At 37.6% G+C, this 72,089-nt stretch overlaps 1 pseudogene; it reads left to right on the top strand.

The window, feature by feature from the left end:
- The first annotated feature begins 46,648 nt into the window (after window positions 1–46,648).
- LOC125168111 (importin subunit alpha-1-like) lies at window positions 46,649–52,607 on the top strand (annotated as a pseudogene).
- Window positions 52,608–72,089: the final 19,482 nt, after the last annotated feature.

Genomic DNA, 72,089 nt, shown 5'->3' with positions numbered 1-72,089 from the left:
TAGAATAACTGAATTCTCACACCCCTACAATGTAGTAATAATGCAGAACTTGAAAATACACACTAACAGTCAGATTTATGTTAATGCTTTAAGGAATGCTTTAGTTTAAGCAAAGCAACATTAGTGCCTGTTAACATGAATGGCATTAGTTTTACAGTTCTTCTGTATTTTACTTGTTAATTTATTTCACTTTTATTGCTGCCTAGACCCTATAAACAAAGGAGTGCAAAACAAGTTTGATGTTAGCATACATTTTAGTTACATGTGAATAAAAATAATATTTCAACACTGAGAATGTCTGTGGAAATAGTGGTAAGTGTCCATACATGGCTTAAATTTGAAAATAAGAAATATATGTGTGAGACATAATATTGCACTGCTTTCTAAAGAAAAAGTTTTTGATTTGTTATCAGTTCACTAATGTATATGTGAAAAAATGTTATGTGAAAATAATAGAATGCAAAATATGATAGAGACCTCATCACTTCTTTAATAGGGCATGAGTGACAAAGAGTTATCATCAACATAGTAAGAGTTCTTATAAACTAATAAAGAAAAATGAATATTAAATAGAAAAAAATGGGCAAATGGCATGAACAGACAATATACAAAAGAAGAAATATAGATGATCAAAAACGTATCATAAATCTCAACCTCCTTACTAATCAAAGAAATAAAAATTCAAACAACAATAAGAAAATTATTTTCTCACCAAATATTCTATAAGTTACTATGAGTACTTTTTAATAGCAACTTCCTATATTGTCAAGATTTCATGGAAATGTACATTCCTTTACTTTAGGGGGAAAGAAATGGTGAGATATAAACTGCACAAGCTTTATGAAGGATAGTGTGTCAACACATGAAAAACCATGAAGGGCTTATCATTTGACCCAAAATGTCTATTTCTGGAGTCTGACCTAAGGATGTAGCACAAATACATGGAATGCTCATCATAGCACTTGAAACAATCTAATGTCTGACAATAAGTAATTAATCATATATATTACAAACAACTACACAATAGGTGTGTGTTTTCATTTCACCAATTGAAGTTATGTGTAAGTTTTTATTTAGTGAAATAGAAATATATTTGTGTTATATTGCTAAATTTAAAAAAGCAGTTTACAGAAATCTATAATCTCATTTTATGATTAATAAATTCTGTATGTGTGTGACTGCACACATATATACAGGAACACATATATATACAAACAAAGGACAGAATGAATAACAATTCTCTCTGATTATTGAAACTGTAAGTGATTTTTATTCTCTTTTTCTATGTAATTTCTAAAGTATATGTAATTAAAAATAAGGCTATTTTTACTTCTTATTTTTTTATTTAAAACTTTTTTTTAAGTTTTCTTTTTTCATTTTGAGAGAAAGAGAGCATGAGTAGGGGAAGAGCAGAGAGAGAGAGAATCTCAAGCAGGCTCCATGCTGTCAGTGTGGAGCCTGCTGCAGGACTCAAACTGTGAGATAGTGACCTGAGCAGAAATCAAGAGTCAGATCGTTAACCAACTGAGCCACCCAGGAGCCCAAAGCTATTTCTTATTTTTTAAATAAAAATTTATTTAACAGCATTTTCCCATTTTAACACATATTGCTTTAAATTGTCTACTAAAAATTACTGTCATATAGTTTTATTAGGGTTGTTTTCTACGTGTGTGTGTGTGTGTGTGTGTGTGTGTGTGTGTGTGTGTGTGTATTCTTAATCTCCTTCACCTATTTCAACCATCTCCCACCCACTTCCCCTCTGGAAACCATCAGTTTATTCTCTATAGTTAAAAATCTCTTTAGGGGTTGTCTCTTTTTTTTTTTCTTTGTTAGTTTGTGTTTCTTAAATTCCACATATCAGTGAGATCATATGGCATTTGTCTTTCTCAGACTGACTTCTTTCACTTAACATTATACTCTTCTAGATCAATTCATGTTGTTGCAAATGGCAAGATTTCATTCTCTTTTATGGCTAATATTCCATGTGGATGGATGGATGGATAGATAGATAGATAGATAGACCTCACATTTTCTTTATCCATTCATCTATTGATGGACACTTAAGTTTCTTCCATAATTTGGCTATTGTAAATAATGCTGCAATAAACATAGGAGGGTATACATCTTTTCAAATTAACATTTTCATATACTATGGGTAGATACTCAGTAGAATTACTGGATTATATGCTAATTCAATTTTTAATTTTTTGAGGAACCTCCATACTGTTTTCCACAGTGACTGCACCAATTTGCATTCCTACCAACAGTGCACCAAGTTTCCTTTTTCTGTACACCCTTGCCAGCACCTGTTGTTTCTTGTGTTTTTTATTTAGGCATTCTGACAGGTTTGAGGTAATATCTCATTGTGGTTTTGATTTGCATTTCCCTGCCATTAAGCATCTTTTCATGTGTCTGCTGGCCATCTGTATGTACTCTTTAGAGAAATGTCTGTTCATGTCTTCTGCCCATTTTTAAACTGGATTATTTGCTTTTTCAGTGTTCAGTTTTATAAGTACCTTATATATTTTGGATATAAACCCTTTATCAAATACTTCATTTGCAAATATCTTCTTCCACTCAGTAGGCTGTCTTTTAATTTTGTTGATTGTTTCCTTTGTTGTGCAGAAGCTTTTCTTATTCCTACTTATTGTCTTTCTTTTCCACTCAAAAAGTCCCCTTTAACATTTCTTGTAGGGCTGGTTTAGTGGTCATGAATTCCTTTAACTTTTGTTTATCTGGGAAACTCTTCATCTCTCCTTCTGTTCTGAATGATGACCTTACTTAGTAGAGTATTCTTGCCTGCAGGGTTATTTTTTTTTTCTTTCAGTATTTTGAATATATCATGTCACTCCCTTCTGGACTGCAAAGATTCTACTGAAAAATCAGCTGATAGCCTTATTGGGTTTCTCTAAGATGTAACTGCTTTCTTTTCTCTTGCTGATTTTAAAATTATCTCTTTATCACTACTTTTTGCCATTTTAATTAATATGTGTCTCAGTGTAGACCTCCTTGGGTTGATTTTATTGGGGATTTCTGTGCTTCCTGGATCTGGATTTCCATTTCCATCTCCAGATTTGGGAAGTTTTCTCTCTTCTTCCAGGATCCCTATAATGAAAATGTTATTACACTTGATGGTGTCACTAAATTCCCTAGAGTATTTTCATTTTGTATTATTTTTTCTCCTTCCTGTTCAGTTTGATTGCTTTCAGATTTTCTGCTTCCTGTTCAGTTTGATTGCTTCAATCAGTTTGATTGAATATTTCTTATTCCATTAGTCTGTCCTCCAGGTTGCTGATGCATCGTCTGCTTCCTCTAGTACACTATTTATTCCCTCTAGTGTATTCATAATTTCAGTTAGTGAGTTCTTCATCTCTGATCAGTTCTTTTTGTGTGTTTGTTTTCTAATTCTTTGTTAAGAGTTCTACTGAAGTCCTCCACTATTTACTTAAGTCCAGTAAATGTCTTTATAATCATTACTTCCGTGACCTCCTTGGGCTTGAGTTGAGTCAGACCAGGCAGAGATACAGTTGCACTGACCTGCGGGGCACATTCCCTGTTGTCCCTTGAAAAGCTTCCATTGGTGGGCAGGGCCTGCAGTCAGACACCTGACCCCAGCCAACTGTTGGGGCCACAGTTGACTGGTGTGTGTGGTTATCTTCTGCTCTCCCCATATCAGGAGTCACTGTGAATTTACACTGGCCCATCAGGGATGCCTGCACGCTGCCAGGCTTATGGCACCACTATGGTCAAGAGTGTACTGGAGGGGGTGTGTCCAGAGGAGAACATGATGGTGGGAGGGGGAGGCAGGGATGCACTTTAACAAGCTAGGTAGAGAGTGTACATGCTCTGCTGATTCTAGTAGGTACTCGAGTATCTCAAGTATCTCAAGTATCTCCAGTACCTCGGCTGGGTGGGGGGGAGGGGTGGGAGGCAGGAAGGAAAATGGTGCTCGCCAGTTCTTTTGTTCTTAGAGAAATCCCCCAAAGATCTCTGTACCCCCAGCACATGCTCTGAGATTAGTAAATAAATCTTCCAGCATACCCCAGATGTTTTTTCAAACTGTTGCTTCTATGCTGTATCTTTGTGGGGCTGTTTGTTATGCTGTTTCTTTAAGGGTGGGGCCTCTGCCCTCCTGGCTCTCCCTGAGCCCAGCCCACTAATTTTTAAAAGTTGCAGGTGTTAAGCCCCACTGATTGTTAGGCCCTTCTAGGTTTCAAAGCCAAATTTTATGGGGATTCATCTTCCCATAAACATAACTTCCTTCTAGTTGTGGGATGAGGTGAGCTTAAGATACTCCTACTCTGCCATCTTTCCCGAAAGTCTTCTACTTTTTAATTTAATAAAAATATATTTACACTTTAATACTGACCCAAAATAAAATCTAAGAGCTCAAAACGGTTTTCAGTTTTTAACCAGTTTCATTTTTAAAGTAAGTTATGCTCAGAATATAATCATACTTAAAGACTTCCTTTCAAGATATTTCAGGACCCACATAAGCATGCTTTGTTGAAATATGCATTTACAATATTTATGTTGATATGTACATGTGCCAATTATTCCATAGCATAATCAAAATCTAAAATTTCTCCAAAACCAAAGAGTATCTCCAATGTTTTCCTCCTCAGCATTTTGAACATAGAAAGCACTCAATGAATAAACACCACATATATTATATTGATAAATTCAGTCCCAAGCCATCAACTTTCCTCCAGTTCATTTAAAGAATGAACATACGGGCACCTGGGTGGCTCAGTTGGTTAAGCATCCAAATTTAGCTCAGGTCATGATCCTGTACTTTGTGAGTTCAAACCCCATACTGAGGTCCACACTGACAGTGCAGAGCCTACTTAAGATTCTCTCTCTCCCCCTTTCTCTACCCCTCCCTAACTTGTGCATGTACTCTCTCATGTGTGCTTTCTCACACACATGCTTGCTCTCTCTCTAAATAAATGAACTTAAAAAATAAAAAAAAAGAATGAGCATACAGTGTTCCATGAGCCCTTTAAGCAACCTCTGTTAGTGAAATTCATAGAAATAGCATCTGATTGCGTATTCTGAGAAAAACTGGCACATTAGCTAAGAATGGTGCTGCATAAATATTTTCCTATGGTGTTTTTGGTAGCACATGAGCTTATTCATCTGCCTTTAGTGCCTTTCTGAAAAACAAAACTTAAAAGTCACCAACTTAAAGTGTGCATTGTCTTATAGTTTGATCATTAAATTGTTAAGAATGAAGAAATCACAGAAGTTTTCTGTGCTCTTTACTATGTAAATTGAAGCTAGCAACAATCGTTTATAGGCAGCTGTTGCCTTTAATATTTCAACCTATTCATGCTGAGAGCTTTAAAACTCATCCACTTTTGAGAACTGCTTTCTCATTAAATGTCAACCTTACTGACTATTAAGTAATGATAACTCTTCTTCCTTAACTGGGAATTGTGGAGAAGAATCCTCAACAGATTTCAAACAACAAACTATTAAAATAGCTTCTTGTTGTAAAGGACAAGCCCCTCCCCCCCCTTTTTTTAGAAAGCACACGAAAAAGAATAAATGCATTTTCTGTTACTACTGCTTGGTACACATGTTATCTGGATGTTGTTTCTCATCTTGCTCCACAACCCACACAACATCCACTGTCTAGTCAGTGAAAGCTCTGTGGATAGATCATCTTCACAGGAGACAGAAAAAGTCATGATCCTTTGATGGATTAAAGATAAAATATTTAAAATTCAAAAAAAAATAGCATAAAAGAAAGGGAAGATGGTAGTAATAAGATAGTTTGTTGTACCACCTTCCTCCATTTGAATTAAAGGATAATGATGTTTGTGACCTTGAATATTAAATAATCCATATATATTCTTTTTATTTCTTCTTGCCTTGTTGAGGCAACAGTAAATATTTCAACCCTATGTGACTTCATGCTAGCTTTCCTCGGATTTTCACTATATAAACAAAAAGAGGTATGGCAGCCAAACTTCTTTGTCCCCAACATAACATCTTTCATCAATCAGATTCCTCCATCAATCAGTGAACAAAACTAACTGACATCTACATGTAATAAGTCTTCTTTATTTATAAACTTATCATCTGTTCTGTCTGGCATGGTAATTGCTTAGTAGAAGTTTATGGAATGACATATACTATACAATATTGGTAGCTTCCCCTAATACACCTTGAGTGTGTAAGATATATATAACCTTATTCCTGCTTTCCATGGCTTGGAGGGAGGGGGGAAGAGGCAGCTGAAATGAAGAAGGATGAATGAGACAAAATGGCAGCCTAAATGAGTATAATCAACTCTCTCAAAGCTTTCACAGAGGAGGTGATGCTTTGGGCTATGAATTGAAAGATAAGAGTTCACTAAGCTGAAGGGGTCAGAAGAATCTCTCAGTTAGAGAAAACTGTATGTTCAGAAAGCATGGAGCATGAAGATACAGCCATTTTGGAATAGTATTTGGCAGTTTCTTGTATAGTTAAGCATATACTCTGTTTACAATCCAGCAATTGCCCCCCTTAGGTATTTACCCAAGAGAAACAAAAAGATAGGCCCACAAATAAAAAAAGAAAAGAAAAGAAAAAAGTCTTAAATAAGAGGATTTATGGCAGCTCTACTCATTCAGAATAGACAAAAACTGAAAACAACCCAATGTCATCAGAGAAGAATAAAACAAACTTAATAAGCAGTATTCATACAATGGAAACTACTCCACATAAAGAATAAGCTGCTGATTTCAAAAATACTATGTTGAGCTAAAGAAGCCAGAAAAGGAAGAGTACATACTATATGATTCCACTTATATGAAGTTCAAGTACAGGCAAAACTATTCAATAGTGATAGAAATCAGAATAGTAGTTGGCTATGAGAGGAGAGGGAAATTGAAAGAGACACAAAGAGAACTTTCTTCTATGTTAGCAATGTGTTAAATTTTGATTGGGGTGGTGTTACACAGCTACTTATATTTATCAAAACTTACCAAATTACAGACTTAAGATCAGTACATTTCACTATATGGAAATTTCTCCTTGATGGAAATAATGAGCAAAAAAGAATTAATGAGACAGTATTAGAACAAAAAAACAAAGACATAAAGGCTGAAACCACATAGTATAAAAAACTGCAAGTAGTTTAGCAGTGATGGAGCACAGTGTTTGAGCAGAGAAGGAACAGGGAATGAGCCTGGAAAGGTGAGAACTGTGAAACTGGAATGCCAATGTTCCCATGTTTCAGACCAAAGAAAACTGGAACCTGGGTTAAAGGATTAATCTTGGAAGTTAAAGAGTGATTGACTACCCAGAGACCTCCAGAAATTTTAGAGTTCTCTCTCTCTTTCCTTATCTAAGGAGAATGAAATCCTGAGCCAGTCCTTTACATTCCAAAGAACTATAAAAACTAGAGAGTAGGAACACCTGCATGGCTCAGTTGGTTAAGCATCTGACTTCAGCTCAGGTCATGATCTCATGGTTCGTGAGTTCAGAGCCCTACATCGGGCTCTGTGCTGACAGCTTAGAGCCTAGAGCCTACTTCAGATTCTGCATCTCCCTCTCTCTCTGCCCCTCCCCTACTCACATGTTCTCTCTCTTTCTAATGTAAATAAACATTAAAAAAAAATTTAACTAAAGAGTAAAAAAAAAAGAAAAAAAACTAAGGAGTAAAGGTTTCTCTTCTTCCCTCAAGAGATGATGGGGCAGCATGTAGCCTATATAAACTCCCAGATTCATAATTTCAAGATTCTTCTCCCATAGTGTAGTATCTCCCTTTCCCCAACATACAGGATAACATCTGGCTCTCATTGTATCACATGTGAATTACTAGGTGTGAGGAATGAGTGCAGTCATTGCTGTAATGATAACTCTATCTCTGCCTCCAAAACCTCATGTTTGCATTCAAGATGAATATACATATAAATTTTTAAAATTTATCAAAGAGGAATTAGATCATAAGAGCTTCCTATAACATGCAAGAAGTGTCTAGATTTATCTTGTTGCCACTGGGAAGACAGATTTAGAAGGGTTTTAAACACAGGGAAAAGATCATATTTGAGTACAGGAAGATCATTTAGCACTATGCCAGGGTGCACTATGGACAATAAATCCAACATGATCAAGACTGAAGGCAGCAAGATGATTTAGAGGAAGCTGCCAATGGCCCTGGTCGGAACTAATGGGATAAACATCAGTAATGGGGAATTAGCAAAGGGAACAGACGTAAGCAATGTCGGGAAGGTAGGAATGAAAGTTTTAGACTCCTATAGGATGATTCCCACACAGTGCCTAGTAGATCTGTTTGTATAACCAGTGGGATTTGGAACATGGAGATTTAAAAGTCAACTGACTCAGCACTGGGCTGGCTGGGAGGGTAAGTGATAGCTGGGTCACCACCCTTAACAAAACAGCAGCCCACAGAAAGACAACACAGAAATGGAAGTTTGCACAATTCCTGGGGCAAACAGTAGGAAGATCTATTTATACTGATTTTAGGTGAGCATGTTGGAGGACTTCTCTGGGAACAAAGGAGCTGGCAGGTGTCATTTTCTTCCCCTGCCCTCCAGCATAAACACAGTGCCACTTGCAGGAGCCAGCACTGCACAGACACTTGCTACCTAACCTCCTGACAGTGCACCCAGCCCACCAGTTCTCCTAAGGACTCGCCCACTCCAAGCCTGCTGCCCATCACACTGGGCTTAGTGCAAATTTTGTTAATACCACTGCCCCACCCCTGAGTTCCTCTGAGGGCATGCCTCCTCATAGCTGGTCTGCCTAAGTCCCACTAACAACACAGTGAGAAAGCACAACCCACAACAGGCAGAGAGTCAGTGCAGATAACTGGACTAGAAGGAAAAGTGACTCAGATACAACATCAGGGTGCCAGGAACACTCATAGGAGACCCCCTGAAGTGCCAGTTTCTGGTGAACAGGGGACACTGCACTGCAGGGCACTATAGTATCTCTTCTTCATGAAGCCACTACTTTTAAAAGAAGATGTAGCTGACTTTCCTAACAAACAGAAACAGACACAGAGAGGCAGACAAAATGAGGAGGCAGAATATGTCCCAGATGAAAGAAAGGACAAAAATCAGAGCAGGAGATCTAAACAAAACATAAATAAGTATTATGCTTGATAGAGAATTATAATAATGATCATAAAGATGCTCACTGGACTTGAGAAAACATAAATACATGGAGATTAAATACCATACTACTAAAACAATTAGTGGATCAAGCATGAAATCAAAGAGGAAATCAAAAAATACATGGAGACAAATGAAAATGAAAACAAAGCAGTCCAAAATCTTTGGGACACAGGAAAAGCTGTTCTAAGAGAGAAGTTTAAGCAAAGCAGACCTACTTGAAGAACCGAGAAACATCCCAAAGAAACAACCTAACCACATCTAAAGAAACTAGAAAGAGAACAACAAACAAAACCCAAAACCTATAGAAGGAAAGAAATAATAAAGATTAGAACAAAAATAAATGAAATGGAAACTAAAAAACAATAGAACAAATCAGTGAAAACCAAGAGCTGATTCTTTGAAAAGATCAATTGCAGCCAATTTCATTAAAAAAAAAAAGACTCAAATAAATAAAATCTGAAATGAAGGGGGAGAAATAACCATCAACACCACAGAGATATAAAAGACTGTAAGGGAATATTATGAAAAATTATATGCAAACAAACTGGACAACCTTGAAGAAATGAATAAATTTCTAGAAATGTATAACCTCCCAAACCTGAATCAGGAAAAAAACAGAAAATGCAAATAGACCAATACCAGCAATGAAATTGAATCAGTAATCAAAAAACTCCCAACAAACAAAAGTCCAGGGCCAGACAGCTTCACAGGTGACTTCCACCAAAAATTTAAAGAAGAGTTAATAAGAGTTACTTATTCTCCTCAAACTATTCCAAAAAATAGAAAAACAAGAAAAATTTCCTAAAACATTCTCTGAAACCAGAATTACCCTGATAGCAAAACCAGATAGACTCCACTAAAAAAGAAAACTATAGGCCGATGTCTGTGGTCAACATAGATACAAAAATCTTCAACAAAATATTAGCAAATGGAAACAACACATTTAAAAAAATCATACACCATGATCAAATGTATTTATCCATGGGATGCAAGGATGGTTCAATAGTCACAAGTCAATCAATCTGACACAATACATCAACAAGAGAGAGACATCGTATGATACTTTCAATAGATGTAAAAAAAAAATCATTTGACAAAGTACAACATCCATTTATGATTAAAAAAAACCTCAACAAAGTAGGCTTAGAGGGAAAACACGTCAAGATAATAAATTCCATCTATGAAAAGCCACACCTAACATCATCCTTATTGGGGAAAAACTGAGAGCTTTTCCCCTAATATCAGGAATAAGACAAGGATGTCCACTCTCACCACTGTTATTTAACATAGTACTGAAAGTCCTAGCCACAGCAGTCAAACAAAAAGATATAAAAAGCATCCAGATCAGTAAGGAAGAAGTAAAACTGTCACTATTTGCAGACAACTTGATATTAATATAGAAAATTCAAAAGAATCTGCCAAAAAACTGCTAGAACTAAGAAATGAATTCAGTAAAGTCATAGGATACAAAATCAATGTATAGAATTATGTTGCATTTCTCTACACCAATAATGAAGCAGGAGAAAGAGAAATTAAGAAAACAATCCCATTTACCACTGCACCAAAAATTATAAGATGCTTAGGAACAAACCTAACCAAAGAGTTGAAAGATCTGTACTCCGAAGACTACAACACTGATGAAAGAAATTTAAAAACCCACAAAGAAATGGAAAGACATTCCATGCTCATGGATTGCAAGAACAAATATTGTTAAAATGTCTATACTACTCAAAGCAATTTACGCATATAATGCAATCCCTATCAAAATACCACCAACATTTTTCACAGATCTAGAACAAACAATCCTAAAATGTGTATGGAACCACAAAAGACCTCAAATAGCCAAGGCAATCTTGAAAAAGAAAAGCAAAGCTGGAGGCATCACAAATCTGGACTTCAAGTTATATTACAAAGCTGTAGTAATCAAAATAGTATGGAAGTGGCACAAAAAATAGATACATAGATCAATGGAATAGAACAGAAAACCCAGAAATAAACCCACAACTATATGGACAATTAATCTTTGACAAAGCAGGTAATAATATCAAATGTAAAAAAGACAATCTCTTCAACAAACGGTGTTAGGAAAACTGGACAGCAACATGCAGAAGAATGAAATTGGACCACTTTCTTACACCACACACAAAAATAAATTCAAAATGGATTAAAGAACTAAACGTGAGACCTGAAACTATAAAAATCCTAAAAGAGAATGTAGGCAGTAACTTCTTTGACATCAGTCAAAGCAACTGCTTCTAGGTAGGTTGCCTGAGGCAAGGAAAACAAAAGCAAAATTAAACTATTGGGACTACATCCAAATAAAAATCTTCTACACTGTGAAAGAAACAATTGACAAAACTAAAATACAATCTTCTAAATGAAAGAAGATATTTGCAAATGACATATCCAATAAAAGGTTAGTATCCAAGTTATAAAGAGAACTTATACAACTCAACACACACAAAAACCAAATAAACCAATTAAATGGACAGAAGACCTAAACAGACATTTCTCCAAAGAAGACTTCCAGATGGCCAACAGACACATGAAAAGATGCTCATTATCACTTACCATCAGGGAAATGCTAATGAAAACTACAGTGATATATCACCTCACACCTGTCAGAATGACTAAAATCAAAAACTCAAGAAACAAGTGTTGGCAAGAATGTGAACAAAAAGGAACACTTGTACACCGTTGGTCGAAGTGCAAACTGGTACAACTACCATGGAAAACAGTTTGGAGATTCCTCAGAAAGTTAAAAACGGAACTACCCTATAATTCAGTAATCATACAGTTGGATATTTACTCAAAGAACACAAAAACACTAGGAATGTATGCACCCCTATGTTTCTTGAAACATTATTTACAATAGCCAAATTATGAAAGAACCCAAATGTCCATCAGTTGATGAATGAATAAAGAAGATACATATGTATATACAACAGAATACTATTCAGCCATAAAAAAGAATTAAATCCTGCCATTTGCAACACAATGGATGGATCTAGAGTGTATAATGCTAAACAAAATAAGTCAGAGAAAGACAAATATCATATGATTTCACTCATATGTGGAACTTAACCAAACAAATGAGCAAAGGAAAAAAGAGAGACTGAGAGAGACAAATTGAGAAACAGACTCTTAACTATAGACAACAAACTGATGGCTACCAGAGATAAGGTGGGGGGAGGGGGGTCAGGGGATGGGTGAAATAGGTGATAGAGATTAAAAAGTACACTTATCATGATGAGCACCGAGTGATGTATAGAATTGTTGAATCACTATATTATACACCTGAAACTAACATAACACTGTATGTTAACTATACTGGAATTTGTTTTAAATTAAAAATTAAAAAGAGGGAGAGAAGAGTTATCAATAATGTAGCTGTGGGAAAACCCCATACTGTAAGATTGATTGTCAAGCGGGCCTCTTCCTCTGCAACCATTGATGACAGCCACTGAGATAGAAGAAACATAAGTGGTAGTGACCCAGTAGTCTGGATTCCTCCCTGGAACACCTTTAGGGAAAAGCATTAGACTTCTTAGTTTTAACCTCTCACAGAACCCATTGGATGTTAAGAAGAGTAATATCCACGTCAGGTGGACTTAGTTCCCAGGAAACAAAGGAATAGCTTGTAACATTAGTTACAAGGGTCTTCTAATTCCATATTAGATAAGAAGGACTTTTGCTCTTGAACTGATTTGGTATTCTTTGTGGAGGGAGGGCATCTCCATAGGAGCCAAGGTGGTTAGGACATGGAAGAAGAATGCATCTTCTTTATCAGATAATTCTTCCTCTGGGGACCCATTTTGTGAACTTGCACTCAATATGTTGACTCAAATTATAACGTCAAACTTGTGGTCTACATAACAAATTTTTGTTTTTAAGTTGAAAAAAAAGATTCCTAATAGAAATGTACAGTCACCTTGGTGCCACAAAACACATGTTTGATTTTTATAGTGCCTTTACTTTGGCATGGTGACATTAAATGAGATAGCATAGGTGAAAGTACAGTGATACCTACATACACAGTATACAAACAGTAAGTACAAATTTCACCTTTTGCTCTCCATCTACATTTCTTATACTTTAATACTCTGCCCTCATTTTTATTTACAGGTGAAACTATGAAAACTGATGAAATTTTCACAGCCTCATTTAAAACTGCAAATATGGTCTATTGCCTCAAATTAATGGGCACTGAAATTCATGATACAATTAAAATGTGCTTATACTGCATAGAAAATAAAACCATGGCAGTAGGAAGAAAAAATGTTTCCTCCTCTTCTCCGGAAAACAGAAATATATAAAATATACATTTAGTGCACATCTAGCCACTCTAATGATTTCAGTAAACAAGGGAAAAGATAAAAACTGTATGACAAGCATATACAAAATGAATGAACGGTTCATATTCTAAATAAGAGAATGAAATAGAAAATAGGTAGACTTTACCACTTATATCCAATTCCAAAAGTTAAGGATATTATATTTATTATACAGTGACATCTACCATTAGCACTTAATAAAGATAGAAATATTGCCCTTCATTCAGTACTGAAAGCAGAGCCTAAAATTGGAGTTATTCAGAGAGTGGCATTGCATTCCAAAGTTGTCAAGTGTAAATTAAAACAAGTTTCAAGTCTAGACCATAAATATGAGAGAAGCCATTGATCTACACTGCTGCTTTCTTCCACTCCATAATAAGAATTTTATCAAAGCTCATATCCAACAAATAATGAGGCCAGCAAACCAGGACTTGTAAGGTGAGCCTAGACTACATATTGGAACTCTAGTTTCACGTCATTCAGGATGAAGAATGTTTCAGGAAAGCTTGTCCCTAGAATAGAAAAATGCCTAAGAAAACAGACTGTGGCACTAGAGACAGGAGAACATGTACATGGGTTAATGTCAAAAGATTGTACAATCTAGAAATTATGTCTTATTGAGTTCATAACCTCCAACTCATAAAGAGACACTCAGCATTCAAGGTTCAACATTTACTGAGTACCTACTCTGTTCCAGGATCTTTACGAGAAAAGTCTGCTTCTCTTAGCTCATTTAAATTGCTTGTCAAACCAAAAATTCTTTATTATCTCTATGTTACAGAGACGGCAATTGAGAACCAGAGAATTACAGGGACCCAAAGTCACATGGTGAGGAAATATTATAGCTAAAATTTAACTCTGCTTTTATACCTCCATGAGCTATATTATATCCACAGTACGACAAGTGCCATCATTTCAAAATGTCAGAAAATTCAAAGAGCCTTCCCCAGGGGATGGAAGAGAGGAGGGCGGGGGTGGAGGGAGAAGAGCGGTGCCTGTATAGTGACTGGGAGGGAAACAGGGGCAGAGGTGTACACCTGGGATATTGATTGTATTCTCTGCCTAGACCTGTGTGCTGGTTACATGAGTATGTTTGCTTTGTACAAGTTCATCAAGCTATATTCGCGTTGTGCATACACTTTTCTGTATGCACATTATACTTAAAGAAAAAGTTGGTAAATGGAGAAGGAGGATGATTGACCTTACCAAGAGTCCCAGAGTTGCTCCTTAGCCCAGATCAACTCCCTGATTATGCCTTTCTTCTTTCTCACAGGTGCAGGAGATAAGTTGGCTTCCTTTCCTCCTAAAGTTATAAAAAACAAAACAAAAACAAAAAAACCTTTAGCGACTACATTAGCCAAATACAAACCATTATAAGAGTAAACTTTTTTCTTGAAAATAAGTTTCAGCATATTCATATGGAGGTGGCACAGAATGAATAAAACATGAAAGTCAGGGGATCTTATCTGTAGTCTTACTACCAACTGACTGGAGCCTCTGGGCCTCAGTTTATTTGTCCATAAAAGAAGGGTTTCAACTAGAAAACCGCTAGAGTCCATTTTCCCATATATCTGCTTCAGGATATGTTTACAAGAATATTCATAGTAACACTGCTCATACAAGAAAAAAAGAAGGGTAGAAAAGTCTGCTGACAAGAGAGTGGACAAATAAACTATGGTATAATTCATACAATGCAATATTCCATGGGAATAAAGTATATGAATTATGGTAATACATACACACTGGATGACTCTTAAAAGCATATTAAATAAGGAAAGCAGATTAGTGAAAAATTATATATACTGTCACACCATTGATGTAAAGTTAAAAAGAAGCAAATGAAAAAATATATTGTTTAGGGATTCATACATATCTGGTAGAACTGTAAAGAATACCAACTGAATGATAAATACAAAATTCAGGACACTGGTGATTTCTGGAGGAGGCAGGGTGATAAGGGAGGATATGGAATAGAACAGAATTTTCAATAGTATTACTGATTTTTATTTCCTAAGTTTGTGAATTCATGAGTATTTGCATGGTTGTTATACTTTATAACTCACATGCCATACATAATCTTTTTTTTCTTTTTTTTTATTTGAGAGAGAGAGAAAGAACATGAGCAGGGAGAGGGGCAGAAAGAGAGAGAGAGAGAGAGAGAGAATCTTAAGCAGGCTCCACACTCAGCTGGAGGGCTGAGCTTGGAGCTTGAATGCAGGGCTCAATCCCATGACCCTGGGATCATGACCTGAGCCAAAATCAAAAGTCATGATCAACCAACTGAGCCACATAGGCACCCTCATACATAATCTTTTATGTATCAAATAATTCATGCATTTATAGAGTATGCATATTTTTCTCAGAAAATATTGGAAATAAAGTCTAAGTACTAAATCTTAAAGTCACCAAAAAATTATTATTCTGATCTTTAACTACCCTAATACTAGGGTTTGTTCCCTATGGAGAGGAAGCAGGATCATGATTTTGTAGAGGAAGTTGCCCCCAAGAAGAGCAGGTGGGGTATTTTAGTCCTTTTGCTTGTTATCCTCACAGATCTCTACCATGTAATAGGAAGTTATAATGGAAGAATGCCAGGGTTACCACTAACTTGTGTGATAACTGCAGGATGGCACACTCTCCTTCCTCCACCCCAAGAACACAGTTGGGTGTGTGCATTTGGGCCCCTTTCATGGAAGAAAAAGCACATCTTCCTCCTGACACAGCCCAAACTGAGGCACCTGGCTTGGTGAGCAAAGGGCAGGTCAGAATTCATTCCTCAGTCTACACTTAGCCACAAACCTTGGTGCGATACACAGCTGAAGCCAAAAGTGAATCATGTAAACATAACAGAAAACTCTTTATTCAGACAAAGAAATGAAACAACTCTTCTCTGGAAGAAATCATTTATTGACTTATGCCATTAATATTTATTGAGTATCTGTCTTACACCAAGTGCTATTTAAGATGTTGGACATTTAGAAGTTAACACAACAAACTCCTATTTCAGGGAGCTTACATCCCAGCAAAAGAGACCAACTGTAAATCTATAAACAAGAAAAAATTGGATGATTTCTTTTTATTTTTTTATACTGTTTATTTATTTTTTAAAGAGCGTGAGCAGGGACGGGCAGAGAGAGAGGCAGGCACCGAATGTGAAGTAGGCTCCAGGCTCTGATGATCAGCACAGACCCTAACTCAGGGCTCAAACTCACGGACCACAGGATCATGACCTGAGCCAAAGTCAGAAGCTCAACTGACTGAGCCACCCAGGTGCCCCTAAATTAGATAATTTCTGTTAGTATGTAGAAAATACTTATTTTATGCTCAACTTTCACATTTGACTTCAAATGAAACCACAAATTTTTCCTTATGCTTCTTCTGCCATTTGGTTTAAAAAACACTGAGTCTCATATTTTACTATAATGAAAGTAGCCTAGTTTCTATGAACAAAAGAATCCAAAGAGGCCAGATGGATGGTGTGACGGTCTTCCTGGTTTGTCAGTCTGACTAAGCTATGGTCTCCAGTTATTCAACCAAACATTAACCTAGGTGTTTCTGTAAAAGTATTTTATAGATGTGATTAAAGTCCATAAGCAGTTGGCTTTCCTAAGAGAGATTATTGTAGATATTCTGAGTGGGCCTGACTGAATCAGTTTAAAGGCCTTCAAAGTTGAGCTGAGGCTTCTCTTAAGAAGAATAAATTTTACTTACGGACAGCAGCTTCAGCCTCTGCCCTTCCTGACAGCCTGCCCTATTAATTGCAGGCTTGGCTATGCCTGCTCACACACTGCACAAGCCAATTCCTTGTGATAAATGTCTTTGATGTATAACTCCTACTATTCTACTTCTCGATACAGATTGATTTAAGATGCATTATTTTGGACTCCCATCATAAAAGATCCTGGATCTAAACACATCCTTGGTTATATGTTCCCTCAATAAATAAAACATGGTTTGGGAGGTGGGGAGATGGAAGGTGATTTACATTTATTGAGAGCCTACTCAGAACCCAGTATTTCCATATGCAGTGTCTCTACTCATTTTGACCAAATCCCACGCAAGGTTATTATTAGTATCCCTGCTGTACTTATAAAGGGACTGAAACCAACAGAAATCATGTCATTTGCATAAGGTCACCCAATTCACAGGCAATCAAAGCAGGATTCCAAAATGGATCCATATAAAGCCAAAGGCAAAACTTCCCATGCTGCTTTCCCTAGGAAGATAAACATCTTATAATCTTGTCAGCTTATACCATAAAGTTTTAAACTGAAACACTATTATGGCACTGGGAACTAAAGGGTAAATCAGCAAATAATCCAATTTAGTTAAAGGATTGGGAAAAATCTGGAGGATAATCAAATTTTTCCTCGGGCATCGACAGAAACATATAAAACTCAATTTTTATAACAGACTATTGAATTTCTCAGAGGGATGTTGAAAAAGATGCCTAAGTGACCCAGAGGGTTCATTTAAGTATCTCCATTATAGGATTTGGGCTTCAATTTAAGGGGGAAAAAAGTGATTCACATTAAACCAAACAAATCAGGATCTGAAATGTAGCCGTATGCCAATCTGCCACTTAATGGCTTCTCCAGAAATACTTCACAGTTACCTTTCTATCCTCAGAGTCTCTTCCTTTAAGAAATTCACCTTGATTACTCTGTGCCTTTAAAGTGCTGAAACTGAACAGTCAAAATCCCAGTTCTATTTAAGAGTGCATCCCTTGGAGCCCAGGGCAACCTGTTACTTAAATATAACGTATGAATTTCACTGTATTTCAATGATTTGGGTGATATTTCCTTGACATTCACAATATGTCTGTAAATTAGAAGTGCTATAGTTTTAACATGAAATGAATAAAATGATCAAAAAAATCCTCCAGTTACTGCCTACCCCTGGAGGAGGGGGAAGCTAATCAAATTGCTATTCTCTGCATACATCAAGCTATACACAGAAACATGGTGAAAACACTAATAAATTGCCTTTTCTCATTATATTTTGCTTTACTTTTATGTTTTGTAATTCATGTAATTACTCATTGTCTTCTATTGAAATATATAATAGAAAACCTTGATTAATCCATTGAAACCCTCAATTTACCATAATTTAGTAACCAGAAATTGTTTTCTAAATGGTGAGGCTATAGAGAAGCAAATGACAACATAACAACCTATATCAGGACGTTTTTGTGGATTTTTTTCTTTTTCTCCTTTTATTTATTTATTTGAAGCACACCATCTCTTACAATAGAACATAAAAACCCAATCTAAGAACATTCATACATAAAAGGTCAGGCCTCACCAAATGTTTACAAGATAGCTCTTTCCAAATTCTGGGGACTGAGGATTATGCTCTCCAAAGGAAGTCTCCATCCTCTCTTGCTATGAACCCAAACACTATATGTGGAAACCCCAAACCTCATGTGATAGTGTTAGGAGATTTGGTCTTTGGGAGGTAATAAGGTTTAGAAGAGGTCATAAGGGTAGAGCGCCAAGAAGAGATTAGTGTCCTAATAGAAAGAAGAAGCTAGAGCCCTTTAATGGTCTCCACCATGTGAGGGCAGGGCACAGAAAGAAACAGGGAGGAGAGGAGCCAAGATGGCGGAACAGCAGGGAAGCTTTTTGTCTGTCTCACATTCATGAAATACAGCCAGATCAACAGTAAACCGTCCTACACACCTAGAAAACTGATTGGAGGATTATCACAACAATCTGCACAACCTGAACCACAGAATTCAGCAGGTATGCAGCGCGGAGAGCTAAACTCAGGCAGCGAGAAGGCACAAAAGGTAGGGAACCACTTTTGCGGGCAGAGAGAGGACGGAGACTGGGGAGCGAGGGACAATACGGGAAAAGCACCCCTCTCCCCCAAAAGCAGCCGGAGAGAAAGTGGAAAATTGAAAACAGCCACAGGGACTAAACTAAAAAGGGAGAAAGGAGAGGGTTTAAATTCCATTAAGACTGTAAACAAGTGGAGCGCAAAGGCTGCAACTCTGCAGCTCGATAACTGGTGGTGTTCTGGTGGGAAGGGTGAATCCCCAGGAACACAGTGGGGTCCATGAGGTTCTCAGGCCACACAGGGAAAAGCGGTTCCACTGCTGGAAGGACATTTGGTAGAGACTGTTGAAGCCACCTGGTCCCAGCAGACCCCAGAAGGTGGATACGTTAGCTGGTGCTGGAACAAAGTCGTTAAGGGTGAAGCCTGGTGCCAGATGTGTGTTGTGATTTTCCATAATCCCTTAAATACTACTGCTACACTGTCGCACAAAATTTTTCTGGGACAGGCTGGCACCTGGTCGCAGTCTCAGTGCACCGACAACAACAGGGTCCTGCAGGCATACCTGGGTGCAGCCAATATTCAGCAATTGCTCATTCAGCCATTGCTCAGTGAGACCCTCCTGCAGAGGGGCGGAACAGGTCAAAGCCGCAGTCCTTTGGAAATAAGGGGCCGGGGAAAACAGCCGCATCTGAGACAAAGCTTGGGAGAGAGTTACTGCCTGGGGTCTGGTCACGGAGACTGAAAAAGCAGGGACTGGATGAGAGTTGAAGACAGAGGATGGGTGCACGATTGCTGATCCAGGAGAGCAGACTGGGTAGCTGGCTGCTGCCATTTTCACCGCTCCTGCGCATGCGCATATGCACCTACAAGCTCTGCAACAATCAACCCCAGTAGGCTAGTAGCACCATCTAGTGGAGAGCAGAGCTGATACACTGAGCCTTGCCCAACTGGGCCAACTTCACTCTTCCAGAACACAAGTCTCACCGCCAGCTTAATTTATGGACTATAAAGAACTACACAGACTGACTTCTACAGGAAAATGAAGAAATTTTAGTCCTACTTCAATCTGTTAGTAGGTTCATCTATTCAATTTTCTTTTTTTTTCTTTTTTCATTTTCTCTTTTACAAATCTTTTCTTTTCCTTGAATACAAAAAGAGAAAAAAATCATTTTTATTTTCATTAAAAATATCTTTCTTTATTTTTTATTACTATATTTATTACTTTTGTGTAAATTTCTTCAAATTCTACTTTACTTCCATCATTTTATTTTAGTCTACTTCAGTGTAATCACCTTTTCAAATTTTCAAACAATTTTCTTTTTTCTTTTTTCTTTTTATTTTTCTTTCTTTACTTTGTCATTTATTTTCTTCAATGCAGAAAGAGAAAAACTTCATTTTCCTTCCAATTTCTATTAAAAATATTCTTATTTAATTTTCATTACCATATTTTTTGGTTTTATGTAAATTTTTTCAAATTCTATTTTACTTCCGTAATTTCAGTCTACCACAGTGTATTCCCTTTTTCAAATTTTCAAATGATTTCTTTTGTTTTCTTTCCTTTTTTTCTTCTTTATCTTTTTGCTCTTTTTCATTTTTTTTTCATAAATACAGAAAATGAAAAATTCATATTTATTTTTAATTCCTATTAAATTTTTTTCTTTAATTTCTTTCTACTATATTCTTTACTTTTGTGCATATTTTTTCAAATTCTATTTTGCCCCCATCATCTCATTTTAGTCTACTTCAGTGAATTCATTTTTTCAAATTCTCAAACGATTTCCTTTTTTTCATCCCTCCCTTTTTTTTCCTCTAATCTGTCAAACCACTTTCAACACCCAGACCAAAACACACCTAGGATCCAGCATCATCTATTCGATTTGTGTGTGTGTTTTTAATTTTTAATTTTAATATTTTTTTATTTTAATTTTTTTAATTTCAATTTTTCTACGTCATTAATTCCTTTTCTCCCTTGAAAATGACAAAATGAAGGAATTCACCCCAAAAGAAAGAGCAGGAAGAAACAACAGCCAGGGTCTTAACCAACACAGACACAAGCAAGATGTCTGAACCAGAATTTAGAATTACGATAATAGAATACCAGCTGGAGTAAAAAATAAATTAGAATCCCTTTCTGCAGAGATAAAAGAAGTAAAAAATAGCCAGAATGAAATTAAAAATAGTATAACTGAGCTGCAATCATGAATGGATGCAGCGGCGGCAAGGATGGATGAGGCAGAACAGAGAATCAGTGATATAGAAGGCAAATTTAGAGAGAATAACAAACCAGAAAAAAAAGAGGGAGATTAAGGCAAAAGATCCCGATTTAAGAATTAGAGAAATCAGTGGCTCATTAAAAAGGAACAACATCAGAATCATAGGGTTCCCAGAAGAGGAAGAGAAAGAAATAGGAGTAGAAGGGTTATGTGAGCAAATCATAGCAGAAAACTTCCCTAACGTGGGGAAAGACACACATCAAAATCCAGGAAGCACAGAGGACCCCCATTAGATTCAACAAAAAACAGCCATCAAGACATATCATAGTCAAATTCACAAAACACTCTGGCAAGGAGAGAATCATGAAAGCAGCAAGGGAAAAAAAAGTCCCTAACCTACAAGGGAAGACAGATCAGGTTTGCAGCAGACCTATCCACAGAAACTTGGCAGGCCAGAAAGGAGTGACAGGATATATTCAGTGTGCTGAATCAAAAAATATGCAGCCAAGAATTCTTTATCCAGCAAGGCTGTCATTCAAAATAGAAGGAGAGAGATTACTGGAGAAGATGGCAGCATAGGAGGACGCTGGGCTCACCTTGTCCTGCTGATCACTTAGATTCCACTGAAAATGCCTAAATAACCCAGAAAACTGCCAGAAGACTAGCAGAACAGACTCTCTGGAGCAAAGTGTAGGCAAGAGGCCCACAGAAGAGGGTAGGAAGGACAGAGAGGTGGTGCATGCTACACGGACTGGCGGGGGGAGCCGGGGTGGTGGAGGAGCAGCCCGCCCAGCAAGGCAAAATCCCTGAGTCTGGCTTGCAAAGGCAGAGGGGCCACACTGCGTGAGTTCTGACATCCAGCAGGACTTAACATCTGGAATGTTATAAGTCAACAGCTCTGCTCAGAGAGCAGGAGGGTGAGAGGACACCAGGAGGGAGAGGTGTTGAGCCCTGGAAGACAGAGCTCAGCTGAGAACAAAGGCACTGGCCAGTGCCATTTCCCTCTCCCATCCCCCAGCCATAATCCCAAAGGGAACCAGTTCACCGAACTTGCTTGCACCGCGCAAACACCCAACGCTGTGCTTCTGTGGATCCATCCCTCTGACAGGCCTGCCTCATTCCTGGTGCTTCAGGGCCGCTCCCGCAGGGGACGACCAACAGCAAAGCGAGCTGAGCCAGCCCCTCCCATCCCTGTGCACCTTGCAGATCCACCCCAGCTAATACACCAGATCCCATCAAAGCAGCACCACAACTCTGGCAGTGTGCAAGTAGCCCAGACAGGGACCACACCACTCCACAGTGAGTCCTGCCCCTGGGAGAGGGGAAGAAAGGTACACACCAGTCTGACTGTGGCCCCAGTGGCGGGCTGAGGACAGACATCAGGTCTGACTGAGGCCCCACCCACCAACACAAGTTACTCCAAACAGCACAGGGGACGTGTCCTGCAGTTCCACGCCATACCAGGGACTATCCAAAATGACGAAACAGAAGAATTCTCCTCAAAAGAAACTCGAGGAAGTAGAGACAGCTAATGAATTGATCAAAAGCGACTTAAGCAATAAAACTGAACATGAATTTAGAATAATAGTCATAAAATTAATCGCTGGGCTTGAAAAAGTATAGAGGACAGCAGAAAATCTATTGCTACAGAGATCAAGGGACTAAGAAATAGTCATGAGGAGCTAAAACATGCTATAAATAAGGTGCAAACTAAAATGGTGATGACCACAGCTCGGACTGAAGAGGCAGAGGACAGAATAGATGAATTAGAAGATAAAATTATGGGAAAAGAGCAAGCTGAGAAAGAGATTAAAAAAAAATCCAGGAGTATTACAGGAGAATTAGAGAACTAAGTGATGCAATCAAATGCAACAATATCTGTATAATAGGAATTCCAGAAGGGGAAGAGAGAAAGGGGCTGAGGGTGTACTTGAACAAATCATAGCTGAGAACTTCCCTTATCTGGGGAAGGAAAAAGGCATTGAAATCCAAGAGGCACAGAGAACTCCCTTCAGATGTAACTTGAATCGATCTTCTGCACAACATGTCATAGTGAAACTGGAAAAATACAAGGATAAAGAGAGAATTCTGAAAGCAGCTAGGGATAAACACGCTCTAACATATAAAAGGAGACCGATAAGACTAGTGACAGACCTATCTACTGAAACTTCGCAGGCCAGAAAGCAATGGAAGGAAATCTTCAATGTGATGAACAGAAAAAATATGCAGCCCAGAATCCTTTATCCAGCAAGTCTGTCATTCAGAATAGAAGTACAGATAAAGGTCTTCCCAAACAAACAAAAACTGAAGGAATTCATCACCATTAAACCAGCCCTACAAGAGATCCTAAGGGGGATTCTGTGAGTGAAATGTTGCAAGGACCACAAAGTACCAGAGATGTCACTACAAGCATGAAACCTACAGACATCACAATGACTCTAAACCCATATCTTTCAATAGTAACACTGAATGCAAATGGACTAAATGCTCCAACCAAAAGACATAGGGTATAAGAATGGATAAAAAAACAAGACCCATCTATTTGCTGTCTATAAGAGACTCATTTTAGACCTGAGGACACCTTCAGATTGAAAGTGAGAGAATGGAGAACTATCTATCATGCTACTGGGACTCAAAAGAAAGCTGGAGTAGCCATACGTATATCAGACAGACTAGACTTTAAATTAAAGGCTGTAATAAGAGACGAAGAAGGGCATTATATAATAATTACAGGGTCTGTCCATCAGGAAGAGCTAACAATTATAAATTTCTATGTGCTGAATAGGGGAGCCCCCAAATATATACAACAATTACTCACAAACATAAGCAACCTTATTCATAAGAATGTGGTAATTGCAGGAGACTTTAATACTCTACTTACAGTAATGGATAGATCATCCAGACACAGGATCAATAAAGAAACAAGGGCCATGAATGATACATTGGAACAGGTGGACTTGACAGATACATTTAGAACACTACATCCCAAAACAACAGAATATACTTTTTTCTCCAGTGCACATGGAACAGTCTCCAAGAGAGATCACATACTGAGTCAAAAAACAGCCCTTCATAAGTATACAAGAAGTGAAATCATGCATACTTTCAGACCACAATGCTATGAAGCATGAAATCAACTACAGGAAAAAGTCTGAAAAACCTCCAAAAGCATGGAGGTTAAAGAACACCCTACTAAAGAATGACTGGATCAACCAGGCAATTAGAGAAGAAATGTAAAAATATATGGAAACAAATGAAAATGAAAATATAACAATCCAAACGCTTTGGATGCAGCGAAGGCAGTCCTGAGAGGAAAATACATTGCAATCCAGGCCTATCTCAAGAAACAAGAAAAATCCCAAATACAAAATCTAACAGCACACCTAAAGGAAATAGAAGCAGAACAGCAAAGACATCCCAAACCCAGCAGCAGAAGAGAAATAATAAAGATCAGAGCAGAAATAAACAATATAGAATCTAAAAAAAATGTAGAGCAGATCAATGAAACAAGAGTTGGTTTTTTGAAAAAATAAACAAAATGGATAAACCTCTAGCCAGGCTTCTCAAAAAGAAAAGGGAGATGACCCAAATAGATAAAATCATGAATGAAAATGGAATTATTACAACCAATCCTTCAGAAATACAAGCAATTATCAGGGAATACTATGAAAAATTATATACCAACATACTGAACAACCTGGAAGAAATGGACAAATTCCTAAGCACCCACACACTTCCAAAACTCAAACAGGAAGAAATAGAAAACTTGAACAGACCCATAACCAGCAAAAACTTTGAATCAGTTATCAAAAATCTCCCAACAAATAAGAGTCCAGGACCAGATGGCTTTCTGGGATTTCCCTGGGAAATTCGACCAGACAATTAAAGCAGAGATAATACCTATCCTTCTCAAACTGTTCCAAAAAATAAAAATGGAAGGAAACTTCCAGACTCATTCTATGAGGCCAGCATTACTTTGATTCCCAAACCAAACAGAGACCCAGGAAAAAAAGAGAACTACAGGCCAATATTCCTGATGAACACAGATGCAAAAATTCTCAACAAGATACAGCAAATTGAATTCAACAGCATATAAAAAGAATTATTCACCATGATCAAGTGGGATTCATTCCTGGGCTGCAGGGCTGGTTCAACATTCACAAATCAATCAATGTGATATATCACATTAATAAAAGAGAAGATAAGAACCATATGATCCTGTCAATCAATGCAGAAAAAGCATTTGACAAAATTCAGCATCCTTTCTTAATAAAAACCCTTGAGAAAGTCGGGATAGAAGGAACATACTTAAACATCATAAAAGCCATTTATGAAAAGCTCACAGCTAATATCATCCTCAATGGGGAAAAACTGAGAGCTTTCCCCCTGAGATCAGGAACACGACAGGGATGCCCACTCTCACCACTGTTGTTTTACATAGTGTTGGAAGTGTTAGCATCAGCAATCAGACAACAAAAGGAAATCAAAGGCATCAAAATTGGCAATGATGAAGTCAATTTTCACTTTTTGCAGATGACATAGTATTATACATGGAAACCTGATAAACTCCACCAAAAGTCTCATAGAACTGATACATGTATTCAGCAAAGTCACAGGATACAAAATCAATGTACAGAAATCAGTTGCATTCTTATACACTAATAATGAAGCAACAGAAAGACAAATAAAAAAGCTGATCCCATTCACAATTATACCAAGAAGCATAAAATACCTAGGAATAAACATAACCAAAGATATAAAAGATCTGTATGCTGAAAAATATAGAAACCTTATGAAGGAAATTGAAGAAGATATAAAGAAATGGAAAAACATTTGTGTTCATAGATTGGAAGAATAAGTATTGTTAAAATGTCAATACTACCCAAAGCAATCTACACATTCAATGCAATCCCAATCAAAATTGCACCAGCATTCTTCTCGAAACTAGAACAAGCAATCCTACAATTTGTATGGAACCACAAAAGACCCTGAATAGCCAAAGTAATTTTGAAAAAGAATACCAAAGCAGGAGGCATCACAATCCCAGACTTTAGCCTCTACTACAAAGCTGTCATCATCAAGACAGCATGGTATTGGCACAAAAACAGACACATAGACCAATGGAATAGAATAGAAACCCCAGAATTAGACCCACAAAAGTATGGCCAACTAATCTTTGACAAAGCAGGAAAGAATATCCAATGGAAAAAAGACAGTCTCTTTAACAAATGGTGCTGGGAGAACTGGACAGCAACATGCAGAAGGTTGAAACTAGACCACTTTCTTACACCATTCACCAAAATAAACTCAAAATGGATAAAGGACATGGGGCGCCTGGGTGGCGCAGTCGGTTAAGCGTCCGACTTCAGCCAGGTCACGATCTCGCGGTCCGTGAGTTCGAGCCCCGCGTCGGGCTCTGGGCTGATGGCTCGGAGCCTGGAGCCTGTTTCCGATTCTGTGTCTCCCTCTCTCTCTGCCCCTCCCCCGTTCATGCTCTGTCTCTCTCTGTCCCAAAAATAAATAAATGTTGAAAAAAAAAATTTTTTTTTTAAATGGATAAAGGACCTAAATGTGAGACAGGAAACCATCAAAACCCTAGAGTAGAAAGCAGGAAAAAACCTCTCTGACCTCAGCCGCAGCAATTTCTTACTTGACACATCCCCAAAGGCAAGGGAATTAAAAGCAAAAATGAACTACTGGGATCTCATGAAGACAAAAGCTTCTGCACTGCAAAGGAAACAATCAACAAAACTAAAAGGCAACCAACGGAATGGGAAAAGATATTTGCAAATGACATATCAGACAAAGGACTAGTATCCAAAATCTGTAAAGAGCTCACCAAACTCCACACCTGAAAAACAAATAATTATGAATAGTGAAGAATTGGGCAGAAGACATGAACAGACACTTCTCTAAAGAATACATCCAGATGGCCAACAGGCACATGAAAAGATGCTCAACCTCGCTCCTCATCAGGGAAATACATATCACAACCACACTCAGATACGACCTCACACTGGTCAGAGTGGCTAAAACGAACAAATCAGGAGACTATAGATGCTGGCGAGGATGTGGAGAAATGGGAACCCTCTTGCACTGTTGGTGGGAATGCAAACTGGTGCAGCCGTTCTGGAAAACTGTATGGACGTTCCTCAAAAAATTAAAAATAGATCTACCCTATGACCCACCAATAGCATTGCTAGGAATTTACCCAAGGGATACAGGAGTGCTGATACATAGGGGCACTTGTACCCCAATGTTTAGAGCAGCACTTTCCACAATAGCCAAATTACGGAAAGAGCCTAAATGTCCATCAACTGATAAATGGATAAAGAAATCGTGGTTTGTATACACAATGGAATACTACGTGGCAATGAGAAAGAATGAAATATGGCCTTTTGTAGCAACGTGGATGGAATTGGAGAGTGTTATGCTAAGTGAAATAAGTCATACAGAGAAAGACAGATACCATATGTTTTCACTCTTATGTGGATCCTGAGAAACTTAACAGAAACCCATGGGGGAGGGAAAAAAAAGGTTAGAGAGGGAGGGAGCCAAACTTAAGAGACTCTTAAAAACTGAGAACAAACTGAGGGTTGCTGGGGGGTGGGAGGAGGCGAGGGTGTGTGATGGGTATTGAGGAGGGAACCTGTTGGCATGAGCACTGGGTGTTGTATGCAAAACAATTTGACAATAAATTTAATATTTAAAAAAAATAGAAGGAAAGATAAAAAGTTTCCCAGACAAACAAAAATTAAAGGAGTTTGTGACCACTAAACCAGCCCTCCAAGAAATTTATGGCGGACTCTCTGAGGGGAGAAAAAAGGGGGGAAAAAGACCAAAAGCAACAAAGACTAGAAAGGACCAGAGAACACGACCAGAAACTCCAACTCTACAAGCATCATAATGGCAAGAAATTCATATCTTTCAGTACTTACTCTATACATCAATGGACTCAATGCTCCAATCAAAAGACATAGGGTAACAGAATGGATAAGAAAACAAGATCCATTTATATGATGTTTACAAGAGACCCACTGTATACCTAAAGACACCTTCTGATTGAAAATAAGGGGATGCAATACCATCTCTCATGCTAATGGTGAACAAAAGAAAGCCAGAGTAGCCAAACTTATATTAGACAATCTAGACTTTAAAATAAAGATTGTATCAGGAGATGCAGAAGGGCATTATATCATAATCAAAGGTCTATAGACCAAGAATACCTAACAATTGTAAACATTTATGTGCCACATGTGAGAGCACCAAAATGTATACATCAATTAATCACAAACATAAAGAAACTCATCGACAATAATACCTTAATAGTAGGAGACTTCAACACCCCACTCACAGCAATGGACAGATCATCTAATCAAAAAATCAACAAGGAAACAATGGCTTTGAATGACACACTGGACCAGATGGACTTAACAGATATATTCAGAACATTTCATCCTAAAACAGCAGAATATACATTCTTCTTGAGTGTACATGGAATGTTCTCAAGAATAGACCATGTACTGGGACACAAGTCAGCCCTAAGTAAGTACAAAAAGGTCGAGATCATATCATGCATATTTTCAGACCACAACACTATGAAACTCAAAATCAACCACAAGAAAAAATTTGGAAAGGTAACAAATACTTGGAGACTGAAGAACATCCTACTAAAGAATGAATGGGCTAACCAAGCAGTTAAAGAGGAAATTAAAAAGTATATGGAAGTCAATGAAAATGATAACACCACAACCCAAAACCTCTGGGACACAGCAAAGGCAGTCATAAGAGTAAAGTATATAGCAATCCAGGCCTTCCTAAAAAGGAAGAAAGATCTCAGATACACAACCTAACCTTACGCCTCAAGGAACTGGAAAAAGAACAGCAAATAAAACCCAAAACCAGCAGAAGACAGGAAATAATAAGATTAGAGCAGAAATTAATGCTATTGAAACCAAAAAAAACAGTAGAACAGATCAATGAAACCAGAAGCTGGTTCTCTGAAAGAATTAACAAAATTGATAAACCACTAGCCAGTTTGATCAAGAAGAAAAAGGAAAGGACCCATATAAAATCCAGAATGAAACAGGAGAGATCACAACCAACACAACAGAAATAAAAACAATAATAAGAGAATATTATGATCAATTATATGCCAATAAAATGGGTAACCTGGAAGAAATGGACAAGTTCCTAGAAACATATACACTACCAAAACTGAAACAGGAAGAAATATAAAATTTGAACAGACCCATAAGCAGTAAGGAAATCGAATCAGTAATCAAAAATCTTCCAACAAACAAAAGTCCAGGGTCATATGGCATTCCAGGGGAATCCTACAAAACATTTAAAGAAGAGTTAACACCTATTCACTTGAATCCATTCCAAAAAATAGAAATGGAAGGAAAACTTCCAAACTCTTTCTATGAAGCCAGCATTAACTTGATTCCAAAACCAGACAGAGACCCCACTAAAAAGGAGAACTGTAGACCAGTTTCCCTGATGAACATGGATGCAAAAATCCTCAACAAGATATTAGCCAACCAGATCCAACAATACATTAAAAAAATTATTCACCACGACCAAGCAGGATTTATACCTGGGGTGCAGGGCTGGTTCAATATCCGCAAAACAATTAACATGATTCATCACATCAATAAAAGAAAGGACAAGAACCATATGATCCTCTCAACAGACGCAGAGAAAGCATTTGACAAAATACAGCATCCTTTCTTAATAAAAACCTTCAAGAAAGTAGGAATAGAAGGAGCATACCTCAAGATCATAAAAGCCTTATATGAACGACCCAACGCTAATATCATCCTCATTGGGGAAAAACTGAGAGCTTTCCCCCTAAGGTCAGGAACAAGACAGGGATATCCACTCTCACCACTGTTATTCAACATAGTATTGGAAGTCTTAGGCTCTGCAATCAGACAACACAAAGAAATAAAAGGCATCCAAATCGGCCCGGAGGAGGTCAAACTTTTGCTCTTCGCAGATGACATGATACTCTATATGGAAAACCCAAAAGATTCCACCAAAAAACTGCTAGAATTGATTCATGAATTCAGCAAAGTGGCAGTATAAAATCAATGCACAGAAATCAGTTGCATTCCTATACACCAACAATGAAACAACAGAAAGAGAAATCAAGGAATCGATCCCATTTACAGTTTCATAAAAGACCATAAAATACCTAGGAATAAATCTAACTAAAGAGGTGAAAAATCTATACACTGAAAACTATAGAAAGCTTATGAAAGAAATTGAAGAAAACACAAAAAAATGCAAAAAAGATTCCATGCTCATGGATAGGAAGAACAAATATTGTTAAAATGTCAATACTACCCAAAGCAATCTACATATTCAATGCAATCCCTATCAAAATATTATTCACAGAGCTAGAACAAATAATCCTAACATTTGTATGGAACAAGTTGCCAAAAGCAATCTTGAAAAAGAAAACCAAAGCAGGAGGCATCACAATCCCAGACTTCAAGCTATACTACAAAGTTGTAATCATCAAGAGAGTATGGTACTGGCACAAGAACAGACACTCAGATCAATGGAACAGAATAGAGAACCCAGAAATGGACCCACAAACGTATGGCCAACTAATCTTTGACAAAGCAGGAAAGAATATTCAATGGAATAAAGACAGTCTCTTCAGCAAGTGGTGCTGGGAAAACTGGACAGCGACATGCACAAGAATGAACCTGGACCACTTTCTTGCACCATACACAAAAATAAACTCAAAATGGATGAAAGACCTCAATGTAAGACAGGAAGCTATCAAAAACCTCGAGGAGAAAGTAGGCAAAAACTTCTTTGATCTTGCCCGCAGCAACTTCTTACTCAACACGTCTCCGGAGGCAAGGGAAACAAAAGAAAAAATGAACTACTGGGACTTCATCAAAATAAAAAGCTTCTGCACAGTGAAGGAAACAATCAGCAAAACTAAAAGGCAATCAATGGAATTAGAGAAGATATTTGCAAACGACGTATCAGATAAAGGGTTATTATCCAAAATCTGTAAAGAACTTTCCAAACTCAACACCCAAAAAACAAATAATCCAGTGAAGAAACAGGCAAAAGACATGAATAGACACTTCGCCAAGGGAGACATCCAGATGGCTAACCAACACATGAAAAAATGCTCAACATCACTCATCATCAGGGAAATACAAATCAAAACCACAATGAGATACCACCTCACACCTGTCAGGATGGCTAACTTTAACAACTCAGGCAACAACAGATGCTGGCGAGGATGCAGAGAAAGAGGATCTCTTTTGCATTGTTGGTGGGAATGCAAGCTGGTGCAGCCACTCTGGAAAACAGTATGGAGGTTCCTCAAAAAATTAAAAATAGAACTACTCTATGACCCAACAACTGCACTACTAGGCATTTATCCACGGGATACAGGTGTGCTGTTTCGAAGGGACACATGCACCCCCATGTTTATAGCAGCACGATCAACAATAGCCAAAGTATGGAAAGAGCCCAAATGTCCATCAATGGATGAATGGATAAAGATGTGGTATGTGTACACACACACACACACAAACACACACACACACACACACACACACACACACAATGGAGTATTACTCGGCAATCAAAAAGAATGAAATCTTCCCATTTGCAACTACGTGGATGGAACTGGGGGGTTTTATGTTAAGTAAAATTAGTCAGTGAAAGACAAATATCATATGACTTCACTCATATGAGGACTTTAAGAGACAAAACAGATGAACATAAGGGAAGGGAAACAAAAAATAATACAAAAACAGGGAGGGGGACAAAACAGAAGAGACTCATAAATATGGAGAACAAACTGAGGGTTGCTAGAGGGGTTGTGGGAGGGGGGATGGGCTAAATGGGTAAGGGGGCATTAAGGAATCTACTCCTGAAATCATTGTTTCACTATATGCTAACTAATTTGGATGTAAATTTTAAAAAATAAAAAATTAAATTAAAAATAGAAAAAAAAATTTAAGGAAAAAAAAAAAAAGAAAGAGGGAAACCAAGAAGAGAATCTTTACCAGACCATGCTAACACCCTGATCTTGGACTTCCAGCCTCCATGTTGAGAAATAAATTTATATTTTTGGTTTTGTTTTGTTTTTAAATTGAGAGAGAGAGAGAGCACACAAGTAGGGGAGTAGGGCAAAGGAAGAGAGAGGGAGAATCTTAAGCAGGTTCCACACTCAGCACGGAGCCCAACAAAGGGCTCAATCTCATGATCCTGGGATCATGACCTGAGCCAAAATCGAGAGTCTGATGCTCAACCAACTGAGCCACCTAGGCACCTCAAAATTTCTGTTTTTAAAGCCAACCAGTCTGTTAAGTTTCTCAAATTCCACATATGAATGGAAAACATATGATATGTGTCTTTCTCTGACTTATTTCTCTTAGCATATACCCTCCAGTTCTATCCATGTTGTTGAACCTGGTAAGATTTCATTCTTTCTCATTGTCAAGTAGTAACCCATTATATATATATATATATATATATATATATATATATATATAAAAAACACATCTTCTGTATCTATTCATCTGTTGATGGACATTTGGGATCTTATGCGGAATTTGAGAAACTTAACAGAAGACCATGAGGGAAAGGAAGGGGAAAAAAAATAGTTTCAAACAGAGAGGGAGGCAAACCATAAGAGACTCTTAAACAGAGAACAAACAGAGGGTTGATGGTGAGGAAGACATGGGGAGAGGGTAAAATGGGTGATGGGTGTTGGGGAGGGCACTTGTTGGGATGAGCACTGGGTGTTGTACGTAAGCAATGAATCACAGGACTCTACTCCTGAAGCCAAGAGCACACTGTATACACTATATGTTAGCTATCCTGACAATAAATTGTATTTTAAAAAAAAGCCAACCAGTCTGTGGTATTCTTTTACAGCATACCAAATTGACTAAGACATCTCAAATGCACAGGGGTTACAGGTGCACTCTGGAGCCTACCCATTAATAAGAACAGTAAAGGGCAGTAACAATCACAACTAACACGTGCATGGCCTTGATCTAAGAACTAAAGGGATACGAAGAGCAACCCTATGAGACAGGTATTAATGCTATCTTCATTTTACAGGGGATGAAATTAAGATAAAATACATTTAGGTCATACAGCTAGCAAGCAGAGCCCAGATTCACCCAGGCAGTTAGCTTTTCAGCAGTGCAAATTTATTTTTTCTCATTAAATTATAAATTACCTACAAATTTGATATCATTTTGGCAGCTTCAGTATTCAACTCATATCAAGTACCTGAGGATTAAAAATAGATTGAGAGGGGCACCTGGGTGGTTCAGTCAGTTAAGTGTCTGACTCCTGATTTTGGCTCAGGTCATGATTTCATGGTTTGTGAGTTCAAGCCCTTAATCGGGCTTTGCACTGACAGTACAGAGCCTGCTTGGGATTCTTTCTCTCTCCCTCTCTCTGCCCCTCTCTTGCTCAGGCTCTCTCTTCTCTTTCTCTTTCTCTCTCTCTCTCTCTCTCTCTCTCTCTCTCTCTTTCTCTCTCTGCCTCTCAAAATAAATAAAACTTTTTTAAAAATGTCTACTGAAGGAAGAAACTATATCAATAGTAAATTATCTTTAAAAAAAGATTGAGAATAAAAAACATATAAACTTGACAGGATGCTGAAAGAAAGATGTCTGAGAACATATTAAACAGACTAAACACAAGATCTATAATAGGAAATAGACTGCAACCACCAACTACAGTCACTCTCCTATGCACAGACCTCAAGAAAAATATCAAGAAAACAACCACCTCCCCACCTTCAATAGGAGTAGAATACACAACTAAACTCAACTTTTATAACAATAGGAAAACCACTTAATTAATATAATATGGCAACACATTTCTAAAACTCTGTGGCAGCAAAAATTCAAATAAAGGAGGTATGCTATTTAGCCATCTAATAGCTAAAGAATTTAGTTACTGAGGGCACCTGGATAGCTCAGTCAGTTAAGCGTCCGACTCTGGCTCAGGTCATTATTTTGTGGTTCATGATTTCGAGCCCATCATTGGGCTCTATGCTGGCAGCTCCGAGCCTGGAGTCTGCTTCCAATCTGTGTCTCCCTCTCTCCCTGCCCCTTCCTGCTCACGCTCTGTCCCTCTCTCTCATAAATAAACCCAGAATACTTGATTCCATAAGCACTAGAGTGAATCAAGGTTTTAACCAAATTTACTTAGCTCTTGGATGTTAGGTATGACAGTTACAGTGTTTGCCTTGAGAGCTGACAGGTAGGGGCATCTATAGATTCCTTATGCCTTTGTGAGTCAATGCCACAATGTTATCTTGTCACTTTCACTTTGGGATTTTTATCTACTACTTCAGGTTAAGAAGGAAAGGCCTGAAATGTGTGTTTTTAAAATACATCCAGGACAACACTTCTATTTTGGAACTCTTCACTGGTTAAATAAAAAAAAAACCTCCAATAGCTGCTAGATAGGAGAGGAATACCAATCATTTCAGAAGCTGAGAAATATCTGATGAGCTACTACTTCAGTTCCTGAAAAATAAGCCCATTCAAAGCTAGCTAAGGCTGTGATACCCCAAATGAAATGCTAAATCTAGGCTGCATTTCTTGTCGTCGGCAAGAATGAATGTATAAAGTGCCTCAGAGGATGCAATTTTCCTTGAATGTTATTACGAACTGCCTTCATTTTTGAAGGAAAGATCTCCTCTTGCTTATACAGTATCTATAGTCTCATTTTGGTGCAATGGCTTCTCAAGTTCTCTAGAATGAATATAAAGTTGTACCTCTACAAGCTCTTTTACACAATGTACATGCCAGAGAAATCAGATATAATGTTGAAATTCATCATCTATGAAATAAGGGATGTGCAACCATATCAGCATATGTTATAAGATATATTCCTTTTTTTTTCATGTCCCTCTGAACTTATTTGACAGAATTTCAGAAGGGAAAATGTGTTTGCCAGAGGGCAGGTTATTTTTGCTTCTTGGAGTCAGCAAAGATGCTAAAAGATTTTCAACTTTCTTTGCCATTATTTAAACTTCATCATCTTAGACATCTAGTCATACTCTGCATGCCACAGAAGTAGGGATTCTTTCCTAAATTGTCCTTTGTCTCAAGTGTTTCTCAAGGCACTTCTAGGCAGGTATAGACATTTCAAAGTCACAGCTAGTTTTTTGGGTTTTTTTTTATTTTTTGTTTTTTTTTTAATGTTTATTTATTTTTGAGAGAGCAAGAGAAAAAGACAAAGCATGAGCGGGGAAGGGGCCGAGAGAGAGGGAGACACAGAATCCGAAGCAGGCTCCAGGTCCTGAGCTGTCAGCAAACAGCCTGATGCAGGGCTCGAACACACAAACTGAGATCATGACCTGAGCTGAAGTTGGACACTTAACTGACTGAGCCACCCAGGCACTCTATCAAAGTCACAGCTAGTTTTAAAACACCCTTACATCAACACCCAAATAAAAGCAAAAAAGCTGTTTTTTTTTAACCTAGTCCATTAGCCACCACACTAGGTTCTTGAACTCTCCTAAATATCAATTTTCTTCTATTATTTTTAGAAGTATAATTCCAAGACCTTCAATACCCTCAAGCTATAAATATATCTTTTTTTTCTTGCCTTCAGGAGGTTAAAATCATAAGCCTTTAAAGGTATTACTTCCTCCCCTCTTATTCAATCCTCGACCCACTATTACTTTATTCTTTTACCATTTCAATAAAGCTATTCTTGTTCTTCTCTTGGTCTATGATGGCCTAACCTAGTGTCATTTTCAAGCTTTGTCACTCAACAGTATTGGATACTGTTAGCCAATACCCCGTTCTTTGAATTATCCACTCCTTTTTTACTGGTGCCACTTCCTCCTAAATTTTCTTTTATTTCTCCCATAATTCCTTCTCATTTCTGTCCACTAATTCCTCTCCTTAATTGGTAGTAGTCCTTAGGTGGACATTTGTTCCTCTCCTCTGATTTGACACACTTGTCCTGAGAAATCTTATTCACATTCAAGTCTCCGAAAACTTCTATACATTGAGAACTCTGTTATATCCAAACTAGATCTCTCTCTTGAACCTCATGCTTACTTTACCAACTGCTTCATGATCATCTCCACCCAGATGTTCTAGAGTCTCAAATTGTAAATGTCTAAAACTTAATTCACCCTTCCCCTTCCCAAAAGTGGCTCTTCTCTTTTGATTAATAAAACAATGATCCACAAAGTCAGAAAGTTGAGATGAACCCCTTGTTGTTCCTTTACCTTAGTCCCAAATCTCCATAATTTCTCATCAAAAGATGTTAACTTTCTAACTGGTCATCCAGAATCTGGCATCACCCACTGCCTCCACCCTCCACTCACCATATTTTTGAAGTCAAACCCTTCAAAGGCCTCCATTGTCTGCAGGTTGAAGTCCAAACTCCAGAATAGAGCATACAAGTCTTTTTGGGATTTGTGTTCTTGTCTACCTTTAAAAGTTATACCTGCATAAGCATAATACCCTCTAGGTCCATTCATGTTGTCAGAAATGGCAAGATTTCATCCTTTTTATGGCTACATAATATTCCTCAGTGTAGTGTGTGTGTGTGTGTGTGTGTGTGTGTGTGTACACCACATCTTTTTTATCTTCTTTATCCATTCATCTATAGATGGACACTTGGGTTATTTCCATAATTTCACTATTGTAAATAATTCTGCAATAAACACGGGAGTACATATATATTTTCAAATTAGTGTTTTTGTATTCTTTGGGTAAATATCCAGTAGTGGAATTATTGGATCATATGGTACTTCTATTTTTAATTTTTTGAGGAACCCGCATACTGTTTTCCACAATGGCTGTATCAATTTACATTCATACCAACAGTGCATGAGGGTTTTTTCATTCTTTTTTCAAATAAGTCAAACAGAGAAAGACAAATAACATATGATTTCACTTGTGTGTGGTATCTAAAAAGCAAAACAAATGAATAAACAAACAAAAAGCAGAATGAGACCTATAAGTATAAAGAATATAGTGATGGTTGCCAAAGGGAACAGGGTCAGGGAATAGGAAAAATGGGTAAAAGAGAGTGATATATACTCCAGTTATAGAATGAATAAGTCACAAGAATAAAAAGCACAGTATAGAAAATATAGTCAGTGGTATTTTAATCATGTTGTATGGCATCAGATGGTAGCCCACACTTGTGGTGAGCATAACATGATGTATAGAGTTGTTGAAACACTATGTTGTATACTAATGTAACATTATGTGTCAATTATACTCAAATAAAGTTAAAATTAGGATAAATTAAGTTATTAAATTAAATTAAATTAAATTAAATTAAATTAAATTAAAAGTTATATCTGCAACACATCCTGGTCTCCTGGTTGCTTCAGAACTTTATGCATTTTCTTATATGCTACCTCTCTAGCCTGTAAGAGAAGACTGGAACACTAATTCATTCTTCAAGAATCCACTCAAGAATCCACCCTCTTTGAGAAGCCTTTTCTAGTCTCTCCAAGAAAAGTTAAGTGCCTCCTCTCTTGTGCCTTTTCAGCATCTTGTTTATTCCTCTACTGTAGCATTAATCACTTTGTTGTAACTGTTCTTATAGTGGAGGGCAGGAATAATGGCTTCTTCTGTTCATCTTTATATTCCCAATGCTCAGAACTATGCCTCTCACATAGTAAGAGTTTAATAAATACTTTGAGAATAGAATGATGCAAGGGTCATATAATTCTCTACCTTTCAAAAAATATGCCTATGTATTTATGCATGGTTTTACATCAGAAATCCCCATTTTAATCCTAAATGGAAATAAAACCTAGTGCTCCTGACTTTACTGATTTGCCTCCCCCTCACTTATGGTTGTTTCAGACATATTTTGGAGGAATGAGAAATTCTAGAAAGTCCAGTGTCCTCTTCATTCAGCTAATCACATATCATATGCTCAAGGACACTATCGAAGTTGAATCTTACAGATACCAGGGAAAAACCAAAGTTGAGAGCATTTTCCTTCCCTGCTTGTTGAACAGATAATATCACAATGTTAGTATATTAGATTCTGCTGTTGCCAGAGATATCTGCTTCTGTCAGAATTTCCCTGACAGAAGGCCAACCTCATGGAAATTTCCCTGACTGTGGCATTTGCTCTTCAATGCTATGTAGCCTACACAGGGTTGACCTCCAGGAAAATCACTGACTCCTCAAATATTTCAAGTAAGTTTCTTTTTTTTTTTAACATTTATTTATTTTTGAGACAGAGAGAGACAGAGCATGAACGGGGGAGGGTCAGAGAGAGAGGGAGACACAGAATCTCAAACAGGATCCAGGCTCTGACTGGTCAGCACAGAGCCCGACGCGGGGCTTGAACTCACAGACCGCAAGATCATGACCTGAGCCGAAGTCGGACGCTTAACCGACTGAGCCACCCAGGCGTCCCTCAAGTAAGTTTCTTATACCCTCTCCATCTACTCAATCAAGAAGCTCTTTGGGTCTCCCAATGACATAATACCCTAAAATATCTAGTCTATCACCCAGCACATAGCCTGACTTGGAGCTCAAACTAGTGAAATGTGAGATCATGACCTGCACCAAAATCAAGAGTCAGATGCTTAACTGACTGAACTACCCAGGCACCCTAAATATTGTAACATTTACATGAGTTAAGTTGATAGACATGTCTCCAAAACGTCATAAACTTAGAATTTTATTGATGACCCAAATGTTTAGCTTTTATTTATGATTATTAACAAAATGTGATATTTGTTACCATAAATATACTTTAGGTATGGTTTTACATAAATGTTTCATGTTTAATGTGTTTTTGCTTGGTTTCTATATACACTCTATATTCTATGAGAACTTGTCATACATTTGGAGCATAGTACTTAAGAAATAATTTATATTTGACCATGAGGTTGCACCTATTCAGTGAAAATGCAAAAAGAAAAAAAGACCAAAGCCAGAATATTAAAAACCCAGAAAAGGATCTGTAGTGCCAAAACCAGAATTCATTCTAATTGAACAGAGAGAAACTTAATGCCCATTACAGACAGGAAGCAGGGAGCTGGCTAATGAATGTGGTTGTGCTTACAACAGACTTCACCCTCTCTAATGAACAATTATCTCTTATAGTTCATTCTAGACAAGAACTCCCTTTGCCTTCCAGTGTAACTCCTCCACAGAAGAGTACATTTGTTTTTCTGCCCTTAACCTTTTAAGCCAAATGGATATTAAAGTATTTTAATGCTCGCTCTAAAATCAAGTATGTTATGTTACAACAAAACATCTGGGCCTTAGTTGCTATCCTCAAAGACTGTTCCAATTCTTTTCTCATTTCTTTACGTCTATTACTTGCTAATGAATGAGTGAATGAATTTCCTTCTTTAAAATGGCATTCTGAGATTATACATAGTGACCCAGTTGAACAGGTATGATAACAACTACAAACGTCAAAACTTTATTGAGAAAAAAGGGGAGTGATGGTATAGGAGGTATGGTTTTAGCTATTTTAAAAATGAGAAAATAATATTTAAAGGAAATATGTTAAATTTAAAGTTATTAAATATGAAGAGAAATTAAATATTTTGCATGTTTTTTTCTGTATATTTGAAATAACTCATGATGAGATTGACCAAAAAATTATCTACCTTCAGCTAGACAAGACATATAGCAATAGTAATAAGATTTAGAATTCCACACTCTCTAAATAGCCACTGTTCTTGCTTTGCCAATCCCTCTCCCTAATTAAACTTTTTATTTCCTAGTCCTGCTCCCAGACTACCCAGTATTACTGCACAATGCCATACAACTAGTGATTGCCTTACAAATTCACTCCAACCAATCTAAGATACTGTTACTTAACAATTTGTTTATCCCTCTACTTTAATCTACTATTACCATATTACCCACTTGGACTATCACAAGACCTTTCTATTTTGCTCAGACCTCAACACACACTTATTCTAATTGAACAGAATCTTCACGGTGTTTTTCACAGTGGTTGCATCAGTTTCTATTCCCACCAACAGTGCACAAGGGTTCCTTTTTCTCTACATTTTCACCAACACCTATTGTTTCTTATGTTGTCGATTTAAGCTATTCTGACAGATGAGAGGCTATATCTCGCTGGAGTTTTGACTTGCATTTCCTGATGGTAAATGACGATGAGCATTTTGTCATGTGTCTATTGGCCATCTGGATATCTGCTTTGGAGAAATGTCTGTTCATGTCTTCTGATCATTTTTTAAATTGGATTATTTGTTTTGGGGGGTATTGAGTATTTCACATTCTTTATATAATTTGGATACTAATCCTTTATCAGATATGGCATTTGAAAATATCTTCACCCATTCCATACAATGTCTTTTAGTTTTGTTGACTGTTTCTTTCCCTGTGCAGAAGCTCTTTATTTTGATGTAGTCCCAAAAGCTCCAACAGGGTTTTTGTTTTGTTTTGTTTTGTTTTGTTTTGTTTTGTTTTGTTTGCTTTTATTTCCCTTGCCTCAAGAGACATAGCTAGAAAAAAGTTGCTATGGCTGATGTCAGAGAGGTTATTGACTCTGTTCTCTTCTAGAATTTTTATGGTTTCAGGTCTCACATGTAGGTCTTCAATCCATTTTGAATTTATTTTTGTGTATGATATAAGAAAGTGGTCCAGTTTCACTCTTTTCTATGTTGGTGTCCATTTTTTCCAACACCATTTTTGAAGATATTGTTCTTTTCCCACTAGATTATTTCCTACTTTGTCAAAGATTAATTGACCATATATTTGCAGGTCCATTACTGGGTTTTCTATTATGTTCCATTTATCTATGTGTCTGTTTTTGTTCCAGTACCATTCTGTCTTGATGACTACACCTTTGTAATATAACTTAAAATCTGGAATTGTGATGCCTCCAGCTTTGCTTTGCTTTCTCAAGATTGCTTTGGCTCTCAGGGTCTTTTGTGGTTCCATACAAAGTTTAGGATAGTTTGTTCTAGCTCTGTGAAAAATGCTGGTGGAATTTTGATAGAGTTTGCATCAAATGTCTAGATTGCTTTGGGTAGTATAGACATTTTAACAACATTTGTTCTTCCAGTACATGAGCCTGGAATGTTTTTCCATTTCTTTGCATCATCTTCAATTTCTTTCATAAGTGTTCTATAGTTTTCAGAGTACATATCTTTTACCTCTTTGGTTAGGTTTATCCCTGGGTACCTTATGGCTTCTGGTGCAATTGTAAATGGGATTGATTCCTTGATTTTGCTGTCTGATGCTTCATTATTGGTGTATATAAATGCAACAGATTTCTGTACATTGATTTTATATCCTGCAATTTTTCTAAATTAAAGGATAAGAACTAGCAATATTTTGGTTTAGTCTTTCAGGTTTTCTACATAGAATATCATGTCCTCTGAAAATAGTGAAAGTTTGACTTTTTCCTTACAGACTTATTTGCCTTTTATTTATTTCTGTTGTCTGATTGCTGAAGCTATGACTTCCAGTACTATGTTAAATAACAATTTTGAGAGTGGACATCTCTATCTTGTTCCTTACCATAGAGGAAAAGCTCTGTCTTTCTCCATTGAGGATGATATTAGCTGTGGATCTTTCATATACAGCCTTTATAATGTTGAGGTATATTCCCTCTATCCCTACTTTCTTGAGAGTTTTTATCAAGAATACTTCCTGTATTGAAACCACCAAAACCCTAGAGGAGAAAACAGGCAACAACCTCTTTGACCTCAGCCACAGCAACTTCTTACTTGACACGTCTCCAAAGGCAAGAGAAAGAAAAGCAAAAATGAACCATTGGGACCTCATCAAAGTAAAAAGCAAAGGAAACAATCAACAAAACCAAAAGGCAACCGACAGAATGGGAGAAGATATTTGCAAATGACATATCAGATAAAGGGTTAGTATCCAAAATCTATAAAGAATTTACCAAACTCCACATCTGAAAAACAAATAATCCAGTGAAGAAATGGGAAGAAGCCATAAATAAACACTTTTCCAAAGAAGACATCCAGATGGCCAGACACATGATAATATGCTCAACATCACTCATCATCAGGCAAATACAAATCAAAACCACACTGAGGTACCACCTCACACAGGTCAGAGTGTCTAAAATGAACAACTCAGGAAACAACAGATGTTGGCAAGGATGTGGAAAAACGGGAACCCTCTTGCACTGTTGGTGCGAATGCAAACTGGTGCAGCCACTCTGGAAAATAGTGTGGAGGTTCCTCAAAAAATTAAAAATAGAATTACCCTATGACCCAGCAATAGCACTACTACGATTTTATCCAAAGGATACAGGAGTGCTGATTCACAGGGGCACATGTACCCCAATATTTACAGCAGTGCTTTCAAAAATAGCCAAATTATGGAAAGAGACCAAATGTCCACCAACTGATGAATGGATACAGAAGATGTGGTTTATATATACAATGGAATACTACTTGGCAATGAGAAAGAATGAAATCCTGCCATTTGCAACAACGTGGATAGAACTAGAGGGTATTATGGTAAGTGAAATAAGTCAGAGAGAGAAAGACAGATATCATATGTTTTCACTCATATGTGGAACTTGAGAAACCTAACAGAAGACCATGAGGGAAGGGAAGGGGAAACAATAGTTTCAAACAGAGAGGGAGGCAAACCATAAGAGACTCTTAAATACAGAGAACAAACTGAGGGTTGATGGGGTGGGTAGAGTGGGGGAGAGGAGGAAATGGGTGATGGGCATTGAGGAGGGCACTTGTTGGGATGAGCACTGGGTATTGTATGTAAGCAATAAATCACAGGAATCTGCCCCCGAAGCCAAGAGCACACTGTAATACACTGTATGTTAGCTCACTTGACAATAAATCATATTTTTTAAAAAAAGAATATGTCTTGTATTTTCTGAAATGCTTTTTCTGCACCTATTGAGAAAATCATATGGTTCTTATCCTTTCTTTTATTAATGTGGTATATCACATTGATTGATTTGCAAATCAATATTGCAAATATTTCAATATTGAACCCTCCTGCAGTGATGATTCAAACCCCACTTGACAGTGGTGAATAATTCTTTCAATGTACTATTTAATTCAATTTGCTAGTATCTTGTTGAGAATTTTTACATCCATGTTAATCAGGGATATTGGCCTGTAATTCTTTTTAGTGCAGTCTTTAGTGTTAGAATCAAGGTAATGCTGGCCTCATGGAATGAATGAGTCTGGAAGTTTACTTTCCTTCCATTTCTATTTTTTTGCAACAATTTCAGAAAAATAGGTATTAACTCTTCTTTAAATGTATAATAGAATTCCCCTGTGAAGCCATCTGGCCCTGAACTTTCGTTTGTTGAAAGATTTTTAATTACTGATTCCATTTCTTTGCTGATTATGGGTCTGTTCAAATTTTCTATTTCTTCCTGTTTCAGTTTCGGTAGTTTGTATGCTTCTAAGCATTTATACATTTCTTCCAGATTGCCTCATTTGTTGGTATATAGTTTTTCAAAATATTCTCATATAATTATTTATATTTTTGTGGTATTGGTTGTGATCTCTCCTCTTTTATTCATGATTTTATTTACTGGGGTCCTTGTTTCTTTTTGAAAAGCCTAGCTAGTTTATCAATTTTATTAATTCTCTCAAAGAACCAGCTCTTAGTCTCTACTGTTTTTTTTTAATTCATACTTTTTTTAAGTTTATTTATTTACTTAGAGAGAGGCAGAGACAGCACAAGTGAGGGAAGGGTAGAGAGAAAATCCCAAGCAGTCTCTGCCCTGCCAGCACAGAGCCCAATGCAGGCTTGAACCCACAAAGCCATGAGATCATGACCTGAGCTGAAACCAAGAGTTAGGCACTTAACTAACTGAGCCACCCAGGTGTCCCTTTTCTTGTTTGTTTCCATATCATTTATTTCTGCTCTAATCTTATGATTTCCCCTCTTCTGCTGGCTTTAGGTTTTATTTGCTCTTCTTTTTCTAGCTCATTTAGGTGTAAGGTTAGGTTGTGTTTTTGAGAATTTTCTTGCTTCTTGATGTAGGCCTGTGTTGCAATACTTCCCTCTTAGGACCACCTTTGCTGCACCCAAGAGGTTTTAGACTGTCATGTTTTCATTTTCATTTGCTTCCATGTATTTATTTCTTCTTTAACTTCCTGCTTAACCCATTCATTCTTTAGTAGGATGTTCTTTAACCTCCATGTATTTAGGGTCTTTCCATTTTTTTCTTGTGGGTGACTTCAAATTTCACAGTGCTGTGGTCTGAAAATAAGCATGGTATGACCTCAATCTTTTCACACTTGAGGCCTGATTTGTGAACCAGTATGTGATCTATTCTGGAAAAAGTCCTATGTGCACTTGAAAAGAATGTGTATTCTGCTGCTTTAGGATGAAATGTTCTGAATATTAAGTCCATCTGGTCCAGTGTGTCATTCAAAGCCATTGTTTCCTTGTTGATTTTCGGCTTAGATGACCTGTCCATTGTTGTAAGTGGAATATTAAAGTCCCCTACTATTAGTATTCTGTTATCAATGAGTTTCTTTATGTTTGTTAGTAACAATATGTAGGTGTCTTTTGGTCTAAAATGAGGGTCTTATAGCAGCATATGAATGGGTCTTGCTTTTTTATCCATTCTGTCACTCTATGTCTTTTGATTGGAACATTAATCCATTTACATTCAAAGTAATTAGTGATAGATACGTATTTATTACAAAATAATTACTTAGTTTGTGGCTAAGTAATCTTTCTGAAGATTTTCTCTGAGCCTTTGTCTTTCTCTCATGTTTTGCTGATTTTATTTAGTGATATATTGTATTTCTTTCTCTTTATTCCTTGCATGTTTATTAGTGGTCTTTGATATATGGTTACCACTAGGTTTGTACATAACCTCTTCTGCATACAGCAGTATATATTAAGTTAATAGTCATTTAAGTTTGAACTCTCTACTCCCCACATTTTAGGTATATGTTATTATATTTTATATTCTTTTTTGTGAGTTCCTTAACTGATTTTTTACAAAAATATTCATCTTCACTGCTCTTGCATTTCCTACCTTTATATTGTCACTTTTGATCTCTCCTTTAATATTTCTGGCAGGGCTGGTTTACTAGTCACGAACTTCTTTTGTTTTTGTCTGGTAAATGCTTTATCTCTCCTTCTATTTTGAATGATAGCCTTGCTGGATAAAGTATTCTTGGCTGCAGATTTTTCCCATTCAGCACTTTGAATATATCATGTCATTCCATTCTCGCTTGCAAAGTTTCTGTTGAAATTTCCTGCCACCTTTATGGATTTTCCCTTGTAAGTTACTGACTTCTTTCATCTTACAGCTTTAATATTTTTTATTTATCTTTCTATTAATTACAATATGTCTTGGTGTAGGTCTGCTTTTGTTTATTTTGATGGGAGTTCTCTGTGCCTCCTGGATCTGGATATCTGTGTCCTCCCTCAGATTAGGGAAGTTTTCAGCTATTATTTCTTCAAATAAATTTTCTGCCCCCCTTTCTCTCTCTTCTTCTGGGATTCTTATAATACAAATGTTACTATGTTTGATGGAGTCATTGAGTTCCCTAAGTCTATTCTCGTTTTTTTTTTTTTAATTTTTTTTTTCAACGTTTATTTATTTTTGGGACAGAGAGAGACAGAGCATGAACGGGGGAGGGGCAGAGAGAGAGGGAGACACAGAATCGGAAACAGGCTCCAGGCTCCGAGCCATCAGCCCAGAGCCTGACGCGGGGCTCGAACTCATGGACCGCGAGATCGTGACCTGGCCGAAGTCGGACGCTTAACCGACTGCGCCACCCAGGCGCCCCACTATTCTCGTTTTGTGTAATTCTTTTTTCTCCCTTTTGGCCAGCTTGATTAGTAAACATTTTTCTTTCTTCTAGGTTACTAATTCATTCTTATGCTTCTTGCATCCTGCTATTCGTTCTGTCAAGTGTGTTTCTCATTTCATTCATTGAGTCCTTTATCTCTGCTAAGTTACTCCTTATCTCTGTGTAAGTCTCACTTATGTCTTCTACTCTTTTCTCAAGTCAAGTGAGTATCCTTATGATAATTGCTTTAAGTTCTCTCTCAGGCATGTTACTTATATCTGTTTCTCTTAGATCTCTGGCTGTGGTGTTATCCTGTCCTTTCATTTGTGATAAGTTTCTCTGTCTCCTCATTTTGTCTGCCTCTTTGTCTGTTTCTCTGTGTTAATAAAGTTAGCTATAACACTGTCTTTGGGCTGAGCCATTGTGGACATTTTGAGGGAAGCTGACCTACATGCCCCCACACCATCTCCTGGAAGCCTGAGCCAGCTGTATAGCTTTCTCCCTTTGTCTCATAACCATGTCCACCAATATAAATGCTAATTCGCCAGCTGCCTGCCTTAACAGGTTCAAGAACAAGGGGAAAGACAGTACAGAAATGAGGTGGCACTGAATAGAAGTTAATGAGGAGCTGAGGAAAGCTAAGGATGACCAGATGCTGAAAAGGAGAAATGTAAGCTCATTTCCTGATGGTGCTACTTCTCTACTGCAAGAGAACTGCAACAACCAAGGCACTGTAAGTTGGTCTGTTGATGACATTGTCCAAGGCATAAATAGCAATTCATTTGGAAAGCTAGCTCCAGGCTACTAAAGCTGATAGGAAACTGCTTTCCAGGGAAACACAGCCTCCCATAGACAACATAATCTGGGCTGGTTTTGATTCCAAAATTTGTATACTTCATGGGTAGAACTGATTGTAGTCCTATTTGGTTTTAATTTGCTTGGGCCCTCACTAACATTGTTTCCAGAACATCAGAACAGACCAAAATTGTGGTAGATGGAGGTGATACCCCAGAATTCATTTCTCTGTTGGCATCTTCCCATGCCCACATCAGTGAACAAGCTGTAGGGGTGCTAGGAAGCAATGCAGATGATGGTTCAGTTCCTCAAGACTTGTTTATCAAATATGGTACAGTTGACCTGCTGTTGGCTCTTACAGTTTCTGATATGTAATCTTTAGAATGTGGTTATTTACATAACCTTCCTTGGACACTTTCAAACCTTTGTCACAACAAGAATCTTGAATGTCTGTTAGATGCTATTGAGCAGATTCTTCCTACCTTAGTTCATCTCCTGAATCATGATGATCCAGAAGTATTATTACATACTTGCTGGGCCATCTCCTATCTTACTGATGGTCCAAATGAATGGACTAAAATGGTCATGAAAATAGGAGTTGTGCTCCAACTCGTAAAGCTTCTAGGAGCTAGTGAATTGCTCATTGTGACTCCCGTGCTAAAAGCCACAGTAAATATTGTCACTGGGGCAGATGAACAGACTCAGGTTGTAATAGATGTAGGAGTACATGTTGTCCTTCCAAGCCTGCTAATGAACCTCAAAACTAATATTCAGAAGTAAGCTATGTGGACAGTGTCAAACATCATAGCTGGTCACCAAGACTAGATACCGCAAGTTGTGAATCATGGATTAGTACCATCCCTCACTGATTTTCTGAGACAGACTTTAAGACACAAAAGGATGCTGTATGGGTTGTGACCAACTATACAAGTGGAAGAACAGTTGAACAGACTGTATACATCATTCATGGTGGCATAATAGAACAATTGATGAATCTCTTAACTGTAAAAGATACAAAAATTACTCTGGTTATTATGGATGCATTTCAAACATCTTTTGGCCTGCTGAGAAGCTAATTAAAACTGAGAAACTTAGTATAATGATTAAAGAATGTGGAGATTTGGACAAAATTGAAACTCTACAAAACCATTAAAATGAGTCTGTATACAAAGCTTCATTAAACTTGATTGAGAGGTATTTCTTTGTAGAGGAAGAGGAAGATCAAAACGCTGCTCCAGAAACTAACTCTGAAAGCTATACAATCCAAGTTCAGGATGACACTCATGGTTCATGTGATCAAGCCCCAAGTTGGGTTCTGAGAAGAGGGCACCGAGTCTGCTTGGGATTCTTTCCCACTTTCTTGCTGTCCCTCCCCCACTCACACTCTCTCTTTCTCAAAATAAAGTTTTTTTTAAAAATTTTAAGTTGTTTGTTGTGTACTATGTTTGGTATATCTTACTGTTTATCTACTAAGAACTCTTTTAAATGTGTTTTGTTATTGTCGCACTTTTTACAATGAAACTATACTTGAACAGTTCCAAATTGTACATACTCTATGAAGCTTCTCCTCTAAATGGGTTTCTTACTTCTTTGTGGAATCCATATCTTGCAGTGTCCTGTAACTAAAGATTAAATTCCACCCTTTTCTAAGAAGGAAGGAAGGAAGGAAGGAAGGAAGGAAAGAAAGAAAGAAAGAAAGAAAGAAAGAAAGAAAGAAAGAAAGAAAGGTAGAGAGAGAGAGAAAGAAAAAGGCAACTATGTCTTCTGCTCTTGAAAGCAGTGACTTTATGAAGAAGAGGTCCTGAAGTGCCTTGCAGGGCAATGTTCCCTGTTCACCAGAACCTGGCACTTCAGGAGAGTATCCTATGTGTGTTGCTTTTGCCCTGATACTGTTTCTGAGTCACTTTTCCTTTCAGCGCAATTGTCTGCACTGACTCCCTGCCTTTTGTGAGTTCTCCTTGCTCTTTGTGGTGTTAGTGGGACCCAGCAGGCCAGCTCTGAGCAGGCATGCCTGCCAGGGAATTTAAGAACAGAGTGGTGGTGTTAGAAAATTTTTCATTGAGCCACTAGTTCCTATTCTGGATTCCCTGAAGTGCTAGGGCAGCTGGGGCCTACATGTCAGGTGACCAGGGGCACGAGGCTAGGCGTGGTGCTTGTTGGTAGCTGAGCATAGCTGGGCCCAGGGCATAACGGTGGCTGGGGGCAACCTGGCTGGGTGCTGTGTGGTGGTTAGGTGTGGCACAGCGTGCATGATGGCAGCAGCTATGCACCCAGCAGCTGGGTGGGCCACAAGCAAAATTTGGGCAAAATCTGCCCCAGCCCTGTACCTGAGCTAAAAGTATCTGTGCCACCCTGCCACCCAGAGGTTTTAAAGCCAAATATTATAAGAAATAGTTTTCCCCATTTGCACTCCATGGTGCAAGGGCCCAATTCTCTGCCCTCTCCATGTGCAGTTTCCCCTCCTCCTACAGGCATCCTCCCTCTGCCATTCTGACTGTCCTAAACTTTCAGATGCAGCTTCTTCTCTATATTTAGTTGCGCAGTTTGTTCTGTCAGCCTTCCAATCATTCTCTGGCCTATTGACTTGGATGTGGATGATATCTAGTTATAAACATGGGAGGGCTAAGTTCAGGGTCCTCCTATTCCATTATCTTCCCAAGCTCTGTTATAGTATGATATTTTGATATCTTGTTCATAGAATTAATAAGATTAAGGCTATGGAATAGTTCAGTACCTCCTATGACCTTACAATTTGTCAAGCATCTGGGCATGGCACACAGACCCTATGGTGACTGCACCCTCCAAACACTGTCCACTGCCTAGTGTTTACACCTTTGTGTAATCCCCTCCTCTTCAGTGTAGAAGAGACCTACGACTTGCTTTAACAAATAGAACACAGCAAAAGTGTATTCTTTCCCATTTTATATTACATCATATAATATAAGTGTGCCACTCCCATTTTATATTACATCATATAATATTGCCTCTTAGCAGACTGAAGTGAGAGATTCTCCTTGCTGTCTTGATAAAGCAAGCAGGCATACCAAGGAAGCCATGTGTCAAGAACTATGGAAGGCCTCCAGACAACAGCCAGTAAGAAGCCTGAGCCCTCAGTAATACATCCTTAAAGAAACGAATACTGCCAACTTGAATGAGTATGGAAGCAAATTCTTTCCCACTTGAATCTCCATGTAAGAATGCAGCCTCATTCTGAAGTCTGAGCTATTAACCATCACCACAATGAAGAGAATACAGATCAGGACAGAGAGTGCTGCATGGCAAAAGTGAGCAAGGGCCACAAGGACAGAGATGGATGGGATAATGCAGAGACAGACACAGGGCAACATCAACCATCCCTTTCAGAGGCAAGAAGAAAGCAGGTACCAACATTTTGCAGAACAAAATGAATTAAACATTTTGCACAGTTTCAATGGGAAAAAATTCATTCTAAAAAATATCTCTAAGCAAAAAAGTTATATCATCAGGCAGAAGAGAGTAGGCAAAAATACCATGTAACACACAGAAGAGGATCAGAGTAGGGTCAGCTAAACTTGGCCAACAGAAGAAAATTCAAACCAGACCAGAATAAAAACTGTTTCTTTTACAGAGTTTTCACCGAAAAACTGGAAATTTCTATCAAAAGCCATTGTCCCACTTTGTACTTTGTGGCATTGAACTACATGAACTGTTATCCTTACAGACTGGGGAATCAGGCATTGTCCACAAATTCTTTTGTTGCTTATGAAAGTTCTGAATTAGAGATCTCATCATATTGTTATAGATAGGCAATTGGATTGATAAAAGCTTCAAGATCTTTTCAGTCAACATTCTGGTGATGAGAGTGGGTGAAACATTTTAGTCAAGTCTATTTTAACAAGGTGTATTTCTGCTCAAGTGGGTACACTTTATAAGACATTATATGATCCAAGAAGGTGAGCCAGAGTCAGCTATTAGTAATTCACTGGTAAACATAGTAAGTCTGGTATCAGAGGATCCAGGGTTATAGCCTAGAGCAAAACTGAAGATCAATAACCAGAGAAAATGGATGACTATGGGGAGTAAGTAGGTGAGAAGCAGACTCAAGTATGAACTAGGAATGGAGTCAACCTGCTTGCCTTTGCCCCAGAGCTACCTGATCAGAGAACATCCAGCCAAATTAGACATCCACACACAGCACCCTTGTCTCCTGTCCTTCCCTCAACAAATCAGAATTTCCAGGGATACCTTCCTTAGCTACCTCACCAATGCTGCTGGATATTTATCCCTAAAAATGTAGTACATGATATCCTTGGCATGCCTACCCTGAAAACAAAGTAAGAGCTTCAAGCCTTCTCAGTGCATCCAGTTTACAACCACATTTTTCTTTGACAAAAGACAAACATTGCTGAGGCATTTAAGTACTTTCAATGACATTGGATCCATCATCAAAAGGATGCTTTCCAGACTGTCAAGCACTTATTGATTTCTGGGCCTATGCAGTATATGATAAAAGACTCCTCTTTCCACAGACAGTTTGCCTCATTGTGTTGGAACAGTTCTCAGCTGTTTAATGCTAGATGAGTAGTTGCATGTAACTGGTCAGGATTTCTGATTTGCCCTCTGGATGTGAAATGTTTGGTCAGGAGAAAATACATCTTAGAAATGTGGTTCAGAAGCTGTATAATGCCTCTAGGGTATCCTAACTACAATCATGCCAGCTAAACTATATCATATTCTAACAGAATCTATATGAGCCTCATGTTTGTCCTCTCCCTACTCCTGTCCAGCATCAATTCCTGCTCATTTTGGCCCCCAATTTGGTTTTGCTCCCAGGACTTGATCTGTTCTCATCCTACTATTTCATTTTTCATTCCTAACTCAGCTGTTCCCCTTATAATTGTGCATGATTCAATTCCTACCCTGCCCATATTGCTTTACTAAAACTGCTCAGGTGAAAGGTCACTGATTACACCTTTATGCCAAATATAATAAAAATTTTTCTGTAGTTCTTAGTTCACCTGTTTGCAGACTGACACTAATGACACTTCCTCCTTCTTTAAACTCTATTTCCATTACATTGTTCCTCTCTTTTTTCCCCTTTTACTTCTTCTGCTTATCTTTCTCGTCTATGTATTCCTCTGATTATCAATTAAATGTCTTCCCAAGAGCTCCAACCTCAGTTCTCACCCCATGACCCTTGGGGTTTGGCACCCATATCTATGACATCAGCTTACAGGATAACTCTAGTCCATATCTCTTACTTCAAAACATTCAGCTGAGTTGCCTAATAGACATTTCTTCCTGGATAACCAAAGAGAATCTCAACTTCCATATGCCAAAGTCTGAAATATCTTACTCTTTCCAAAAATCAGATCTCACTTCTATATCTTCACTGAATGATCCCATGAAGGACTCAAATATCCAAACCAAATACTTGAGAGTTTATCCCTTTCTTTCACTTACTTCATCAATCAGGCTCCAAGACCCAAGTGGTCTGTCTTCTTAATTATTCCTAAATCTATCCTTTCCCTTAATTTCTCAGCTACCTTAATTTAAGCTTTCATCTTCTTCCCCAGATTTTAGCAGTGGCCTCTCATAGACATCCTTGCCTCCAATCTTACCTTCTTCAAATCCATTTTCCATTCCTGTACCGAAATAATCTTCCTAAAGTATATATTTTAACAAGTTAATCCCTTGAATGAAATCCAAGCTTTCAGGAGGTGGTTGAAATTCCTTTGAACCCAAGACTCATAACTATTTACTCCTGCCTATTTTTCTCACTCCATCTCCTATAATTCCCCAAATACCCTCCTCTTTCCAGCTGTACAGACTATTTGTAAATCTTTGAATAGATGTCTTTAAGCCTCTACCAAGAATGGGCTCTCCCATCCCACAACACTTTTTTTCCAGCTATTTCCTACTTATCTTCAAAACACTGCTCGGATGTCACCATTTCTGGAAAATCATTTCTAATTTACCCTTCCACTTCCAGATCTGATTTAGTTCCCTTTTCTGTGCTCCTGTATCAGAGCACTTAATATTCTACCCTACTAGACTATGAGGTCCCTAAAAACAGGAACTTATTCATCAATCCACTCCTAGCATTCAACATAACGTCTGGAATGGAACAGGCACTTAATAAATATATTTTCAAAAAGAAAGGGGGATAAAAGGCGAGAAAGGGTTGGTGGAGGGGATAAGTAAGTTTGAAAACCTATCTTAGAAACTGAATTTCAGTTTGATTAATGGAAGACTAATATAGCTGGAGAGTTAATGGCCAAACAACTGTGCCCCATCTGACTTAAGAAAATTCTGGAGCTGCTAGACATCAATTAATAAAATGAAACCTAACCTCTATAAGACCAATCTGCTCCCTTCAAGCACTATTTGATAAAAATGGCCTCAGGATAGCACAAATCATGTTCTAGTCACATCACCTTATAAAAGATTTGTTAATGATAAGAAAATAAGCAACCAAAGGGGTCTAAGGAGGAGTCTTGGACTTCATAGAAGCACTATATTGGAACTTCCAGGGGTATTTTATCCAAATTAATTCTAAAGTTTAATCTTTCTCATTCTGTACTAATACCACAGATGGACACTCTAAATTTATCGGGGTAACTATTATCAGGTATCTTTGCAGGAATATTTGTATGAATATATATGTTTCTGTTTCTGCATGTCTGTTTATTACCATAGAATGTCTATTAATTATAGAGTCACTGAGAATCTATGATTCATAGATATTGAAAATTAAATAACGTTCCCTTTTGTAGTTTGTCCTATGCCTTCCTCACCAAGGCTTTGCACATATAGAAATAATACCAGACTTTTCAATTGCCCTGAATTCTTTGCCAGTAACTCAACACAACAAAAAAAGCACTTGTCTTTCTCCTCTTGTAGACTTCACCAACTGATTCCTCTGGTTCTAGTATGTTCTTAACCTTTTATAATTCCCCCAGCTTCCTAATTCTAAAATTGTCTTTAAAGTCTCCCTTTGCACCACGTACATTCAACCAATTGCCCAGTCCTATCATATGTAATTCTAAAATTCATCTTAAATTTGTCTCATTCTTATTTCCATTGATGTCATCATCATTCAAATCTTTGTTTCTAATATACGCAATTTTTTCTCATCCATACTATTCTTATCTGTACTATTCACTAATAGTATATTCTATGCCAGTTTCTAATCTATACTACTGCAGTGGTAGTATACTAACTTTTCCACTTTCTTCAAAGCTACATATTACTGTTAAAATAATCTTCTCAAATTTGTGCTTACAGAGTGCAGTTCTAGGGCACCCAGGTGGCTCAGTTGGTTAAGCACCCGATTTCGGCTCAGGTCATGATCTCATAAAACTATTAAAAAGGAATTTAAATAACATATAACAGAAAGCTCCCCAAGCCCTCTTCCCAGTACCCTCTCCTATCTCACTTTTTCAGTATGTTTAACATGACTTATACTCCAGTCAGATTAAACTGAGTATTGTTCATTTGACATTTATGTCTCCATAACTATTCTCAAATTATTTCCTCTGCCTGGAGTCCCTTCCCTTGAAACGTGTGAAGATATTCTCATCTTTCTAAGTTCCAGGGCAAATTTCCCCTCTTTCATGAACATTTCCCTGATCCTTGCAAATTAAAAATCATCTCTCCTTTACATATGGCCAACAGACACATGAAAAGATGCTCAACATCACTCATCATCAGGAAAATGCAAATCAAAACTACAGTGAGGGGGTGCCTGGGTGGCTCAGTCATTTAAGCATCTGACTCTTGATTTTGGCTCAGGTCATGATCTCACAGTTGGTCAGTTTGAGCCCTGCATAGGGCTCTGCACTGACAATGCAGAACCTACTTGGGATTCTCTCTCCCTCCCTCTCTCTCTGCCTTCCCTCTGCTCTCGCTCTGACAGTTCTCTGTGTTGACAGCTCAGAGGCTGGATGGAACCTGAGTCTTCCTCTCTCTCTCCCCCCTGGATTCTGTGTCTCCCTCTCTCTCTGCCCCTCCCCCACTCACACTCTGTCTCTCTCTCTGAAAAATAAATAAACATTAAATTTAAAAAAAAAAAATACAATGAGGTATCACCTCACACCTGTCAGAATAATTGATATCAAAACCACAAGAAGCAATAAATGTTCCCAAGAATGTGGAGAAAAAGGAACCCTCATGCACCACTGGCTACAATGCAAACTGGTGCAGCCACTGAGGAAAACTGTAATTAACACAGAATTACCTTATGATCCAGTAATTTCACCCCTGGGTATTTTCCCAAAGAAAACAAAAACACTAATTCAAAAAGATATATGCACCCCTATGTTTACTGCAGCATTATTTACAAATTATGGAATCAGCCCCAGTGTCCATTGATATATGACTGGATAAACTGGTGGTTGGGGCACCTGGGTGGCTCAGTCAGTTAGGCTTTTGACTCTTGATTTTGGCTCAAGTTCACGAGTTCGAGCCCCTCACTGGGCTCTCTACTTTCAGTGCAGAGCCCTCTTTGCATCCTCTGTCCCCCTCTTTCTCGGCCCCTCTCCCACTTGCATTCTCTCTCTCAAAAAATAAATTTTTAAAAAAAGATGTGGCACATAAATAGCAAAATACACACACAAAAAACATACACAATGGAATATTACCCAACCATAAAAAAGAATGAAATCTTGTCATTTGCAACACCATGATGGATCTAGAGGGTATAATGCTAAGTGAAATAAGTCAGTCAGAGAAAGACAAATACCGTATGATTTCACTCATATGTGGAATTTAAGAAACAAAATAAATGAACAAAGAGAAAAAAACAAAAAACAGACTCTTAACTATAGAGAACAAACAAGTGGGTTATCAGTGGGGAGGGTGGGGGGAATGGGTGAAATAGGTGAAGGGGATTAGGAGTATACTCATCATAATGAGCACTGAATAATGTATAGAATTGCTAAATCACTATATTGTATACCTGAAATTAATATAACACTGTATGTTAACTAAACTGGGATTTTAAAAAATCACCTCTCTTCTAAACTTTTACAACTCTACTTGAATATTTTCTTCAGGCATTAGAACATTCTACCCTATATTATAAATATCATGACCATCTCTCATCACTGTCACTTGGCTATGAACTCCCAAAGAGTAGGACTTTGGTTTATTTATTTGTATCCCCTCTGAATATTTTTTTCCTATTCTTTAATAAGAAGAAATCACTATTTATATACTGTTGTTTTCCCTGTTTGAAAAGAAGAAAGTGTTGATTGAAGAGAAAATTATAATATTGTATATGAGATTTAACATTTTAACTACCAACCACTAGCATTATTTTGGGAAAGAATAGTTTTGAACCCTAGATCTACATCAAGTAGGAAACAATGTCAGATTATTAAACAATTTTATTCAGTAAGTTTCTTAAAACATCTACTATGTGGAAGAGGCATTATGTCAGTTGCATAGAAACACAGCCTTATTCATTAATAAGAATATAGACTAATGAGATAAAACAAAACTTGACATAACTATAATACCAGTGTAAGTGCAATATGAGGAAAGCACTGCTATGGAGATTTAAATATGTACAAAACTCAGGAGGGAATCTCTACAGCAGAGTCAGAAGCATACAGACTTGGAAGTCATTCAGGCTGGTTTGGATCCTGGCTTATTTCTTGTAAGTGGGGCAGCTGTGGGCAAAACATCAAACTGCTCTAAGTCTCAGATTTCTCATCTATAAAATGGGAATAATACCTACATTTGGCTAACATTCCTAAAACAGAGTAAGTGCTCAAAAATGACATCTTCCCTCCTCCATTTCCTACTTACTGGCCTAAAAAGCTCACAATCTTCTTAACCCCACGGTTCTGGATTTACTGTAGTTCAAAGTATCAAATTTGAAATGATTTGAATCCTCTCACCACATTTCAAAATGGCATCGCTAGGAGAAGGTAAAATGAAATCAGTAGTAATTAAAGCCAGAGTTCTGGGGCTATAACATAGCCAGGGCTGAATTACTGAAAAGATTGCAAATCTCTTTTCACAGATGATGATTTCAGTTTGGGGTACTAAAATCAAATGCCATTAATCTAGCATATCAGAGTCAGTTCTATTCAGTTTCTCATGATGATTAATAATTGAGGCCATATCTCACAGTTACAAATATGCTTCAACCCTGAAATGTTCCCAATAAATTTACCATCTTTCTCAAATGGATGTTTTACTGTCAGAACATAGTTTCTTATTCCTGTAATATTGGCATTGAGCAATACAGGCTTAAACACGTCCAGTAAAAGCACCAAAATAGTGTTTTATAAGGCTTAAGCATGCCATCAAGAGGAAAGTCCATTTTTAAAAAGAAGTTTAAGTTGTCCTGTTTCCAGTTCCCAGCTCCTCTGGGAAGTGATACAAAGTTCTCCAAGTGGAGGAAAACCAGGAATTCCCCAGAGTGTTAATATTACAAACCCAAGTTGAAATCAAACTCAATTACAAACTTAACTACATTTTCAAGTCTGTTTTTTTTTTTTTTATCAATCCCCTGGCCTTAAGATCTACAGCAGCCCTAAACCAGGCTGGATTCTGAGTGAGGGTCAGAGAGCCATTGGGAATCCATTGTTCCTCTTGGCAGGGAGGGAGTAGACAGGAAACCTGGATTCTAGATCTTAATTTGCTCTCAACTGCCTGATTACCCACTGTCAAAGATACCAATTCAATTTGATTTAACATTCATTTATCAAACTCTTGTATATGCCAAGACTGTTAAATATTAAGTATAAAAAAAAACAAGATCAGGTATGACTTTCAATTGTTTTAAAACTGAATGCTTGCAAAACAAAAGTAGACAAGTTATGTTACAGACCTTTCTTTTTAAAGTAAAAAGAAATTAAATAAGACTTCATAGCAAGGTGAAGAGTAGCTTCAGAGAGGTCATCAAGGAAAAAACTCTGAGAACAATGGCATGTGCTCTCTGCCCATGGTGTCCAGACTGATGAGCTAGGTCACCCACTTGAGCTCATCACCATCCTTTATTATCTGGGCAGTGCTCTCTTGTGCCCTGCTCCAAACATAATATAACAACATGGTCCCTGCCCTCAAGGCTAACAATTTAGGCTTGAGAGACAGCTTGTTCTGACACATTCCTAAATAAGCTTCAAATGTATAAGAGAGAAGTGAGATCAAATCTAAGGAAACAGCATCAGAGACACAATATATCCAGGATGACTAACTGACCTAACTTATGACCTATAGAAACCATTTTTCTTCCAAAGATAACTGATGTACTTGTAGTCACCACTGTGCCAAAACAAGATGCTTGATAAATCAATTTATTCCAAACTGACATATGATCCAAATATTATTTTAAATTAATGAAAAATATTTCTAGTCCTTAGAGAATTTACATATTTTTATATGAGACCTGCAACATCATCTTAAAAATACTTTCATACTACAGTGGGAACTTTTTAATTTTATAATTGCACAATACTCAATGAGGTGATGGGAATTACCCCAAAGTGTTGCAGAAAAACAGGAGATGGCCATATCTTAAGGACTTTACTTAAAGGCAGATAATAGTAGAGATTACACTCAGGACTTATTACATATGTAAATTGAATTACATGAGTAAGAAATTTTAACCAGAGAGAGAATTCTAGGTCTGACTTCTAGTTTCCTTGTCTTCAGTGTAGAACTTTATACTGTTTGACAGTGTCAATTCATTTTCCAACCTGAAGCTAGATTGTAAGAAAAGCATGAATCCAAAATATGGAATCATACTGGGATTACTGTATCACTACAAGTTGCCCAAAGGTGCTTCCTGATCCACAAGCCCCATTCACAACTATGCATGGAGCGGGGACGGAATTCACTGGCTCTGAAAACCTCCCATAGACATCATCTTTACCATCCCACTCTCTTCCAGCAGTTTTAAATTATTTTTAATGTTTTTATTTATTTTGGGGACAGAGAGAGAGGGAAAAAAAAAAAAAAACGCAAGTAGGGGAGGGGCAGAGAGAGAGAGGGAGATACAGAAGCTGAAGAAAGCTCCAGGCTCTGAGCTGTCAGCACAGAGCCCAATGCGGGCTCAAACTTATGAACCGTGAGGTCATGACCTGAGCCCAAGTCGGTCAGTCAACTGACTGAGCCACCCAGGTGCCCCTCTTCTAGCAATTTTAAATAACAAAGTCAAACCTAGAAGATTGGCAGTGTAAGTGCTAAGAGCACAGACTCTGCACTCAGAAGACTTGGGGGGTGGCCCCAACTCTGCCACTTCCTAGCTGTGAGGCCTGGGACAAGTGGGACTAGCTAAGGGACTCTCTGTACTTTAGTGTTATCATCCTCAATATTAGGAATAATGATAGAACACACCTAGATTGTCATAAACATATACATTGTTATATGTAAATCACGTCAGTGTTTAGGACATTGTAACTGCTCAATAAATGTGCTGGAGATATGAATATTGTGGGAGTAGAGAGCGATTTGAGGGAATATTAACATACATCAGTGGTCCCCTGTCTCACAAACACATATTACTTGATAATTACTCCAGTTCAAGACTGCTACAAAAATATTAAGAGTATGGATTCTTGTTCAAGAAGTTATTCATAGTTGTAAAAATGTGTTATAGACAACAAAGTACACATATATGGATACATGATAACTCCATTTCTGAAGTCTATCTATGAGGATAACAGAGAATATTAGTTAAAACTATGAAGCAGTTGGGAGGCAGAGAAAGCAACCAAAAATAAATCATCTATAATTCTATGAAGTACTAGGGCCTGAGAACAGAGAAGGTGGGATGTCACAGGACTTATGAGGAACCTACCCACTCTCATTGTAAGGTCTGATAGCCAAGATCCATATTCCCAACTTATGACTACTGATTTCCACGCCATCAATCTACCTTTTTAAACAAATAAAAACTGTAAGCAAGTCATGCCAAGAGGTACCAAGTATACAGTCCTCCTTTGACCTTGGTTTTCATGAGGGGAACCCCCATAATCCACTCACATCACGCCCCAATGAGGTTGACTCTAAAATCCCATCATATCTTCCATTATTTGAATATCTGGGTCTAAAGACGAAAAGTGAATATAACAGTAAAACTGGTAGTTCAACTCCACTAGCCTGTTGGCAAAAGAGGAGGGACAGCCAGGGAGTTACCACTAAGGGAGAGCTAATAAGGCTTTGAAATTCAAATCTAATACAATTTTTTATTTTTTAATTTTTAATTTTTTACTTTTTATGTTAAATATAATTTATTGTCAAATTGGTTTCCATACAACACCTAGTGCTCATCCCAACAGGTGCGCTCCTTGATGCCCATCACCCACTTTCCCCTCTCCCCCCACCCCCCATCAACTCTCAGTTTGTTCTCAGTATTTAAGAGTCTCTTATGGTTTGCCTCCCTCCCTCTCTGTGACTTTATTTCCCCTTCCCCTCCCCCATGGTCTTCTGTTAAGTTTCTCAGGATCCACATATGAGTGAAAACATATGGTATCTGTCTTTCTCTGCCTGACTTATTTCACTTAGCATAATACCCTCCAGTTCCATCCACGTTGCCTAATACAATTTTTTAAAACAACTGTTAAAGATGTCGGGTAAAGAATTATTGTGCCAATTAGTAAATACATTATTTCAGCATTGCTTCTGAGTGTGGAGACCACAAATCCTACGCTTTTATATTTAGAGAACCAATATAAAGCCTGTACTCAACAGGCCATTGAGAAACATTTGCTATTAGTGATTCTGATGATATATATGTGTGAGTAATATATGTACACCTTACACGTATATTAGTGCTGAGTATTTCAAATGCATCCACTCTAATCTTCACAACAACCTTGAGAAATGTAAGCCCCACGATTCTTTCTTTGTAAGGAAACTATATTTATGACATGCTAAATTTCTTGACCAAAGTAACACAGATTAAAAGTAGCAAGGCCAAGTTTCAAACCAATCTGAAAATGCAATGTGTTCAAAACATACTATCCTGGAACAGGCCACAGAAATAATGTATCTCTAATCACCTAAGTTCCTACCAGTGAATAAAGTGCCCTATTTGGAAATTCTTCTTCAGAATGCTTTCTGAGCTAAATAATACATGAACCAGGCACCAAAAGCCATATTCTACTTTATCCATGATGAAAATTATTTATTTCAGAAGTTCTGAATATAGGCCTTATAATTAACCTGACCATGGCACCAGTATGAAGTGCTGACACATTATGACTAAGAACAGTGTTCCCACTCTTCCAGGCTTTTGTGTTAACACTACCTTCAATCATTTCTTCAATAAATAATCAAGATAAATTCCAAAATATAAACTGTTCTTTATCATTTATTCTAACAGTCCTTATCTAATCATATACACATTCACAGGCTTCTGAAATTTTTAGATTGTCATTAAATTCCTGAATTGTTTATCAGTTATAGCAGATTCTATATGTGAATCGCAGTTTCATTACTGTTCTAGGATTATAAGTCTTAATTTCCCAATACATGCTCAATATATACTTTCATTTTAGTTCCAGAAAATAGTAATGTGATGCATTTTAATGAAAACATGAAACATATATACAAACTATAAATGCTACCAAAATTACCTCCTAATAAGATTTTTGAAATAAAAAGCACCATTCTCTAAGTATTTTTCTTCAGTGCTTCCTATTGAATCATGAAATTTTATCAATGGAAAGCATATTAGGAATAGGTTATCCAAGTTCCTTATTTTATAAATTTAAAACAATGCACAACATGCCTAAGAATATAGTGGTAAAGCTTCAGCTTTCTGAATACCCGATGACAATAAGATTAGATTTTGTGAAAAAAAAAATCTTCAGAGATTTTAATTGTACTGTCACTACTTCTTGCTGCATTTCTGCTTGTGTACATGAAGACAACAAATGATATGAATGGTCATTTGAAATAAAACCAGGACAGGTTTATATTCAAGATGGATAATACCGGGGCGCCTGGGTGGCGCAGTCGGTTAAGCATCCGACTTCAGCCAGGTCACGATCTTGCGGTCCGTGAGTTCGAGCCCCGCGTCGGGCTCTGGGCTGATGGCTCAGAGCCTGGAGCCTGTTTCCGATTCTGTGTCTCCCTCTCTCTCTCTGCCCCTCCCCCGTTCATGCTCTGTCTCTCTCTGTCCCAAAAATAAATAAAACGTTGAAAAAAAAAAAAGATGGATAATACCTCATTTTTAACCAGAGATAATTATAGAAGTTATTATTCTATCAACTTATAATATTGAGTTAATGAATCTAGGCATATAAAATGTAAGTATCTTCTTTATAAGCTATGCATGCAAGATTTACAGTCATAGCCTTAACAAATATAAAATTCAAAACAGAAGTTTAGCATATGTGAACTTGTTTTACCTATTAGAGCTCTCGAATAAAATGAAAAATGTCATTAACTAGGAACAAAACCAAAAAAAAAAAAAAAAAAATGAGGCTAAGGTAAAGTAATGGAAAAACAACAGTGACATCTGCTGTCTGTTTTTATAGTTTCCTTTACACTTCAAATCTTCAATTTTCTTCTATATTTACCAGTCATATCCACAACATAAGAAATGCTTTGATGACTAAGCACATTCTGTCTACTCCAGTGATTTGTTTCCAGGGAATCTGAAGCAAACTATTTTGAATACATGATCTGTGTCACAGACCTTTTAATATACATACGTTTAAATAATCTGATCAGAGATTTCACCCAAATTTAGAATGTATAATAATGGTATCCACTAACTATTGACAGGTTAATAGTCATATTTCTGCTGTCTCTTATGTTCCACCAGTAATATTGTAAAAAAAATAATAAAACGGTTTTACCTTTAATTTCTATGATATTATATGAAGCACAATGCAGTTACCATGACATAATGGCATTTAGATTCCTTCATGGGAGAAGAACAGAAATGCACAATTTAGACCTGGAAATCCTTAGGTTGCTTCCACCACTACCAGTGGCAGTCTTACGAACAGGATGGATAGGTAGCAATGCACACATCCTTCCTGGATATGCAACTTCCCTCCTGGATATGCAACTTCCCAGGGTCCCACCTCATGACTGCTGAAATACCACAATTACAGAGCCACTTACTTGATTAATGAATTTGTCATGAAGTTCTTACCTGTTCTACCATATTCATTTTCACTCTAGAAGATTAAGACATTGGGCCATTAATGACCAGTAGCTCCCTGGAGAGAGGGAGTTAATCAGAGAGATTTTCTGTTTGACAGCCAACTTGTGAGCATTTTAGTTGCAGAAGAAAGAAGAATGGTTTTGTCTTTGGGATGCTGGCCCAAGAAGGCAGGCAGGATGTGGAGAAAACTGAGTTATCAGGGTGTAAGGAGTTTAAATCTTTGGTCAAGCTCAGAAGAAAGGAAAACACAAAAGATAACGTTACAGACAGACTTTTCCAATTTTACTCAGTTCTCACAGTGCCCATAAAACAATCTTTACATGGGTATTGAGTAAGCAGTGACAGAGCTGTGAAATAACAAGAAGGAAAGAACCAAGAAGATTCTTAAATTCTTAAACCAGTGATTCAAGATCAGAAAATCACAGGCAAAAATAAGTGTCCCAAGTATATCTGTCTTATTTGGATAGAGAAGAGCTTATTTTTCTTACTTGCTATAAGAAGGAAAAGGTACTCCTCAGTCTAAGACATGACAAATTACATCCTTCCACTGATAGCACTCACCACAAAACAGAATCTGTGGAAGCTGATCTCAAAGTTTCGCATAAGTGAAAACAAAGGTTATTGGTTTGATAAAAGAAAATCCATTTTTAAGATGACAGTGTAAAAAATCCTCTAATGGCAAGAAACAATTTTCATTCTAGGGAAAAGTGAAATTCAAGAGCTCATATGGGAAAAAGAGATCGTTTGCTCTGTTTATTCTTGCCTGAACAGACACATTCTAAATTGATCATCAGTGAAGAACAAGATAAACATTCAGGAGCAAATGTGCACTTTTACTCTGACATTTGAAGAAAATTTATAAAGAAACTTTATATAAAATAAATCTTCTCAGACACTCAATAAAAGCAGTACAGTTCAGGAATCTAAGGTCATGATGAATGTCCTAAGCCAATGAAGTAAATTTTTTCAATGAAATCATTATTTGATCTAAAAATAGCATCATCAAACAGATGATCAAAATTGTCACTGGAGAGTACAACGGATATACAAACATGAGTAAGTCATGGATTCCATACCAAAGAGTCATCAATACACAAATAGGACATAAATATGTGCGAGAAAAAAAAAATCCTTGCCTCAGATTTTCTAGTCCTGACTCACTGGTTTAAGAGTTAAGAAATCTTCTTGGTTCTTTGCTTTTCATTGTTTCATTCTTTGACACTATTTACTCATTATCCACATAAAAATTGTTTTCTGGGCCATTTGGGTACAGGGTAAGCACCAAAGTCAGTTTTCTATAGGGAAATTAGGAAGGCTATATTCAGTAATAAAATGGGATGCATCTTTGAAAATGAGAAGGCATTCAAAATGGGGACAATAGGAAGACTGGCATTTTACGAAGAAAAAGAAGTGAGAGGAAGAGCTATACAACAATTTGGCATGTTAGGGGTATCTATTTCAGTAGGGCTGAGAATGGGACATGAGGAAGAAAGGGACGAGAGGTGGGCCTGAGGGAGAGGCAGGAGCAAGATCCTGGAATGGTCAATACGACATGGTTCAATTAAGCTCAACATCAACTTTATACTTATTTTATTTTGTTTTGCTTTTCAGATATGAGACTGGAGAAACCTTCTCAACCATGTCTACTCAAGTAAAGGGCTGTAGATTTCCCCACAGATTTGGGAAAAAAAGGAAAATAAAAGTAATTAAAATAATGAATCTTGATGAATCATTCCAAAAATTTAATAAAATAAATTAAAACATGGAAATCAGGATATATCCTCATAAATGATAAGGGTTTTATCATTTTAAATGCTTTATTTGCATACTTAGTGCCTCAGAAGTGTACATCAGGAAGCTATAGCCTTAAGAACAATTAGTAGAATAGGCCATTCAGAAACAGCAGTTGTCTTCATTAAACATTCTTTCTGGAAATACAGCTGGAAACTTCCCTCATTCAGAACTTATTCATTGGTGAAATAGCCTTAGTCCTTTCCCAAGAACAGGGGTGCCAAGACTTGATGGGTCTGGACAAACATCTGGTTAGGGCTATAAAAACCCTGGACTGCAGGAAGCTTTTTGGTTCCAGGAGGAAACCTTACTGGGTTGTTTCTCACAACTGCATCTGTGACAGGCAAGTGCCTCCTAAATTTAAGGGATCTGGGGGAATCTTTGAGAGGGCAGTCCATGCCTGGAGTCTTGACAAAGAGGCACAAAGAAGGTAAGATATTGTTCCAAGTCAGTGATGCCTATGATTGAACGATCTCTTAGGCACCATGTGCCTTGCAAGCTGTATAATACCATGTGGACTATCAAAGCTTGGAAGAATAAAGGAAGAGCATGGTAAATGCTAAAAAGATAGCAGTGAGGAAACCTGGGCCCATACCTAGGTCCTTTGGTAACTGTTAGTATCTTTCACTTTTCACTTAGGTAAATAGGTATACATATATTATACATAAAATAATTAAAAAGAGAGAACAAAAGGAAAATATATTAGGAAAAAACTTGGGGTGCCTGGGTGGCTCAGTCAGTTAAGTGTCTGACTCTTGATTTCAGCTCAGGACATGATCTCATGGTTCATGAGTTTGAGCACCGCATCAGGCTCTGCACTGGCAGCACGGAGCCTGCCTGGGATTCTCTCTCCCCCTCTCTCTCTGCCTCTCCCCTGCTCACACTGTGTCTGTCTCTCTCAAAATAAGTAAATGAACTAAAAAAACAAACAAACAAACAAAAAAAAAAACCTTAACTGTACATCAAGTCTATACTGCACTCTTTCCTAGACATACAAATATCTCCATTAGGACATAAAAACTTCTCCTATACAATAACACACAAGACTTCATCCAGGAAGCCTCTCAACTTCCTTCATTTGCTATTCCTATTTCATTCTTCCATAAACAAAGTCATTTCTAACAAGTTCCCAAGTGATGCCATTGCGGCTGGTCCATGGACCATACTTGGGGTATCAAGGCTTTCAAGCATAATGAGCATAATTCACCTGCCTAAGGAAAATTTTCCTAATTCCTATACAGAAGAGATCCATCCAGGAGACTCATTAGCTTCAAGCCCATAACTCCCCTATGGAGCACTCATGTTGTTTCTCTGGCATTCTTTGTTAAATATGCATCTTCCATCTTAAATTCCTCATCAAATTCTATGCAATTCTGAGCAGAGCAGGTAAATCTAAATTCATAATAAGAGGCAGTGTTTACTTAATGGCATAAATGAGGAATCCACATCAGACAGCTATAGGTCCAAATCCCACTCCTGCCTACCTAGCTGAGTGACCTTAGGAAAGTATTTTAACTATTCTAACTTCAATTTCCTCATCTGTACAATATGGATGGCAACAGTAAATATTTCAAAAGTTTATTCTATAGACTACAAAAATAATCCATGTAGCATTACCTGGTGATCACTCAACAAATGCTATGTATTAGTATTATCACAATGACACAGCATCTACAGTGCTTCTGATGTATACTCCAATCTCTATGGATTGAGACCTGAAATTCACAAATTGATTTAATCTAATAGAACACGTTGTTCTCAAAATCACCAACCATATACATCCAAGTATATTAATAACTTTTAAAAAAAATTTTAATGATTATTTATTTTTGAGAGACAGAACATGAGTAGGGAGGGGCAGAAAGAGAGGGAGACACAGAGTCCGAAGTAAGCTCCAGGCTCCAAGCTGTTGGTACAGAACTCAACATGGGGCTTGAACCCATGAACTGTGAGACCATGACTAAGCAAAAGTCAGATGCTCAAATGACTGAGCCATCCAGGTACCCTAGTCAGCTTTCCTATAAATAGTGAATAAACATTTTTTAAAAATTATAATAATAATTTTAAAAAATAGTGAGTGAAGGGGCGCCTGGGTGGCGCAGTCGGTTAAGCGTCCGACTTTAGCCAGGTCACGATCTCGCGGTCCGTGAGTTCGAGCCCCGCGTTGGGCTCTGGGCTGATGGCTCGGAGCCTGGAGCCTGTTTCCGATTCTGTGTCTCCCTCTCTCTCTGCCCCTCCCCCGTTCATGCTCTGTCTCTCTCTGTCCCAAAAATAAATAAAAGTTGAAAAAAAAAAAAAATTTAAAAAAAAAAAAAAAAAATAGTGAGTGAATATCAACACCTCCAATCTTTACATGTATATTTTAACATAGAGGTTATTTATCATTCTTTGGGGCCACCTGTCACCTTAAACTTTCTACTACTCAGGGCTTTAACTTGCAAATCATAGCACTGAATCAAGCTAGTTTTAGCAGAAAAGGATGTAAGAAGAATTATTAGCCAGCTCATAGAATCCCTGAGACAGACAAAGAATAAGACCTGGGGGCTCACAGGCAGAGTTAGTGAGCCAAGGACAACACAGTGAGAGAAAAGGCATAGCTCCACTGTGGGTCTGTTCTAAGAAACTTCATTAACAACCCCAATCACAAGTTGGCACCCTTGGTTCTGAATGCCAGAAGTCCCCCAGAGCCATTCTAAGACAAAACACCTTCACAACCATGCTTGCAGAAGGTCCAATTTCCCTTCACACAGCCATATGAGTTGGATTTATATCCAAGTCTTGTATATGTACTCTACAATGGCAATAGAGACTAGGAACCCATCACGTTCTAGAAAGACTATCTAGAAGAGGATTGGAATGGGTGTTGAAAGAGCCAATTTATTATAGTATTTAGCAAAATTGCTCCCTATATTTTAGGGGTCTTGCAACTTATGAGTACTGGTAGGTGGTAGAGCCTGCCACAAACTATAGGGGGAAAAATGCCAGATAGTCACCTTCTTAGTGGCCTTCACAATTGAAACATGAGCCCATGACCTAAGTTCTACCAGTCAGATGCATCCACTGTAAATTCTGAATTGTGAACCAGCAATGCAAAGACGAGGAGAATGTGAGCAATTCAGTATGGCAATGACAAGAGATGGAGCATGATAATATCCCTAGGATAGCAATGGCAGCAGTTCTAGTGACCCTAATTCCAGGTCCATTATTATTGCTATCAGTTTTGCACACTACAGTACCCAGTCTCAGCAGCAGTAATAATGGTGTCCTTATGGGGAATGATCTGGAGTATTGTTCCTAGCTCTGCAGCCCTGAAGATTCTGTACAGCTGAATGTCCTAATAATTAATTTGTTTCATGCTTACAATGTATAGAGTTGATTTAAGGGAACACTAAGTGACATAAATTGCTTCCAGTTGCAGTTGTAGGCAATGGTCCCTCAGAAAAAAATGGGAATGGGATATCTAGCCTAGTTAGTAAAAAATGGGGTGCCTGGATGGCTCAGTCACTTAAGCATCCAAATTTTTATATTGGCTCAGGTCATGATCTCACGATTCCTTAGATCACGCCCCATGTTGGGCTCTGCACTGACAGCATGGAGACTGCTTGGGAATTCTCTGTCTCCCTCTCTGTCCCTCCTCCAGTCACACATATGTTCTCTCTTGCTCCTTCAAAATAAATAAGCATTTTTAAAAAGGAAATAATAACAATGAAAATCCAGTCAGTATTAAGAGATGTGAATGGAAGCCCATGGCACAAATTATCAAATCATCACCTCAAAGAAGTCTTCATTGAAGACAGGGTTAATGAGGACCATATAGCCCAGCCACAGGAGTATATGACAGGCATGAGGCATTCAAGAACTGTGGGGCGTGGACATTGTTTCTAACAGTGCCACAGTGCTTAAAGGGGAAGAATGACAAACTGAAATAGCAAATTCATGGCTAGAGGCATGAAGTGAAATCCCAAGTTTCTCTGACTGCTAAAAGAATGTCTTATCGCTTTCAGCCGCAGGGCTGAGAAAACTGAAAATCAAACTCGAACTTTGATCCTGTAGCTTTCTAAAATTATAATGTCAGCCCACTGAGATCACTTATGTGTAAGTAAAAGCATTGATCAGGATAGAACAAAACTGAGATTTGGAATGGAGGAAAATGGATGAATTTGGATGTCATAAGTACCCCAAACCCACCAAATCCCATAACAGGCCCTTGCTGACCAAAGCAGCATCGTTCTCTTTGTCAGGTGAGACACAGAAGGAATAAATTATCTATGGTAATAGAGGTGGCTGTCACAAAAATCAAGTTCTTCAGGTAGCAGGAATAGCAGAGCTGATGGCAGCTTCCAGACTCCATTGCTAGGGATGTCAACAGTGCAGGCTGTAGTTCTTAGCAGCAATGACAGCAATGTCTCCACTGAGCTGGTTCCACGGCATGATTTGGAATGTTGTTCCTATCTGAATAGTCCCAAGGCTGGCTCTCTAGCTCAGTGTCCGTTGAATAAATAATTTTCTTCACAAATCAACCGAATTTGGTTTCTTGCTTATAGCTAAGAACTATTATGCTTAGAAATTTCACTAATGGCTTTTTATTTTACCCTTGATCCCCTCCCCGCAAAAATATGACTAGGCTATAAAACATTTCAACTCTGTTTGAGTGCTTTAGAACAATAAGTCCATAACTGGTCTAAATTTTCCTTACAATAAGAACTCATGCTTACCGTGACAGGCTCCCTGCCTGGAAAATTTAATAAGAGATTCATGGCTGTTTGCTACTTACAGAGAAAATTTATTCTCTTACACCTTTATCCATCCTTGTCTCTTTTATATGCAATATTATTATTCACAGTTTTCCAGTGAATTATCAAAGAAAAGGCAAACACAAATGGCTCCCTCTGTAGCAGCAGTCAACTAATTTATCAAATCATAACCTACAAATTCCAACATGAGCAATTGCCTGGTCAATCTAACACCATGACAAACTAAATGTCTGATAAACAGTCACAATCCCTTAGAAATTTTATGGCAAAGACTTTCAAACCCCTCAGCAAAGGGCATTATTGGTGTGATGGTGAAAACCACAGATCAAATATAGCTCATACACTATTGATAAGGCTAATATATATATATATATATATATATATATATATATATATTAAATACACTATAATGATATATCTATAATTGAATAAAAATTGAATGTGTATAATTGAATAAAAAGACAAGTTGTTTTGCTGCATTAGACCCAAAATAAGTTACTATTATGATGGCTACCCAATTGGGCTGTTTATGTACCTTTCCAAATTTGTTCTGCCTCACCATCTCCTAGGCCTTGGATATCTTGTTCAAGGAGAATCTAGCCACATCACCAGCCCTGTCTCCTCATCTCCTAACACTACAGTCTGTCTCCAGGCAAGCTTCCATATGGCCTTCCTACGAGATACCACAGCAGTAGCTACAATGGCTCCTTTCACTGCTTCTAGGTTTAGATGAAGCTAAGCTGGCTCTTTTCATCACTCAAGTGTCCAAGCATTCTCTCTCTCCTATGTCTCTCCCCACCTCCTTTCATTTTATTTTCATTGTAACACATACCAGTACTTGATATTCTTATTCATGAGCTCCATGACACCAGGAATTTTATCTGTCTTGCTCAACACTGTATCCCAGCACCTAGAACAGTGCTCACAACACAATAGGAGCTCTACAAATGTTTGCTGAATAAATGAAGATGGAAATTTTCCCACTGAGTTTAGTCACAAAGAGGTGATGAGTGACCTCAGCAATCTTAATAGAATTCTGATGAAGAAGTCTAATTGCAGAGGATGGGAGGTGAGAAAATGGATAGAGTGTAGTTGTGTCCAGAAGCATAATTGTGGACAGAGAACTGCTGGAAGAGTGAGGTGGATATAGAAAGGTTCTTTAAAGATGAGCAGATGAGGATATTTAAGTATCGATGAAAGGGGAAGAATTCAAGATTCAGACACTTCTGTTGTTCTTATCCATTCATTCACTCATTCTCCTGGGTTTAAGAAACCAAGTGAAACTAATAAAATGACCAGCATGCACTCTTCAGGAAAAGTGCACGCTGTGGGAAATAGTTTCAATAACCAATATATTTATGTGACAGCACCATTTTTTGAATGCAGTGAAGTGAATAAACAAGCTGAACTTTTTTGTCATAAGCCTTCAATAGGATAGCAGTTTTCCAGGCAAATTCAATCCTTGCTGACTCTCAAAGAGCAATTTTATGTTGAAAGGGCTCTATGTTCAAGAGAGAGACTTTTAATATTAAGCCTAGGAACTGAGGAGACTACAATAGCTAACATGACGAATAAAAAATAAAAATAATAAATGTTTCCTCTATAAAATACTTACTTTAGGTAGCGAGGGTAAAAGCAGCTACATGTAAAAGGTTTTCAATGCTGATTATTTTCAAAACATTCTTCAACTCCATACAATATGGCATTTTTAAAATTTTTTTATGTTTTTTTTTGAGAGAGAGAGAGAGAGAGCAAGTGAACATGAGCAGGGGAGGGACAGAGAGAGAGAGACAGACAGACAGACAGACAGACAGAATCCAAAGCAGGCTTCAGGCTCTGAGCTGTCAGCATAAAGCCCAACACAGGGCTCAAACTCACAAACCATGAGATCATGACCTAAGCTGAAGTTGGATGCTTAACCAACTGAGCCACCCAGGTGCCCCAATATGGTAATTTTCAAAGTGGTCAATTTTTGCTCTTTTATTCTTCCAAAGAAAACTCTACTGATTCAGATAAAATTTTTTAATTAAGACAAAATTTTCATGGTGGAATACAGTCACCTTAGGCAACCCCTTTAAGTGGTCATCTCAGAGAAGACAGTAGAAATAGGTGATATATCAGTAAAAGCACTCAGTTCCATACTTTGAATTTATTAATCTGTTAATAAAAGTAATACAAATAAGAAATCAAACCAAGATTATGACCAAGTGCTATCCCTGCCTAAAATACACCTAGATTTTTTAAATATTTTATTTTAAAAAATTAAAAGGTCCACTGGGGGTTATGGGAGGAGGAGTGGGCTAAATGAGTAAGGGGCATTAAGGAATATACTCCTGAAATCATTGTTGCACTATATACTAACTTGGATGTAAATTTAAAAAATAAATTAAATATAAAA

The sequence above is a fragment of the Prionailurus viverrinus genome, chromosome B3, assembly GCF_022837055.1.
Source record: "Prionailurus viverrinus isolate Anna chromosome B3, UM_Priviv_1.0, whole genome shotgun sequence".
NCBI classification, from domain to species: domain Eukaryota; kingdom Metazoa; phylum Chordata; class Mammalia; order Carnivora; family Felidae; genus Prionailurus; species Prionailurus viverrinus.
The sequence above is the reverse complement of the archived record's forward strand: the minus strand, read 5'-3'. Positions and strand labels throughout refer to the sequence as shown.